Raw genomic sequence first — 72,089 nt, 5'->3', positions numbered from 1 at the left:
AACGGGAATAGGATTCCGATTCCACCCAACCAAACAATCAGAATTAGAACTAGAATTTGAATGAACCATTCTGAACCCCTATTTCCGCAAACCAAACAGACCCGAAGTTTTTTGGTTCCCCAGTAGGGAGAATATGGGAACATTAGAAGTTTGTCTTAAAACTCATTTGAATATAGTTGAATGGAAAGTTGTTGTGGTAGAGGCACCAGCAGCGGCCAAGAATGCTTTAGCTAAGGTGACAGAAAGCAGAGTATTGACTGTTTCAATCTCAGAGAAATTAACAGTTAATCAAGCCATCAGGTTGATGATTGCAAGGACAGACAAGAAAATCAATATTGTTCATGCTTATTGCGAAGCCAATTCTCCTCTGCGGCCTCTGGGGACTGGGGTGGCTCTACTCCTGCCAAGTGAATTAATGAGTTTGATTTGTTCCTGCAAAATATAATTTACGTACGCGTGTTTATCCAAATTCGAGATTCTCTTTTCTTTGGGATAGGAAAAGGGAAGGCAGCTTCGAGTAGACCCACACTCACTTAATGACTGAATATGATCAAAATCCCATATATAGTAGTATTTCGATTTCAGACCAAACTAAAATTCGTCTTTACCTCTTCGTCTAAATTATTGGATGGAATCGAGGGGTTGATTGAACGACAAGTCATTTGAAATACCTGTCTCTACCAGAAAGGCAACACATATATAGTATATAACAAGAAGCTAGCTTTGACAGGTGTCAGACAATAAGGTTGAAATGATACTAGAACTAGACACTAGCCATCTATAAATAGAGGCTCCAGCAGGCAACCTGAGACACAATATAAACACTGAAACTGAATTAGGTTGGGCCGACCTTGGTGATCGATCATCAGAATGGCGAGGAGAGCCGATCTTGCTAAAATAGGTAGAGAAGCATTTGACATGCTGGACTATGTGCTTGAGAAGAAGAAAACGAGTGCTCCTGCTGGCGCTGCTGATCATGGCGTTGCTGCTACTGCTATTTCTGTACCACAGAAATCTCGAAAAGAGGTCATGGTCATGGACTCCAGGCGTTTGGCCATGGAGTATGGTGGAGTGCTGTTCATTGATTACCGCCCCGGAAAAGGATATCGCAAAGCTTACTGATCCAACTCTCTGCTTGTGCTTGCTACCCATCAAACTCTGTAATACGAATATATGTTACTGCTTAGTATGTAGTCCCTTATGTGAAGCTAAATGCTACCAGCTATATTACTAATGCCAATACACAGTATAAACTACTTAGATAGCTACCTCTAGCTTTGTGTAATTCTGCAAAAGAGAAAAAAGAAAGTTTGCTTTGTGTAAAACTCTCTCTCTCTCTCTCTCTCTCTAAGAAATTGTATAAATCTTTTTTGCCGTTTGGATCAATTAGGTTGGTCAACTGAACAGGCTGATCAACTATTCATTGCATGGTATAGGCACCACTTGTTGCTCAGTCCACATAAGTTCATTATATTTATAGTTTTTTTTTTTTTTTGTGAGAGTTGTCAAAATTAATTATTTTTTTTTGATTGGCAAAAAAATCAGAATTTCCTAATTGACATAAGAAATAAGCCTGGAAATCTTTACGGTAAAAAACAAGAATTTCAGAGAGAGAATTCTGTATTTATCAGTGTGCTGTCTCCTGTGGGACTTGGGGGCAACAGCTGAATTTGCTGAACTGAGAAGTTTATTATTTTCTCTTTTATTGAATAAGATTTTAATTTTTAAGGGGGTCGCACACTCATGTCTGAAGCTGAAGTTGGATATTGAATATTTTATATATTATTTAACTATTTTATTTATTAAAAGATAAAACAATAAATCATTCAGTTCAGAAACTTCAGCTATTATGAAAATACAAAAGACAAAGCAATAAAGACCCTTAACCACTAATTGATTTTTTTATTTTTATTTCTTTCCTTGTGAAATAAATGTCTTGAGTCTCTTGACTTGAAATTCTAGTCTAAATACAAAATAGGATGTTATACTGTTTTTTTTTTTTTTTTTGGAGTTTCTACTGCCATTCCCTTTTCGCTTGATTCGTTTCTATTCAATTTTTAAATATTTACCAACTACAATAGCATATTTTCCAGCAAAAACACGGAAAAATTAATTATATTTGTTAGGTTAATTGGATGTTATATGTTTGAAAGAAAAATGAAAGAAAAACCAAATCAGCTACCATGAATCCAAGACATTAAAAATTTTGCTGAAAACTTGGGCTCCATGTTGTTATCCAGTGGTTGGCCCTGAAAACTTGGAGTTTACCTCACTTTGGTCTTTGAAGCCTCAGGTGGTCCTACCTAACTTGGGCTTGACAACTATTATACATTTAGCACCTTAAAAGTAACAGAAGGTGTGTATAAGCCCATTTATCTCCAAACGTCAGGTCAAAGACTCAAAGTTGAGGGGAGGTTTAAGATCTTTTCAAAAAACCCAAACAACTTGAGATGATAGGAAACACCCCCTCTTGAACTCGTTTTGTAGTTAGTTACTTAACAAATACACTTGGTAGCCTCCTAATTAAAAAGAGTACAAAAACTTAAACTTCCCCTCTAGCTACTTAATTTGTGATAGGACTTATCACAAAGTAGCTACTTTGTGATACTTTCACCTCCCCTCTAGCTACTTTGTGATAGGACTTAAACCTCCCCGGCCTTTACCAATATATTTGACATTTTTATTAAAAGGACATTTTTAAACTTTCATTATTCTATAAATTTTCAAATAAAATAAAATTGTTGCCGCCTAGGGTGGGCCAAGCACAATAAGGTAAATTGTTTCCGAGCCGAGGGCTGACTAAGGAGTCCGAGGTCTGATTTGGCCGAGGGTCAGTAGGCCACTCCTACGAGGAGTGAGAGAGAATGTCAAAGGCTAGTGTGTCCGGAAGCGCATCGTTAAACACTTCGGAACACCAATTTAAATATTTATAATTTTATTCCGATTCTCAAACAACTACTAATACAGTAAAGTGATGAGAACAGGTTGTATTCACAGGGAAGCAAGGGAAAAATAATTACATATTTACATCTGGACAAGAGAATACAATCGAGGATTGCATAAAATAAGAAAATAGAATCTATTATTGCTGAAATTAAATGTTTTGAATTTAAACAAGACAATAAATAAAAATCAAAATTTAATAAAGTATGGGAATCAACAAAGGAAATAAAAGAAATAAATATAAAAATGATCCATAATCCGAATCCAGTGGCGGTAGCTACAAATCGGCCAGACAGCTTGCAGAAATCCCTCCTAACAAGAACTGGGCGTTCGTCCTTTCTATAACCCTCGAACCCCTCGAGAAACCTTAGCCTTGAACCGAACGAATACAGATATGCAAAACAAAGAAACGAACAAGAATTAAATCTAAAAGATTGTAGAAATAAAAATAACAGAAAAAAAAGAATGGTTGATCAGATCCAATGGCGGTAGTTGCAAATTGGTTGAACAGCTTGCAGGAACCCCTCCTGACAAGATCTAGGTGTCCTCCCCTTCTACAACCCTTGAACTCCTCAAGAAACCTTAGCCTTGTTAACTGGGTGAATTGACCAACCCCCTCTACAGGGCCCCTGGAACCCTTTTTATAGAGAATGGTGGACACAACTGGAAATAGGGAGAAAGATGGGGGGGGTGGTAACTGGGATTTAGCAAAGTTAGGGATGCCCTAGGGTTTCTAATGGATGGATAAGATGGTTTTGGGGTGATCCTATGGCTGAAAATGGAAGGAGAGGGCACCCAATATTATATATGGCTGAGATTTGGGCGCCCAGAAATGGAGGGTGTAGATTAGAACATCTAGGGTTGAAGGGTTAAGATTAAGAGAATAGGTAGTGCCCTAGATTGAATGGTTGGGATATAAGATGGAGGGAGTGGCTGAGATTTGGAGGTGAGGGGCTGAATGTTGAGGATTAGCAGAATAGGTGGCACCCTAGGGTTTAAAAGCTTTAAAGGAGAGTCCTAAAATGAGTGGTTGAGATTAAAAGAGGTGGAGGGTGGAGATTAAACACCTAGGGGTGGATAGGGTTTGCTAAGAGTGAAAAGATTTGGTTAAAAAGGCTCCATAGGGTTTGCTAAGGAGAGGGGAGCATGGTAATATAGTAGGATGGGCGCCAACTGGGTTTAGCAGATAGGAGGCACCCTCCTGTTCTCAGTTCTTTACAAAAACACCCCCTCTCTCAGCTGGTCTTCACACCAGCTTCCCAAAAACTGCACTTCAGCCTAGAAAACTTATGACTTTTCTACATAATTTGCATAGAGACCCTCAGAGGTCACATAACTTATTTTAACTGGGAAAATGGTACACTTGGACTATTATAAGGCCGAAAATACCCCTGAATTGATGCCCTTAAGGCATCAAAGTGTAGGATTATCACATCCCCCAATTTAAACATAGCTAGTCCCTTAGCAATGCAGCCTTAAAATTACGTTGAGTATATAGATCTTTCCCATTACAAGGTCATCCCTAACAGAATTAATCAAGCATTCTAATTCCAGCATTCTCAAACTCTATATAGATCGGTATTGGGCTTTAGGGGTAAAACTGTCTTATTTTGAATATTACCGAAGCATGGCTTAAAAATCTTATTTACCCTTCCATTTGCAAACTATCTTGATAAGATGAGATTGATTTTAAAATCAAACAGGTATTCTTCTTATTATTTCTGACAGCGGATTTCTACCCCTGAACTTATTTTTATTATTACCTTTCACCGATTTACGTGAATCTCGACACTTGACTTAGGTGAAGAGACTCAGTTACTAAGTGTTAGGTAAGTATCTTTGGCATTCCCTTTTCCGTTTGACATGAATCTCGACACTTGACTTAGGTGAAGAGGACCAGTTACTAAGTCCAGGGTGTCCATTGACCTTTTATTCTCTCTCTCTCTCTCTCTCTCTCTCTCTCTCTTTTTGGCAATACTGTTCAGGGTAGTTCACTATCTCTTAACAATTTGAAGAATTTTGTCTAATTTCTCAATCTTTCTCTTCCTATCTTGGCAGGGGCAAACTTGGGAGTATTTTCTAATTTCTAAACGGTTTCGACAATATTCAAACAAGACCAATTTTTGACTCCTATCACTTGCTACCAATTTCTATAGAATTCAATATTCTTTTATCAGTTTCCTTAAACCTTTTCTGTTTGGGAATCTCTTTTAATGGAAAATTTTAAAAATTTCAGTGAAATTTTAATTCTCGATCTTTAAAGGCTTAGCTTCACAATTTTTTTTCAATTTTTCTCTCTTTCATCACCCCAACTTAATTGCCATTGTCCCTAGTGGCATGACTAGAATGATGCAAAGAAGATTTGGGCAAAAGGGAACAATGAGTAGGGTTTTCCTGAGGGGTTCAAGGTATGACAGCTGGTCTTTAATCAAGAAAATAAAATAAAATAACTCTAATCCTAAAATTAACTAAAAAAATTATGTTGGGTTTCCTCCCAACCAGTGCTAAGTTTAATGTCTTCAGCTAGATGCAACTAGATCACCCAGACTAAAGGTCTCAACTCCTCTACTCTCAGATACTCCTTCTATGTATGGTTTAAGCCTTTGGCCATTAACCTTGAATATGGTTCCATTCTTGGGATCAACTATTCTAACCGCACCATGCTCGAATACTTTATCAACAACAAATGGCCCATCCCATCTGAATTTTAATTTCCCCGAAAACAACCGCAACCTAGAATTAAAGAGCCAAACTTTTTGATCAGGTTCAAATGTTTTTTGAGAGATGTTTTTATCATGAAATGCTTTTATTTTTGCTTTATAAGTGCAAGAGTTTTCATAGGCTTCACTGTGAAGTTCTTCTAGCTCACTTAATTGTAGAGCTTGGTGGGGTTTAGCTTGGGTTAGATCGAAGTTGAACTTTTTGATGGCCCAATAGGCCTGATGCTCTAATTCTACAGAAAGATGACAAGCTTTTCCGAAGACTAGCCTATAAGGAGACATTCCAATGGAAGTTTTATATGTCGTCCGATAAGCCCAAAGTGCATCATCCAATCTGTCGGGCCAATCTTTTCAGTCCGGCCTAATAGATTTTTGCAGAATACTCTTAATTTCCCGATTGAAAACTTCCACTTGTCCATTTGTTTGGGGATGGTAAGGGGTTGCTATCTTATGAGTGATTCCGTATTTGCGGAGCAAAGCACGGAATTGTACATTAGTGAAATGTGACCCCCCGTCACTAATGATTGCTCGCGGGCACCCAAACCTAGAGAAAATGTTCTTTTGAACAAATTTCATTACAACTTTGTGGTCATTGGTCTGGGTTGCTACCGCCTCAATCCATTTTGACACATAATCAACAACCACCAGAATGTATTCGTAACCGGGTGATGGAGGAAATGGTCCCATGAAATCAATACCCCAAACATCGAAGATTTCTACAGTTAGAATGGGATTAAGTGGCACCTTATCCCTACGGCACATATTCCCAACAGCCTGGCATCTTAGGCAATTTTTATTGAAAGAATGGGCATCCTTAAATAAACATGGCCAATAAAATCCACTTTGCAGTACTTTGGACGCCATTTTCTTCCCCGAAAAATGCCTCCCACAAACAAGAGTGTGACAAAAATTATGGATACTTTGGTGTTCAGACTCGGGGATGCATCTTCGGATTACTTGATTTGAATAGAGACAAAATAGCTCAGGGTCTTCACAGAAATAGTATTTGAGCTATGAGAAGAATCTGTCCTTCTCATTCTTGGACCACCCCTGAGGAATTTTACCCACTACTAAATAGTTGACAACATGAGCAAACCACGGAGGTGTGCTATGGGAGACCGCCAAGAGGTGTTCATCCGGAAAAGAGTAGTCATGCGCAGGTTCACTCTTCTCAATTTGAATTCTGAACAGATGATCAACTACTACATTTTCAGAGCCCTTTTTATCCTGAATATCAAGGTCAAATTATTGTAAAAGAATGATCCATCTGATGAGCCTAGGTTTAGCCTCTTTCTTAGACAACAAATGTCTTAAGGTCGAATGATCAAAATACACAACCACTTTGGTGCCCAATAGGTACGTGCATAATTTTTCCAGAGCAAACACTACATCTAACAATTCTTTCTCTGTGATGGTATAATTCAATTGGGCTTCCGAGAGGGTACGACTTGCATAATAGATCACCACAGGATGTTTGTCCACCCTTTGTCCCAAAACAGCTCCAATGGCATGGTTGGAGAAATCACACATTATTTCAAAGGGCAAAAACTAGTCGGGAGGTTGTAGAATTGGGACATCTTTTGCTAGGATGAGTGCCCCTTTCAAGTACTCGAAGGCCTTAAGGCATGAGTCATCAAAGCTGAACGGGACATCTTTTGCTAGGAGGTTGCACAATGGTTTGAAAATTTGGGAGAAGTCCTTAATAAATCATCGGTAGAAGCCGGCATGTCCAAGAAAAGAACAGATTTGATTGATAGAAGTGGGAGGTGGAAGTTTAGAGATTAGGTCAATTTTTGCTTTATCCATCTCGATACCCCGTTTAGAAACTATGTGGCCTAAAACAATGCATTCTTTGACCATAAAATGACTCTTCTCCCAACTGAGGACCAAGTTTGTCTTGATACACCATTAAAGAACTTTTCGTAAGTGTTCGAGACATGATTCGAAGGAATCCCCAAAGACCAAGAAATCATCCATAAATATTTACAGGAAATCACCCACCATTTCTGAAAAAATTGTCGTCATGCACCTTTGAAAGGTTGCTGGTGCATTACATAATCCAAATTGCATTTGTCGGGAGGTGAATGTTTCATAAGGGCAGGTAAAAGTTGTTTTCTCTTGGTCTTTGGGGTAAATAGCCACTTGGTTGTACCCAGAATACCCATCTAAGAAATAGAAATATTTTTGCCCGACGAGTTTTTCTAGAATTTGGTCGATGAAGGGCAAACGGAAGTGATCCTTTTTTGTAACTGCGTTGAGTTTCCTAAAGTCGATGCACACTCGCCATCCCGTGGTAAGTCAGGTAGGGATTACTTCACCTTGATCATTAGTGACCACGGTGAGTCCAGCTTTCTTTGGCACCACTTGCGTAGGACTTATCCAACTGCTAGCCGAGATCGGGTAGATAATACCCACATCTAACCACTTAACTACTTGTTTGACCACCTTTCTCATATTTGGGTTCAACCTTCTTTGCATCTCCCTACTAGGTTTGAAACCTTTCTCTATGTAAATATGGTGCATACAGATGGGCGGACTAATACCCTTCAGATCAGATACTGACCAACCAATAGCACCCCTATACTCCTTTAATACCATAATCAGTTTCTCTTACTGTCTATGGCTATGATCACTGGCAGTGTTTGGTCGGGTCCACAAAACACATACTTAAGGGAGTCCGGTAAGGGGTTTAGTTCCAGTTGCGAGGGAGATTCCAGAGAAGGCATAGGTGGTTCACCCTTTAGTTTTGGTAGAGGTTCAACAGTAGGCCAAGTTTGAAATGGGTGAGGAGACTTCATTAAGGCATTAGCTTCCTCTAGCAGGTCATCTACTGTGACCAGATTGGTTTCTCTGGGGTTTCTTTCTACATTTATCATACAACAATTCTTATTCTTTTCTGGGTAGGCAGAAGGACTTCTAGACTCATACAGGTCTTCACATTTTTCCTCCCTTTGAAAAGCTGAGGTTTCTTCCGCATTTTCTAATTCTGGGGTATTAAAGGTTGTAGGATCTTGGTATTGAGGAAGACCTAAGGATTCAGGGTTTACAACCAATTGACTAGGCACTGAATCATTTTTCCCTTGCAGGTTAGCTTCCCTAAGCTGAATTACTTGGCTCTCTAATTTTAGGATTGATTGTTGTTGAGCTAAGATCAGCTGTTGGAGCTGCAAAAACCTATCACCAAAGGAATCAGTTTGATAAGGCTGAACCGATTGGGTCCTAGAGTAACCATTATACTCATAGTGAGCTTGGGTTGTAGACCATTGAAAGTGCAAATCTAGCAGGGTGGTTTCTTGGGCTTGAGCCCAATAGGCAAAATTGGGTTGATTCTTCCACCCAGGATTATATGGATTAAAGGATGGGTTAACATTGGATTGGAGAAAATTGTTATCCGCATGTACTTGCTCTGGAATTATTGGTTGACATGGGCCCACTACAGGGCATTGATTCACATGATGGGTCGGGCTTGAATAGATGGAACATGTTGAGTAGGATGACAAGGTTGGGAATTGTTGATATTAAAGGATTTGGTTAAGTCTTTGGGCCATCCCATTAATCTTATCCAATTGTTGAGACACATGATTCCAATCTATTTGTGGCTTGTTGGAAGTAGTTTCTCATTCCACACACTCCGGTCGTTGCAATTTTTTTTCTTCTTTCTTCTTTTTTTTTGAAATTTGAAATTTAAATTTTGAATTTTAATTTCAAATTTAGATCTTGAAATTTAAACTCAAATTTGATTTTTTTACTTTTTTTTCAATTCAAAATTTAAATTTTTGAAATTTAAATTCAAATTCAGATTTTGAAATTTAAATTCCTAAAATTTGAATTCAATTTTGAATTTTGAATTTTTTTATTTTTTTAAAGGCAAACAAATCAACCACACGACCTAGGGGCTGACCTTGGGTTTCCTAAACTAGTGGTTCAACCAATGTGAATCCTTTTAGGCTCACTTGGAATTACACTACTTCCTTTGGTTAGCCAGGTAAGAGGTGGGGATGTGGGAGGCTCCCCTTGCTCTCGCAAGGACCTAATTAAGTAACCACAAAATCCGCTTAGGCTTAGTCGTTTAACCTCTTTCCTTAGACACCAACCGCCGGTTATGGAAAACAATTTCAAGCTCTCCTAAAATTCAACACACCTTTGAACCAAATGTGAGGCTTCCCTAAAGGATCTTTCTATCCAAATTTAAAATTAGTGTTAGGGTAAACCGCACGTGAATGGTGGTGATTTTTGGGCTAAGGAATGGTGATGAAATCCCCACCTTATCTTATTTAGGTTGGATGCCCCTAAATGAATTAACGGAAACACAAAAAAACACAACAAAATGCAACAAACTATAATACATGAACAATTATTTCTAAGATGAAATTCAGCAATTAAACATAAAGGAATAAAGAAAACAACTATGAAAAATGAACAATTAAAATAATAAAGAGAACACCTAAAACATTCACAACTAACAATAATAATTTCAGCAAATAAATAAACCTATATGAAGCATGCTCTAGAATATCAAACCCTAAATAATGGAATGAAAACGCACGAAAAATATTAACCAATTTTTTTTTTATTTTTTTAATTCAAAATTTAAATTTTTGGAAATTTAAATTCAAATTCAGATTTTGAAATTTAAATTTGATTTTTTTTAATTTATTTTCTTTAATTTGAAAATTTAAAATTATAATTTCGAAATTCAAAATTCAAATTCAAATTCAGATTGGAATTAAAATTTAAATTTAAATTCAGATTTGAAATTTAAACTCAAATTCGAAAAGTTCAACAATTTCCTAATTGGCAATTAATTATCCAATTAAACAACTAAAAGAAAGGAAATTAAATAATACAACAAATAATAATTGCAAATAGAAAATAAAACAACAACTAATTGTGCTAAACAGAATAAACAACTACCAAATATAAATTCTAACAAACTAATTGCTAATCTAAAAATTAAACCGAAAATAAAATGATCAAAAAGAAAATTATGTAAGAAATATATAAAAGAAAATAAAAAAATACAACTCTAAAAAAAATTAAACCAAAAATAAAATAAACAAAAGAAAAAGAATATGCTGAAATTTTTTTATTTATATTTTTTTTTCGTTTTTTTTTAATAAAAGAAAAACACAAATCTAAAAATTAATACGAAAAGAAAAATATGCTGCAAAAAATAAATAAAATAAAACAAATAAATTTTTTTGTCTTTTTGTGTTTTTTATTAATTTTTTATCTGAAATAAAAGAGAAAAAGTGAATCTAAAAAAATAAACCGAAAATAAAATAAAACAACAGAAAATTATGCTGTAAGATATAAAATAAAATGAAATAAACGATTTTTTTTTGTTTTTTTTAATCTGAAATAAAAGAAAAACACAAACCTAATAAAGCACAAAAATCGAACAAGAAAGTAAAATAAAGAAAAAAGAATAAATCTAGAAACAAAATGGAAGCAAAATCATACTAGAAAAAAATAAATCGGATCTAAAAAAAAATAATTAGAAAAATTCAAAATTCACTATTCTACCAAAAAAAAGGTTTTCAAAAATTAAAAATAATAAAATAAAAATAAAATGGGGCGACTACACTTGAAACGCAATCCAATTTCTCTTATCTTCTCTTCTCTTCTCTCTCGTAGTCCCGTAATGCTCCAGTACCTCACCTTTCACTATTCCATCCTGTAGAATCAAAGAGAAGCAAGAATTAAACTGAGATAACGGATCAAGTAATAAAATGAAAATAAAATAATAATGAAACAGATCCGGGTAAAGCAAATAAAAAAATTTTCCCCGTGCTTCCCCGGCAATGACGCCAAAAACTTGGTGTGTTTGGAAGCGCGTCATTAAACACTTTGGAACACTAGTTTAAACAATTATAATTTTATTCTGGTTTTCAAACAACTACTAATGCAGTAAAGTGATGAGAACAGGTCGTATCCATAGGGAAGCAAGGGAAAAATAACTACATACTTAGATCCGGACAAGAGAATACAGTCGAGAATTGTAGAAAATAAGAAAATAGAATCTATTATTGCTGAAATTAAATGTTTCGAATTTAAACAACACAATAAATAAAAATCTGAATTTAATAGAGTATGGGAATCAACAAAGGAAATAAAAGAAATAAATACAAAAAATGATCCAGAATCCAGATTCGATGGTGGTAAATACAGATCAGCCAGACAGCTTGCAGAAATCCCTCCTGACAAGAACCGGGCATCCATCCTTTCTACAACCCTCGAACCCCTCCAGACACCTTAGCCTTGAACCAAATAAATTCAGATAAACAAACAAAAATTAAATCTAAAAATTGCAGAAATAAAAATAACAGAAAAGAAAATAATGGTTGATCAGATCCAGTGGCGGTAGTTGCAGATTGGTTGAACAGCTTGTAGGAACCCTCCTAACAAGTTCTGAGCATCCTCCCCTTCTACAACCCTTGAACTCCTCAAGAAACCTTAGCCTTGTTAACTGGGTGAATTGACCAACACCCTCTACAGGGCCCCTGGGACCCTTTCTATAGAGAAGGGTGGACACAACTAGAAATAGGGAGAAAGATGGGGTGCGGCAGCTAGGATTTATCAAAGTTAGGGACGCCCTAGGGTTTCTAATGGATGGCTAAGATGGTTTTTGGGTGATCCTATGGCTGAAAATGGATGGAGAAGGCACCCAATATTATGTATGACTGAGATTTGGGCGCCTAGAAATGGAGGGTGTAGATTAGAACATCTAGGGTTGAAGGGTTAAGATTAAAAGAATAGGCGGTGCCCTAGATTGAATGGTTGGGATATAAGATGGAGGGAGTGGCTGAGATTTGGAGGTAAGGGGCTGAATGGTGAGGATTATCAGAATAGGTGGCGCCCTAGGGTTTAAAAGTTATGAAGGAGAGCCCTGGTTGAGATTAAAAGAGGTGGAGGGTGGAGATTAAACACCTAAGGGCGACTAGGGTTTGCTAAGAGTGAAAAGATTTGGTTAAAAAGGCTCCCTAGGGTTTGCGAAGGAGAGGGGAGCATGGTAATACAGTAGGATGAATGGGTTTAGCAAATAGGAGGTGCCCTCCTGTTCTCAGTTCTTTACAAAAACACCCCATCTCTCAGCTGGTCTTCACACTAGCTTCTCAAAAACTGCACTTCAGCCTAGAAAACTTCTGACTTTTCTACATAATTTGCATAGAGACCCTCAGATGTCACATAATTGATTTTAACTGGGAAAATGATACACTTTGACTATTCTAAGGCCAAAAATACCCCTGAATTGATGCCCTTAAGGCATCAAAATGCAGGGTTATCATAGGCCCCAAGTGAATACTTGAGGCGGTGCTCCAACGGTCAAGTTAGTACGAGTGTGGTGCAAGGTGGACAAGGCCTGAGGTTAGGATACTCAGATGAGGCCATGAAGTAAAGAAGCTCTTCGTAATCTTGAGCCTAGATGTTTATTTTGAGAGGGTCACCCCCTATTTATACTTAAGGCCACCTAGAGGTAGGTGGGCGCAGATGGTCAGGATGCAGTCCAGCCTTGAAGAGCGCGACCATCTGATGCTATAGCGTGCGGTCGCGCCATTGGCCCCACATTGTGCATCGGCCCTTACTCTACACGGGCCCTCATTGGGTCCGCCCTAAGTGCTGGCATCTACCACATGCACGCGTGCTATTCGTCCAGTCCATGGGTGCCTACATCATTTGCCCCCCACTCTCAAGGTTGTGGTGGAGGTCTTAGTTAAGGACCTCTACTTTAGCCAAAGAAAGTGCGTCGTCTTCGCTGGGGGCGCTTTGATGGGCCTTCTTTATTGAGGGCCTCAGCCTCAGCCTCAGTAGGGTGCTGCGGAGGTTCTACCATTTGGAGGCCTCGGCCTCAACGTCCACAAGTTCAAGTTCGTGCTGGATATGGGTGCGAGGCGCACATGCCCCTTGTCCTATGCCTTACTGGTGTCGAGGTAAGTCTTCGTGAGGCATCAGCCTCGATTGGGGCCGCCAAGGATAACACTTGGTGACAAACGGCCGTGACTTAACCATGTGCAAAATGGGTCTTGCTACTGATAAGTTGTGACTCATGTGGGGGACTAATTTCATCGGCTAGTACAAACCATGCATGTCATGGGCTCCCGTGTTGACGGGTCAAAGTCGTGCTAGAAACGGGTTCCAGGTCGGGATCGTGCACAAGACAAGTTGTTGCATCACGTCTATAGGCAAGATGAACATCTGGTTGGCCGGATCACACTGATTTTGGTTTGGGTTTGCTGGGCAGACCAACTAATTCGGCGGGCCGACCAATCAGCTTGCTACGCGTCGTTTCATCTTCTCGAGGTGAGCAACGCATGTCGGCCGTTGGATTGGGCTGCAAGGGCGGTCACTTCGCGTCCATTGGGTTGGAGGTGATCTGAGTTGTCCGTTTTCCTTTAAATAGGGGACTTAGTCGCGTTCACTTTCACCATTTGCTTCCAATTGTTGTTGCTTCAAGAGACCTTGGCCTTCATTCCTACTTCCTTAGAGCTCTCTTATGCTTCGTCTCCTTAGGTAAAGAACCTTTCTGCAGTTATGTCTTACTTAGACTCTGACCCAAAGTGCTATAAACTCCCAGATCCCTTGGGAGCAAGCTCCTTTCGAAGCCCGTCAACTGCTAGCAGCAGTGAAGACTGCTCAAGTGAGCCCGAGGTCCCAACTCCGAGGCCAGAGGTCGAGGTGCTGAGGAAGAGGACTGCCTCTGTAGGCGCTGAATGCAGCCAAAGGAGCGATGACTCTCCTAATGAGAGTGTCGGATCTATGAGGCCTAGGGAGGCCGAAGGGTCCCTAGGAACACCTGATGTGGTCAAGGGCAAGGAAGTTTCCGATCCTAGTCCGAGGCTAGTGGCTAGTACGCGACATGTGGGGTGTCAATAGGATGCCTTCTGCGCTCGAAGCATGATAGCACGCATACGTGTGTGCCAGATGAATAGCATACATGCGTGTAGCATACGACAGCACTCAGGGCAGACCCAATGAGGGTGCGTGCAGAGCAGGGGCTGGCACACAATGCGGTACTAACCTATCTCCAAGCGGCCTCAAGTATAAATAGGGGTGATTCTTACCTGGCCGAATTTCATATCTGCAAAAAGAAAGACAAAAATTAAATTTGATAAAAATAAAATAAAAACTAGAAATTAAAGAACGAAAAATAAAAACACACGTAAAAAGTAAATCTAAAACTATGGAAAACTGGTTGGGATCCAGATCCAAAGGTGGCAGTAGTGGCTAGGCGAATTGCAAACAAGAACCCCTCCTCTTTCCTGAGCATTCTCTTCTTCCTCTACCCTTGAACTTTTCAAGAATTGCCTTTCGTCTTACCTGGGGGCAGAATCCAACCCCTTCTCAGGACCCCTTGGGTCCTTTTTATAGAGAATGAAGGATAGGTTTGGGATTAGAGAGGAAGAGAGGGGTGGCAGCTGGGTTTTGTTAGAGAGAAAGAGAGGTTGCTAAGGCTTGGATGGTTGACATTAGATGTTAGGAAGAAGTGGAAGGTGAAGATTTAGCAGTTAGGGGCGGCTGGGGTTTGTTAGAGGTGAAAAGAATGAGTGGGGAGGCGCCCTAGGGTTTGCTAAGGAGAGGGGAGTATGCTAATATAGTAGGAGGGGCGCCTTTCTAGGTTTAGAAGATAGGAGGCACCCTCCTGTGCTCAATTTTTCACAAAAACACCCCCTTCTCTTAGCTGGAATTCTCACCAGCTTCCCAAAATCTGCAAAAAACTCTGTAAATTTCCTAGTTTTTGCCCAGAATTTGCACAAGGACCCTTAAAGGTCACAACATTGAATTTAACCGGAAAAACGGTACAAATTAGTCAATCTAAAGTCTAAAATACCCCTAGAATGATGCCCTTAAGTTATCAAAATACAAAGTTATCACACACCACAACTTAACCATTGCTAGTCCCTTATCAATGCAGCCTTAAAATTACACTGAGTAAAGAGATCATTCCCATTACAAGATCACCCTAACAAAATTTGCCAAGTATCCTAGTTCTAGAATTATTAAGCTTTGTATAGATCAGTAATGGGTTTAAGGGGTAAAACCGTCCTGCATTGAACATTATAGAAACTTGGCTTAAAAATCTTATATACCCTTCCATTTGCAGACTGTCTTGATACTAAGATTGATTTTTAAAATTAGGCGGGTATTCTTCTTATCATTTTGAATAGTGGATTTATACCCCTGAACTTGATATGCACACACATTGTTATTGCTACCTTCCACCGTTTGACACGAATCTCGACACTCGACTTAGGTGAAGAGACCCAGTTACTAAATGTTAGGTAAGTGTCTTTGGCATTCCCTTTCTCATTTGATGCAAATCTCGACACTTAACTTAGGTGAAGAGACCCGGTTACTAAGTCTAGGGTGTCCATTGACCTTTTATTCTCTCTCTCTCTCTCTCTCTCTCTCTCTCTCGTGTGTGTAAAATTCAGCATTGTTCGGGGTAGTCCACTATCTCTATTAATTTGAAGAATTTTTCGTCTTATTTCTCAATATTTCTCTTCTTATCTTTATAGGGGAAAACTTTGGAGTATTTCCAATTTCTAAATGGTTTCGACAACATTCAAACAAGACCAATTTAACTCCTGTCAATTGCTACCAATCTCTACCAAATTCAATATTCTTTTATCAGTTTCCTCAACTTTTTCTGTTCGGGAATCTCTTTTAATGGAAAAAAATAATAATTTTCAGTGAAATTTTAATTCTACATATTTAAAGGCTTAGATTCTCAATTTTTTTTAATTTTTCAAAATTTTCTCTCTTTCCTCACCCCCAACTTAAGTGTCATTGTCCCTAATAGCATGACTAGAATGTTGCAAAGGGAATTTGGCCAAAGGGAACAATCAAGAGGGTTTTCCCAAGGGGTTCAAGGTCTGTCAACTGGTCTTGAATCAAGAAAAGAAACAAAAACTGTAATCCTAAAAGCAAAAGCAACTAAAAACTACGTTGGGTTGCCTCCCAACCAGCGCTAAGTTTAACGTCTTCAGCCAGACGCATTCACTCACTTCTCACATCTACACTTCCAGACTCGCTTTCTTCTTTACACAAACAGGGCTCAGATAGGGCATCTACAAGGTCGTCCACTACATCTACCTTGAACTCATCTTCTCCTAGGTTTGAATACTTAGTGGCACTAAATACATTTAATTGGATTTTCTACTCCCCAAATGAAATGTCCATTTCTCCCAATTTACTGTTGATGTTTGCATTGGTAGTTGCTAGAAACAAACGTCCTAAGATTATCGGGTTATGGATAGGTCCTTGCTCTCACAAGGACCTAATTAAGTAACCACGAAACCCGCTTAAGCTTAGCCAGTTAACCTCTTTCCTTAGACACCAACCGCCGGTTATGGAGAGTAATCACAAGCTTCCCTAAAATTCAGCACACTTTTGAACAAAATGTGTAGGGCCCCCTAAAGGATATTGCTATCCAAATTTTAAATTAAGGTTTAAGGTGAACCGCACGTGAAAGGGTGGTGGTTTTTGGTCCAAGGAATGGTGATGAAATCCCCACCTTAACTTATTTAAATTGGATTGCTCTTAAATGGATTAATGGAAAAACATAATAAACAAAATAAATGCAACTAATTACAATGCATGAACAATTATCTCTAATATGCAATTCAGCAATTTAACATAAAATAATAAAACTATCTAATTCAGTAAATGGAGCAATTAAAAATGAAAAATCCTAACACATTAACAACTAACAAGATAATTTCAGCAATTAAATAATGCTATACGATGCATGCTCTAGAACATATCAAACCCTAAATGTTGGAATGCAAATGCAAAAAATTTAAAAATATTAACTTTTATTAATTTTTAAATTCTAAATTTGAAATTTAAAATCAAATTCAAATTCAAATTCAAATTCAGATTCAAATTCAAATTCAAATTTGGAAATTTAAACTCAAATTCGAAATAAACAGTTAACTAACTAGATCTAAAGACGAAACCAAAGAAAAAAATAATCCTAAAAAAATATAACCGAATCTATTAAGAAATAAAATAAAAATAAATAACCAAAGATTCGAAAACACTAATCTACCAAGATAAATTTGGAAATAAACAGAAAAAGCAGAAAAAAATTGGGATGACCACACCTGAATCGCAATCCCAATTTCTCTTCTCTTCTCTTTTCTTCAGCAGTCCGGCAATGCTCCGGTACCACACCCTTTGCTATTATGTCCTACAAAATCAAAGAGAAACAAGAATTAAAATGAGATTACAGATCAAGTAATCAGACAAAAATAAAAAAAATAATAATGAAACAGATCCGAACAAAACAAATAAATTTTTTTTCTCCGTTGCTTCCCCAACAATGGCGCCAAAAACTTGGTATGTCCGAAAGCATGTCATTAACCACTTCGGAACACTAGTTTCAATTTATAAATTTTTCGATTATCAAAATAACTTCAAAACACAGTTAGTGGTGAAAAAGGGGTTGTATCCACAGGGAAGCGAAGGAAAAATTGTTATGTACTTCAATCCGGACAAAATAACAAGATTTGAGACTACAGAAACACAAAATTTAATTAAATGAACTGGAATCCATTAAAATAAATAACAGAAATAAAAAACTAAATAAAAAATCTGCAACTCGGTCAGAGGTAGCAATCTCCGAATCTATCCTTTGACCCTCGAACTCCTCGAGTTGGGCCTTCCATCTTACCTACATGAATTTCAAATTTGTAGAAGGGAAGACAAAAATTAAATTTGATAAAAATAAAATAACAATTGAAAATTAAAGAACGGAAAATAAAAACACGCATAAAAAGTAAATCTAAAACTATGGAAAACTGGTTGGGATCCGGATCCAGAGGTGGCAGTAGTGGCTAGGCGAACTGCAAGCAGGAACCCTCCTCTTGCCTAGGCGTTCTCTTCTTCCTCTACCCTTGAACTTCTCAAGAACAGCTTCCCGTCTTACCTGGGACCAGAATCCAACCCCTTCTCAGGACCCCTTGGGTCCTTTTTACAGAGAAGGAAGGATAGGTTTGGGATTAGAGAAAAAGAGAGAGGTAGTAGCTGGATTTTTGTAGAAATATGGGCACCCTAGGGTTGAGAATGGAGGTTTAGAATTGTTCTAAGATGATCCTAAGGCTGAGAAGAGAAGGAGAGGGCGCCCAATACTATATAGGGATGAGATTTGGGCGCCTAGAGATGGAGAAATGTGGTTGGTTGGTGTGATGTAGCTCCCTAAGGTGATTAGTTGAGGTTTAAGGAGTGAGGTGTAAGGCTAGGATGTTGTCTGGGGAGAGATCTAAGGGTATAAGAGGTTGTTAAGGCTTGGATGGTTGAGATTAGATGTTAGGGAGAAGTGGAAGGTGAAGATTTAGTAGTTAAGGACGGCTAGGGTTTGTTAGAGGTGAAAAGAATGAGTGGGGAGGCGCCCTAAGGTTTGCTAAGGAGAGAGGAGTATGCTAATACAGTAGGAGGGGCGCTTTTCTGGGTTTAGCATATAGGAGGCTCCCTCCTGTGCTCAGTTTTTCACAGAAACACCCCTCTCTCAGTTGGAATTCTCACCAGCTTCCCAAGATCTACAAAAAACTCAATAAATTTCCCAGTTTTTACCTAGAATTTGCACAGGGACCCTCAGAGGTCACAACATTGAATTTAACTGGAAAAATGGTACATATTAGTTAGTTTAAGGTCTAAAATACCCCTAAAATGATGCCTTGGAGGCATCAAAATACAGAGTTATCAGTGACCCTCTCATGGTAAACATCTAGATTTAGGATTACGAAGAGCTTCTTTACTTCCTTTGTGGCCTCGTCTGAATATCTTAACATCAGGCCTCATCCACCTTGCACCACCCCCATACTAACTTGACCATTGGAGCCCCTGCCTCGAGTACTCGCCCGGGGCCTCTGACATTCTCTCTCACTCCTCGCAGGACTGACAAACTAGCCCTCGGCCAAATCAGACCTCAGACTCCTCAATCAACCCTCAGCTGAAAAGCGAATTTACATTATTTCGCTCGGTCCACCCTAGGCAGCAACAAAAACCATTGAAACTAAACCCACCAAAGACACGGGAGCTTCATTTATCTATGTTCATTTTGGTTGCATGGGAGATAGGCAAGGCATTGCTAAGCTTAATACCCACGGCTTTGCTTGCTGCAACATCAAAGACTGCAAAAACAACTCAAAAGATTGGCTTTGCATCAAAATCAGTTTTGCTTGTCTCTAGGTTACTGTGCTTCTAAACCCAAGCATAGTCATCTTATATTAATATAATGTATATCCGGCTGCTTGGTCTTTCTTTTACTCTTTCACTGTCTCACTAATACTGCATTGCATTAAATTCAAATACAGTTAGGGGTGTCAATGGACCGGTTTTGGATTGGACCCAGTTCAAACCAAAATTAATTTGGATGGATTGGATGGACCAACAAGACATATTGAATTGGACAAGTCCAGACTGAATGGTCCAAAGTATTTATTGGATTGGTTGAACCTGGTTCATCCATAATGAACTTATATTGGATTGGGTTGGATTTAGCCAATATCTGATTCATTGATAGAAGATAAGAATATAAGTGTCAATGGACCAGGTTTGAATTAGAATTAATCTAAATTAAAACAAATTTGAACAGATTGGACAATCTAGACATAGAATTGGACCAATACAAAATGGTCCAAAATATTCATCGGATAGGATTGGACCTTGTCCATTTGTAATGGACTCACATTGGACTGGATCAGATTGGACCAAATCTAGTTCATTTGATACCCCCTAAATATAGCAAGTCTCATATACTTCCATTTCGAAAAGCTCAAAAGACCTTATAGTCCATTTGGTTGCCAAGAAAGGACGAGATGAGAAAGGATGGGATGAAAAGGGATGAGATGGGAAGAGAATAAATTTTTTTCTCAGTTTTACATCCTGTGTTTGTTTCTCAAGAAAGAATATTCTCAGGATTCATTTTCTTGTATTTGCTTCTTGAGAAAATTTATCAATTGTGCAATGTGATATTATCACTTGTTTGACATTGTTCACACCAATAAAAGCAATAATATGATATGTTCACTGACATGTACGTGTGTTTTTGCCATGTGGCACACAAATAAAATAGTTCGTATTCCATCCATTGCCACGTGACAACCAAATTTGGCAAAACGACTGTTCGTATTCCCATTTGTCTCTTACTGCACCCCTAGACTAGCAACCATCTCTTACCAGCTGCATCTCCCTTTTTGTAATATATAATTTTCGATGATAAATGGTTATGGGTCACCATATTTTCAAATGTTGTGTTGTTCAGGTTTTGTTCATCTTCATATCAAATTCACAATCAAGGTCTTTTGAATTGAATAAGTTAAGATATAAATATTATAGGAAAATTTGTTTGAACACTTTTTTTAACTTTATCAGAAATGATACATGAAAACTTGAGGCTAGGTTTAGTTCTTGGAAGGCAGTTGCATGGACACAGATATAGGGAGTCGGCATGTTCTGGGAGTCTAACTCATTGAAATAAAAGTTTGAAAAAGCATAAATTTAGAGACATAATTAAAATTAGCATTTTCCCCTAAAATTTTCCATATTTTGTGAAATTTTACCCACAAAAGTTCTACCATATACCTCACATATTCTTTCTTCTCTTATCCTTCTTATTTCTCTTCTCTGCTTTTATCTCTTTAGCTTTTAATGGATTTCAAGAAATTTTGTAAAATGATGATAGATGCCCTTTCTTGATAGAGGAATTTATTAAAAAGAACAGTAGAAAGAGGGCACATTGTAAACCATTGCCTACATACAAGAGAATCAAGTAACAGGCTCTAGGCCTTTACACAACTACACCAAAGATACAACCACCCCTAACCAAGGATTATAAGTAATATTGTCCAAGTCATTACATTAGTGGAGAAAGGAAAGGCCATCAAAATCCTTCAATGTGGATGCACACAAGAAAAAGATTGTTCTTTCAACCATGCCAATCATCTTTTGAGTCTCTTGTGACTTCCCCATTAAAGACCTTGTAATTTCTCTCCTTCAAAATGTGCCAACAAACTGCAAAAGGTACAAGATTTCAAAGGGTTCTCCCTTTCTTGCTAATGCCTCTGGGTGGGAAAGAGTTGATTCAACTGTGAAAGTTACTAGGAATTACCTTAAAACAACTTGATGAATTGGTACCGAATTAAGGATGAAAATTTGCAACCAAGTTTTTCCTCATGGGGTAATTTCGAACTTTCTGTTGGACCTACAATCAATGCTTTTAGTGGCATTCAAACCATGAGCCTTGAGTTGTACCTCAGTACAAGAAAGAGAGCAATCTTAACACTATTATCTCATATAGAGCCTGGTAATTTTTCTCATATTCATTGGTTTCTCATCAGAAAAAAATGGTCGAATAGAACAGGGTATTTTACACAATAATACTAACTTGCAATAAATCTCAAAAACAATTCAAATAAACCGACCTAACGATCAAATGGATGACCTATGAATGGAAACAAAACCACACAAAAATCTAACATTTTAAGGTAGATCTATAGATCAAAACAGACATTCAAATGTTTTCTATAGAAAAAGGATGAGATCTCTTACCTTGGCATGGTTTGGCAAGAATATTTCAACTCTACATGTAAAAAAAATTGCAAAATAACATTAGATTCACAAGATACAAGTGAGATCTGTAAAAAAAAAAAAAGTCAAGTTAAACCACCGGAAAGTTTGGGTTATGGCTGACGAACAGCCATTTCTTCCCTCCAACACGAGGAGAACGACGACCCCTAAAGTGGTATGAAAATAGTTGTCGGTCGTCAGTGGTCATGGTTATGGTCATACCTTAGCCGGAGATCAACGGAAATGATGTCAGCGACTCGACCATTGTGGATGTAGGTAGGTGGTGATGGGTGACTACGTAGGGCTGAGAGGAAGAACCCGACAAAATTTTCTCACACTTTTCTTTACTCACCGGGGTCGCACCATTTCAGCATGACCCCACTTCATTCTCTTTGGAAACCCGCATCCCATGGTTTTCCTTCCCATCTACTCGAACAAACACTAAAAAAAAGAAAGGAATCTAATGAAAATATTCACATTTTCCCATTTCCATCGCAAAAACCAAATGCACCATTAGGGAACCTTCATCTGGTTTTATTACTTATCGGACGAGCACACAGAAAGTTTGATATGATTTATTTTTAGAATAATAAAGGACTTTGTTTTCTTATTTTAAACTAATGTTGCTCAATCTGAGGTGGTGCACGAACCAAAGTTGCAGTCAGATAGTCCTTGCCAACAGGGCAGAGCCGAGGTGATAGGACAGAGCCGCGCTTCAAGACTTGTGATCAAGAAAGGATGTCAGAGACTCGAGGAGTTATCCCAGGGTAGATACTCCGATGCTCAAATTAGTAGAAGGTGGGGGATGATTGGGCCAAGCAATAAGGGTGTTGGTCCGAGTAGAGTAACAGTATGGGTGCTAGCAGTTGGAATCCTTTACCTTGAGCGGGAGATACCTTTTTATAGCCAGAGGTCCGTGTCCTTGTCGGATTGGGCTTCTGGGGTTACCGGGATGAGGTTAACTGCCGAGGTCTTTGGGATAAAGTCTAACTTCCCAGCGGAGTTGTCCTCATACCTTCTCTTATCCTTGGTCGTGCTTATCCACGTGACGTGTGGCTGGCATGGCTAATAGGATAAGGTGGGGGGCTACGGAAATAGCATAACGCGGTCACGGCTACGGAGTCGGTGTATGTTGTGGAGCTGGCTGGGTCGTGCTGACGTGGCCGAGGTGACCGGGTGATGACTAGGCAGCCACATGTCGTCCAATGCTAGCTCAACCATGACTCGAATACCACTCCCCCAATTCTAAACTCGAGGAATGAAGTGCTCGGCTGAAGTGTAGCACGGCAAGGTGCTTTCTTTCTTGGCTAAGGAACTCCAAGTTGAAGTCCTAGTTGAACGTTTGGTCGGTTTCGTATTCCTCAACACTCAACAGAGCTTGTAATCCATGCAATGCGGGTTGTGGCTGAGGTTCGATTATCGGCTATGGAACTTCGAGAAATCTAATTTCGGAATCCGAACACCACTCCCCCAATTTCGGAGTTGAGGAGAGGAGTGCTCGGCCGAGGCATTAGGCGGTCGTTTACCCCGATCAAGCGTCGAGGAGCTAAGTTGGTCGGTGTGAAGTTTCGGATTTCTCTAATGCTCAGCTATGCTGCGTCGTAGAAGGGCTCTTCGTTCTTCGGCTTAGGAACTTACACTTGAAATTTTGGAATCTGAACACTACTCACCCAGTTCCGAAGTCGAAGGGTGGAGTGCGCGGTTGGGATGCAGCGCGAGCTCCTTTGGTTGGGGACCGAGGTGTGTCGGGTCTATCGTTGGGTGTTTTGAGGAGACTTAAGGGCTTGGTTGGACCAGTGGTCTTGGGCAGACCATGGAGGTCCATAGGTTTGGTTGGACTAGTGCTTCAGGGTGGACCGGCATAGTTAATGCTTTTACCATTGCTTGTCAAGAGCACCGCTTCGGTTCCTAAGGTCTCACACGTGTAGTGATAATTGCATCGGTTGGTCTTCCCGAGCTTCATTAGAGCGGTGCTTGATCTCCACTGTTGATCTGGCTTCGATTTGCGCCTCTGGAGGTTATAAGAAGGGGAGGAAGGGCATTTCTCCTTCACCATTTGTGAGAGAAATTGCTTAGGGAGCTCGACAAGGTGTTGTTGGCGTTGCTTGGCTTTTGCTCTAATTCCGCGACTTCAAGTTCAACAAGATGTCTTCCTCGTCTTCCCGAGCATGTCGTCCACGTTTTAGCTGAGCCGATCCCTAAAGACCTCATTCACCAGTCGCTGATAGGTAGCATCGGTGTTCTTGAGGCCGAAAGGCATCACCTTGTAGCAATATTTTCCACGGTCGGTGATGAAGGTCATTTTCTCCTAGTCGTCTGGGTGCATCCGGATCTGATTGTACCTTGAGAAAGAATCCATGAAGCTCAGGAGTTCGTGTCCTACCGTTGCATCGACAAGTTGGTCAATCCTCGACAGGGGAAAGCTGTCCTTAGGGCAGGCTTTGTTTAGGCTGGTCAAGTCAATGCATATTCTCCACTTCCCATTGGCCTTCTTCACCATTACCACATTGGTCAGTCAGTCAAGGTATTTTGCTTCCCGACTGAAGCCGGCATCGAGCAGTTTCTAGACCTCATCGGTGATCACCTACCACCATTCTGTAGCAAAACTTCTCTTCTTTTGCCTGATTGGTCAGTAGCGCAGATCAACGTTCAAATGGTGGGTGGTGACCTTGGGGTCGATCCCCAGCATATCCGCTTTCGACCAGGCAAATACATCGGCATGATCTTTCAGTAGTTGTATCAGCTCTTCCCGAAGGTGGTCGTCCAGGAGAGAGCCGACCTAGACTGTCTTCTTGGGGTCTTCTTCATTGAGCGGCACCTGGATGAGGTCTTCAACAGGTTGGCCGCACTATGTCTTCACCTCGTTTCACAGGTCATAGGCTTCAGCCATCAGTGTCTCCGCGGTTGGGCATGGTTCTCGGCAGGAGAGAAAGTAGCATTGTCATGTAGTTCTCTGGTCTCCATGTGCTACCCCTATACTGCATTCGGTTGGGAACTTCATAGCGAGGTGGAATGTGGAAACCGTGGTCTATAGAGAATTGAGTGTCGGCCTACCAAGGATGGCACAGTATGATGAGGGGTAGCGGACCACGATGAAATCCACCATGGTTGTTGCAGTAATGTCACCATCTCCAATCAGAAGGGGGAGGGTTATCCTCCCAGTTGGCAAGAGGAACTCCCCAGAGAAGCCCATCAGGGGAATGTTGACGGGGGTGAGGTGGTCTTTGTCAATGCCAAGTTTCTCAAAGGCTTCTTCAAAGAGGACGCCAGCGAAACTTCCCGTGTCAACTAAGATGCGCCGTGCCTCGAAATTGACAACCTCAGTTGTGATCACCAGAGCATCGTCATGAGGGGTCTAGACTCCTCGGAGGTCATCGTCAGTGAAGGTGATTGGTTGATCACGCCTCGTCTTGTATCCCCAGTTGCCAATCTCGCATAGCCGCACATACTTCTTGCATCCCGAGCTACTCTCCCATCCCACGGAAATCCCCCCAGATATTAGATGGGTCACACCAACAAGAGGAGCTCGGGGTGGTGGCCAAGCATTTTCTGCACGTGGTTCTTCCTGTGCTGGCTTTTCATTTTTGTAGATGAATCCGTCGAGGCACTTGCGCCTGATCAAGTCCTCGATGTAGTTGCAGAGGTTGAAGCAGTTATCCGTGTCGTGGCCATGGTCCCTGTGAAACTCGCAAACTTGTCGTGGTTTCTCTTGTTGCCCTGTGTCTTCATCTTTTCAGGCCACCGGACATAGCTGGGGTTGCAAATTTGCATCAGAACTTCAGACGATGGTGTGTTCAATGGCGTAAAGTTCCAATAGGTCGACGAGGGTGTCTATGGTCTGCGGTCGGGCAGGTGGTCCTACCTCTTGTGGTCCCAATCCGACCTCTCTGACTTCCGCTCCTCTATGTCCCTCCTCTTCTTATCGGCCCTATCTTCTTCATCCCGTAGTTGCACCCGGGCTTCTTCTGCATTGATGTACTTCTGGCATGGCTCATCAGCGCGACTAGCATCTGTGGGGGGTTCTTGGAGATGGAGAAGTTGAAAGGTGAGGGGCAAAGCCCGTGCTAAATGGAGGTGATGGCCACAGACTGGTTTAGGTTTCTGACCTATAGTCCTTCTTTGTTGAATCTCACCAGGTAGTCTCTAAGAGATTCTGTCGCACTTGCATGAGGCTGGCTGAAGTTTTCTAGTGCTTCTGCCTCACTGTGTATTATGCCCGGAACAGGGTCTCCAGCTGCTCCCATGATGCTATGGAGAGCGGGGGTAATGAATACCAGGTTAGGGCTGGGCCCTTGAGGGTGGCCACGAGAGCTTTGCACATCAGGCCCTTGGAAGATCCGTGCAACATCAACTGATCTTTCAAGGCCTCGATATGGTCGACAGGATCGGTATTCCTGTCATCTTTGTTGAATTGAGGTGCCCACCATCCTGCGGGAGGAACCTCGTCCATGATCTCTTGGACGAAGGGGGGCTCTCTAACGAGTTGTGTAGTTGGCTACACAGGCTGATCTACAGGCCGTGTCATTCTTCTCTAAAACTGGCTGCGATCCAACTCCTCCAAATGTTGCTAGAGTTCTCGGATCTCGTCGTCCCTATTGTCTGGGGCCGCGATATGCGTGGCCCTCTCCTTCTTGGACCGTGCAGGGTGATCTTTTACCGAGTTGGACTCGGCAACGGAAACCACGCGGGGTGGCGTCCGCTTGCCAAGCCTTTCTTTGGCGGGGATCCATGTAGTCTGATGCGTCCTACTACAGTTATTTGGTTCGCGGGAGTGGGAAGAGGAGATGGACTTTCTTGTTGTATCTTGTTTTTCTTGATGAGATCGCGCTCCCTTCTTGTTCGACAAGTGCGTTTTGGGGTCCTCGGGGAGAGGATCATCCTTTGTATGCGTCAGGTTCTGAGGGGGACGACCTGGTTGGGCGGTGCCACGGAACCCAGCGTCTGCATCATCTCAAAGATCTTGTCGACCTTTTCTTGCATTGCTTGGAATTGCATCGGGTCGACCGCGGCTGGAGGCTGTTGAGTTTCTTGGTGCAAAGGACTGCGGTGGCGAGATTCCCAAGATGGGATCGGCTAGTTGATCGCTTAGAGTGATTTCTAGGCATCTTGATCGTCTTCTTGATTGTGCGGTGAGAGAGGGATTTTAGGGAAGGCTTTTTATGTGAATCCTACAAACGACACCAATCTGATGGTGCACGATCCGAGATTGTAGTCAGATAGTCTTGCCAACAGGGCAAAGTCGAGGTGGTAGTACGGAGCTGCACTTCAAGACCTGTGATCAAGAAAGGATGTTAGAGGCCCGAGGAGTTATCCCCGGGTAGATACTCCAACGCTCAAGTCAGTAGAAAGTGGTGGATGGCCAGACCGAGCAATAAGGGTGTTGGTCCGAGCAGAGTAACAGTAAGGGTGCTAGTAGTTGGAATCCTTTACCTTGAGCGGGAGGTACTTTTTTAGAGCCAGAGGTCCATGTCCTGATCGGATTGGGCTTCCAGGGTTACTGGGATGAGATTAACCACCAAGGTCTTTGGGATAAAGTCCTACTCCCCAGTAGAGTTGTCCTCATACCTTCTCCTATCCTTGGTTGTGCTTATCCGTATGACGTGTGGGTGGCGTGGCTAATAGGATAAGGTGGGGGGCTACGGAAATAGCATAGTGCGGTCACGGCTGCAGAATCGATGTATGCCACGAATCTGGCTGGGTCGTGCTGATGTGGCTGAGGTGACCGAGCGATGACTGGACGGCCACATGTCGTCTAAAGCCAACTCAACCATGACCCGAACATGAACAAACCATTAAAAAAATTCCCAAGGTGAAATAGTGGGTTTGGGTAAGGGGTAAAGTTAGATTTAAAAAAAAAAAAAATACCTCTACATGATATTACATGCAAACGGATTTTACTGAATTGCTAACAGTGGGAAAGTCTTTGTCCGATTACATCACCCCATAAGGGAGGTCTTAGTCCATTTTGAAAATAGAAGGGAGGTTTCAATATTTATCTAAAATAGAAGGGAGGTTTCAATTTTTATCTAAAACATGAAGGGAGGTTTAAGTCTTTTACTAAAAAAACTTTTTATTCAAACTTGAAGGAAGTAAGGAACTGCCTGAGACAGTTTGAACCACGTGATAAATCACGAAAACCAGGAACGAGACAAAACAGATTTTTGGTTCGATCTCTGTCCAAATTTAAAAAGGAAAAAAAAAAGATTTAAGATGGAATTCAAATTCAGTATGGTATCTAACTGTCCAAATTCGAATTCAAATGCAGTCCCATTAAAATGATTTAAGTTGGATCTGTTTATAATTAAATGAAATATGGGATCGATCCCTATTCAATCCTATATAATTCGATTTATATATATATATATATATATGTTCATGTTTACTTAAAGATTATTATATCTATTAGTAAATTGGTCTGTGTTATGACAAACCCAGTATTTGAAAGGATAGATAAATAGAAAACAGAGAAACTCACTCAAGAGAAAACAGATATTTAACGTGGTTCGTCCTTGTACTTAAGGCTGTATTTGGTTGCAGTGCAATTTTATTTGCACTAGTACTTACAAAGGTATAGGAGTGTAAATAACTTAAAATTTGAAGCAAAAAATACATGGTTTTTAAAATCGGACCGGACTAAACTGGAAAAACCAGGAATTGGTCAGACCGGTTCTTTTTTTCCCCAAAATCGTTAATTTTGGTTTGCAAACTGCTGAATTGGCCGGTTAATCGTTCAAACCGTTTGAATGGTTTTGACAATTTTTCAAAATTTTAATTTCTTTTTTTTATCAGAACGGGCCGACCGTTCAGATCATTCGACCCAGTAACTGGACCCCTGACCAATTCAATCGCCGGGTCAGATTTAAAAACAGAGCAAAAATATGTCAAAATTTACATTCAAATCATTTGCACTGCCATAGTTTTACATCAATGCAAATTTATTTTCATTGCAATCAAACACAAACTAGGTTTATGGGAGGATCGAGGAACAGAACCAATGGAGTAGTAGTACAAAGATTGTTTAGCTCCTTCACACCTAATATACCCCTTCTGTCTTAAAAAAAAAAAAAAAAAAAAAAAATCGATTAACTCGAAAGAAATTGTGAAGAAAAAGTCGAAAACCACATCAAATCTATTTAAGTATGGATGACAAGGAATTTTGAAGCACAAGAATAAAAATAAGACAAAGAATTTTAGAGTAACAAATGGCACAGATGGCGTAGCCACGTACTTACCCACATCGTATTAATCAAGCAACTGATAGAATTCTACAGATGGACGTGTAGACAAGCCCAATCTTACTGGTATATATATTGGCTGAATGGTCATCTTTCACAACTCACATGGGGGCCAAGTGGAAGCATCACTGAATAAAATCAAAAGTCGTTTACCAAAAGAAAACAGAATAAAAATTAAAGCTCTCGCTTCTTTATTTGAAGTTGCAGAGAAGCGGCATATTCTGATGTTACATGGGAAAAGAATAAAAGGATGTGAAATTATGAACCCAGCAGAATTACTTGAGGCCTACTCCACCGTGGCAATTTTAATTCAGTGAAGTGTTTTTTTAACAGTTCTTTGGGTATTTTATTGTGGATCGTCATGGGGAATTAGTGGAGTGCTCCAATACGAGGGAAAAACTAGCACAAGATCATTTAATAAGAATTAGTTAGTAATTCGTTGTATTTTTTTTTAATTTATTAACATTTCTACTAGTTAGAAATGGATAAATGAAATCAGAAAATTAAAATCTGTAATTAAAAAAATGATTTCTCTTAGTTAATTCTATACTCATCAAATGTTAACTTAGTTGGGAAAATTATGTAAAATGGTATGACAATATGACATGGTGAAATTAATACGAGTAATCAACCATACTAAACATTAATTATCAGTTGCTAATTATTAATAAGAGGCCATGAGACAAGTATATATACATAAACAAGTTCTGAATTTCTGCTTTGCCCAACTTCTCTGCAGAAAACTAGTTCTATTAGAACCTACAGAACTCATCATCCACTTTTTCTGCAATTACTTTCTAATTAAGTAGGGCAAACTAGTAAAGGTGAGGAGGCATCTAATCCAAAAGGCCGAAAGTGAGTAGGGACTAGGTCTCTTCAACTTCTTCAAGTAGCTAATCCAAAAAACAGTTGAGGACTGAAACTCAGTTAATTTTGAGTGGAGTCACAAGAGTTAGAACTTGCATTGGAACTAAATTATTGATGGTCCAGGAATTTCGGGTTGAAGTCGAAGTCATTGAGTGTCGAGTCAATAGATTCCTGCCCCACTAATTAAACATTACCAGTAAGCTTCATTGAAAAGGTTAAAGCAAGACAACAAATTAAAAGGCGAATGGGTATTACATACTTTATTTGTAAAGGGAACGAAAGCTTTGAAGCCAAAGAGAAGTTGGAATAAGTCTAGCTCCAACGGCCTATATATAGAGAATGAGGCCATAGAGGTTGGTTGCACTTGCACCTTGCTTGAAATTAAGAGAAATACATAGATTGAAGAGTTAATGGCACCCGGCCGAGCTGATCTTGTGACAATAGGGAGAGAAGCACTTGAGCTGATCGACCAATATCAACTGGCGAAGAGAATGCCTCATGCTCAACCGGGTGGTGCTGTTGCTACAGCTGGTGCCGGGGTTGGTGTTGCTCCTGCTCTTACAGTGCTGCCAAGGAAAGAGGTGATAATGGATTGCAGGCAGTTAGCAATGGAGTATGGAGGTCTGCTGATTATAGACTACCGTCGGACGACTAAAGGGCCGCGCAAGGCTTCTGCTGATACCTGGAGGTCTGCTGATTATAGATTACCGTCGTCCGAGAAATGGCCCTCTCACCTCTTCTGATCATCTCTACTCCTACCAAAACCCATCCCACTTTGCTCATCTTTTATCAATTATCATCCAATCCATTCATCAAAAAACCATAAAAGAAAAAAAACATGCCACTTACTGTTTCTACTTTCTACTGCTCTATGCATGGGAGAAAGAGTACTGCATGTAAAATATAATGTTAGAAAACTAGGTTACGAGTCTTCTTCCTTTTTTTTTTCTTCTGGGGTAAAGGCTATGTTCCAAGTTAAAAGAAATAAAGTTAAGTGTATTTAAAAATAAAATAAAATAAAAAATTAAATGTATGTAAATGATCATCTTCATCTCTCTCTCTCTCTGACTATTCTATCTCTCTTTCTTTCTTTCTGATGTTTCACACACACAGGAGCACTGGAGCACCGCATCATTGTGAGAACTCTGGGTATGGAGTAGAGAGGTAGAGCCTAGTTAGGATTTAGGAAGGCTCATCAATCATCAGAACTCAGAAGGGACGCAGCGAATATACAAATTAAAGGCCCTAAACTTTACCACCGATGCTACATGGAAGGAGCCGTGGGTTTGCTAGTTTTTCTTTTTTTTTTTTTTCTAAATATATAGATCCGCAAAAGTTCATCTGCATATGATGAAACCGCCTCTGTCACGTGCTTAATATGAGCTCTTGAAAAAATTTGTTGCCGGAAAGATATGATATAAAAATTTTGAATGGCATGTTGTATATAAAAAGCACGGTCTATCTTACTGTATAAAGAATCAACTAGTGATCTGATGGATGAACAGTTTGAAGCTTTTATGTTTGACCTAACTATCAGTTGTAGACCATCTGCATATATGTTTGGGTGTATGTTTTATCTCCATGTCAGGGTGTTTAGTGAGAAGTCTGAAGGAGCCAGGACCCTTTCATATGGCTATAATTTGGGCTTTGTCTCTTTATTAATAAATAGAAAAAGTCCAGCCCAAGTTTGGCCTTTATAATATAAAGTCCGAAATTCAGTTTGGACATAGAGGCTTAGTTTGGACCCGGTGTAAAATTAATATAAAAAGTACATTGATGATATTTTGTACTAAACCGTATAATAGGTGATCATTACATTTTGAAAATCGTGATAAAAAAGTATAAAGTTTTATATCGATAAAATTGATATAGTATTTACATCAATTATCGATGTAAAACTTTATGCTTGATGAGGTTTTACATCGATTCACGATGTAAAACTCTACTCCATTCAAACGCACATAAAACTGAATCGAAGTGGAGTTTTACGTCGATCATAGTTACACACTTCTTCCAAATGCCTACAAAACCGAACCAATGTAAATTATACATCGGTTCTTGATTTACATCGCTTTCAAATGCAGCCAAAAAGTCTTATTTGCGGTGTACTTTAATAAATTAATTCCTATTTTCTGACTTGTAAATTGGTATTTAGTGATGATTTAACAAATTAATATATATTATATATTTTATTTATTTTATGTAATATTTATCAGACCATGCTTATTTGAGAAAGCCTGAGCCTGTACGCCTAAACTTTTGTCAATAAATAACAATCCAAGCTAGGCCAGCCCATGGGCTACAAGGCCCATAAACAGGTCTACTACATTAGGATTGTAAATGGATCAGAGTCGGATCAGATCCATCTACATAGACATCCAATCTAGTTATAAACCTTTGGATCCAAATATCCAATCGAAAATTCGATATATTGGACCTGGATTGGATTCAGATTTATTCTACATTTGACTAGTTGTGTTTTGATGTAGCGCGATCCGGTCACTCCTAGCTGGCACTCATGTGGCTCCTGGAAAATACCTGAGGTGGAGAAGAAGAAGAATCCCCGAGGGACTTACCCGGCGGGAACACTCTGATGCTTAAGTTAGTACTCTGTAGGAAAAGCAAGGAGAAGACGAAGGCTAAGAGTGCATAAAGAGCGAGTGTAGAAGATGATCTTGATCATACCTATCCTCCTTGTAACAGAAATCCGTTACATCCGGTCCACTGGCCTCTAACAGGGTAGGTATAACCGCCACTGTCAGCCTGCCGCAGTCGTTACTAGCAGAGCTGAGGTGGCACGCGCGAGGCCGTCGTTGCAGGGTACGTGCCTGTCAGGTGTAAAGCACCTTCTGAATATGGCAGGCACGACACTGTCTGACGAGGGATATGGCTGTTGCCTCCAGATTTGTCGAGTACGGTGATCGGGCAGGAGGTCTTCCTACGATATTCCGAACTACCCTTCCATGAGATACCCTGTGTCGGGCTATCTCGTAAGTGGCGAGCTGCCTGGGGCAAGCTAAGCAGAGCTGTCTGGCCTGAGGTGCCTTCACCTCGGGGTGTCTATAGGCGGATCGGTGTGTTCCTGTCTGGAAGTGGCCCGAGATCCACTAGGAGGAGCTCGGGTATCAGGAAGGGTCAGAGGGCCCCGAGCTCGGAGGTAGCTTGGGGTGCCTTAGCCCCCGGGGTGGTGGTGCAAGTCAAGCGGGTCCCGACGAGTAGTCTATTCCGCCGAGTTGCCAAGCTGAACTCGGTGGGACATTCACTCCGAGTTGCGATTGTGCCTGCTGTGCTGTCGCACTGAGTCACCGTTTGAGCAAGGTCACGCACATGTGTACCCGTGCTACGAGGTCGGGCCAAATCACCCTCCATCAATTGTCCCCCACTCCCTGTGTTGGCGGTGTTGACCCAATGCGGGGAGTTCATGTCGCGCCGGGTGGATTTGGCTTCGGCACTTATGCCGCTTCGTCACGCGTTTCGTCCAACTGGACTGGTCTAGTTCCCAGCTCGGTTAAAAGGAACCTGGGTCGCATTCACCTTACGCGTAGACGTCACGCGGTTTGGACTTCGCGGATGCGAAAAAACGCGCTAAACAGATTTTGCCTCGAGGAACCCGTAGCCGATTTTTCTGAGAGCCGTTGGATCGTCTTGATCGCGACCGTTGATGCTCGGGCACAACAGCTATAAATAGTGGGGGACCCTTGGCCATTTCTTCGCCACAAAGTCTCCAGTGTCAAAGTTGAGCTCACGTCTGAGGTTTCTGGCTCAGGTCTTCTAGCTCGGTTCGTTCCTCTAGTCAGTTTGCGTTTCATGTGGTGAGTCCCCGAGCTCCTCTTTCTTTTCCGAGCATTCTTTCCCACTTGTCTCATAATGTCATCTAGCATAGATGTAGATAGTCTCATCGACGAGCCCGAGGTGGGTACCTCGGCTCAGGGTGGCTCCTCTGCCGCCCCCTCTGCCGCCCAGCCGTCCGATGTGCGTGTGGCTTTGGGTCGCCTAGCATCCACCTCCCACCGAGGTCGGGTGCCAGATCAGTTCGGCCCATCCGTCATGACCCCAAAGAGGCTCCAGGACAACATACAGAGGTTTAACCTCCCTGGGCAATATTCATACAGCCTTCCTACCGGCAACTTCCCATGGGAGCATGGTCCTGACGAGATCGTGGTCTTCAGGAAGCAATTGATAGCTGGACTCTGACTTCCTCTCCACCCTCTGATTGTTGAGGTGCTAGTGCACTTTAACATCACTTTGGACCAACTTCACACAAACTGTTAGTAGGGGTAGCCTTGTGTACACAGAGGTGAGTGACATAGTAGGGTACATGCCCGACCTGTTTGCACCCGGGTCAAGCTGGCGCCGATTGTCACTTACGGGTTTAACTTGTTGCATGCCAGGGTGGGCTATCCGTCATAGGGTTCCCGGCCGAAATGCCTGTGCCTTAGGCATTGCAAGCACTTAGCCTATGCCGATGAGGCAACTAGGTCTTATATGCTATCGAGGTCTTTTCATTAGCTCGGCGTTTTAGCCCTTAGGCAGGAGGAGTGGCTCGTGGCCTACTCTCGGAGTCTGCCCATGCCATAGAGGCAACTGGGTTCTGTTGTGCCAAGGTCATGTTAGCTCGGTATTCTGGCCCTTAAGCTTTGGGAGTGGCTCGTGGCCTACTCAGTTCTTATAGATAGTATTGTCTTAAGTTGACAATATTCCATGCCCGAGGTACTTGTTTCCCTTCGAGGGTCTCGAGCTCGTACGTTCCTTCCCCGAGTACTCATTTCACTCGGTAAGGACCTTCCCAGTTAGACCCAAGCTTGCCAGCGCCGGGCTCAGGTACCATAACCTTACGAAGAACCAGGTCGCCAACGCAGAGGTTCCGCTTCTTGACCCTGGCGTTATAGTACCGAGCTACTCTCTACTGGTAGGTTGCGGTCCTGATGTACGCGAGGTCCCTCACTTCGTCAAGCAGATCGAGGTTGGTACGAAGCTCATCTTCATTCGTTTGGTCACTATATGCTTCTAGTCGTAGCGTAGGGACTTCGATCTCTACGAGGATGACTACTTCGGTGCCGTAAGTGAGTTGAAGGGTGTTTCTCCTATGGCGGTCTTCTCCGTGGTCTGGTAGGCCCATAGAATGCTGGGTAGCTCATCTGCCCACAACCCTTTAGCTCGGTCCAGCCGTGCCTTCAGTCCGCGGAGGATGGCTCTGTTCGTGACTTCTGCCTGATCGTTTGTTTGAGAGTGTGCGACTGAAGTAAAATTATGTCGGATTCCCATGTCTTGGCACCAGTCTTGGAATTTGATGTCCTCGAACTGCTTGCCATTGTCAGAAATCAATACCCGAGGTAACCCGAAGCGGCACATGATGTTCTTCCAAAAGATGTTTTGGACGTTCCGGGCTGTGATCGTTACAAGGGGTTCAGCTTCTACCCACTTGGTGAAGTAGTCCACTGCTACTACTAAGAACTTCCTCCCACCCGTTGCTGGCTGGAATGGCCCGAGTAGATCGATGCCCCATTGTGCAAAGGGCCATGGGCTGGTGAGATACTTGAGGTCGACAGCGGGTTGGTGGTGAATATTGGCATGTCTCTGGCATTTGCCACATTTCCTAACGAGCTCGATGGCGTCTACTTTCATTGTTAGCCAATAATACCCCTATCGAAATGCCTTCTGGGCGAGGGCCCTGCCCCCCAAGTGTCTTCCGCACAATCCCTCATGAGTGTCGCGGAGTATGAGCTCAACTTCGGTAGGTCACAAGCAACGCAGGTAGGGAAGCGTGTAAGATCTCCGGTATAGCCGTTCGTCTATAATGACGTATTTGGCTGCCTGGCGCTGCACCCTTCTAGCTGCATTGCGATCTACAGGGAGGGTCTCATGTAGCAAGAAGCTCGCGAGCGGGTCAATCCAGCTCGACTCTGCTTGAACGACGGGAGCGACCTCCCCTGCACCCTCGAGAATGCTAGGCTGAGGCAAATCCTCTATGTACACGATTCTCATGGTGATGTCGCTGGTGCTGGCTAATCTGGACAGGGCATCGGCCTCAGTGTTCTCCGACCTTGGGATTTGCCTAATAAAGTGTGACTGGAAGTTGAGCAGGGCTTCTCTAACTTTGGCTAAGTAGGCGATCAGGGTTGACTCGCGAGCTTCGTACTCGCCGATGACTTGGTTGATCACGAGCAGGGAGTCGCTACAGATAACGATGTGCTTTGCTTTTATTTCTCTAGCTAGAGCTAGTCCAGCTATCAACGCCTTGTACTCCGTTTCAATGTTAGATGTCGCGAACTCGAAGCGTAGCGCGTACTCCAGTTTCGTGCCACTTGGGTCGTGCAGACTATTCCAGCTCTGCTGCCCTGTTGGTTCGAGGAGCCATCTACGTGAAGGATCCAGGGCTCCTTATCTCAGCTCGCGCTTGGCTGGACAAGGAGAGATGCCACACTGGTTGCTACCTCACGGGGCTCAGACTCGACCAGCCTGGGAGCTTCGGGCTCACCCGAATTGGGAGCCTCGTGCTCAACCGGCATGGGGACTTCGGAGCTGAATGTGTACTCGGTGATGAAATCTGCTAAGGCTTGGGCCTTAATGGCAGTTCACAGCTTGTATTGGAGGTCATACTCATTAAGCTCAATGGCCGACCAGAGACCTCAGGCTTAAGTAAGACTTGCCTCAAAGGCTTGTCGGTGAGAACGATAACAGTGTGAGCCTTAAAGTACGGGCAGAGCTTCCAAGCTACAATTACCAGTGCGTATGCTAGCTTTTCTATCTCTGGGTATCTCGTCTCTACTCCCTGCAATACTTTACTAACATAATAGATGGGTCACTGAACCCGATCTACTTCTTTGATTAGTACCAAACTGACTACTTCGTCACTTGCCGAGAGGTACAGTTCTAAAATATCGCCCTCCTCGGGTCGGGATAAGATCAGCACACTAGCGAGGTATTTCTTGAGCTCGTCAAACGCGAGCTGACAGTCTTGGGTCCATTCGAACCCTTTGCTCTTGATTGCCTTAAAGAATGGCAGACAGCGGTCCGCCGATTCGGACATGAAGCAGCTCAGGGTGGCAATGCGACCATTCAACCTCTGAACCTCCTTCAACTTCCTGGGTGGTCTCATATCTAAGATGGCCTTAATTTTGTCCGGGTTAGCCTCAATGCCGTGCTGGTTAATGATGTATCCTAGGAACTTGCCCGAGGTCACACCGAATACACACTTGTTTGGATTCAGTCTCATATTAAACTTATGCAAAATTTCAAAAACAGAATGCAAGTCTTGTATTAATTCATGTGAAAATTGAGTTTTGACGACCATGTCGTCTACATAGCATTCTACTTTTCTGCCAATTAGTGGTGCAAACAACTTATTTACAAGTCTTTGAAAGGTTGCCCTTGCGTTTTTCAACCCGAAGGGCATAACCTTATAACAGTATAGACCGAACTCTGTGATGAAGGCAGTCTTTTCTTCGTCCGCTGGGTCCATCTTGATTTGGTTATAGCCCGAATAGGCGTCCAAGAAACTTAGCAACTCATGCCCTAAGGTCGCGTCCACCAAGCGGTCAATTCTGGGGAGCGGGAAGCAGTCTTTTGGGCAAGCCCGGTTTAGTTCGGTGTAATCGACGCACATGCGCCACTTGCCGTTGGCCTTCTTTACCAGGACGGGGTTGGCTACCCAGCTAGGGAAGTGGACTTCTCTTATGAAGTCAGCTGCGAGGAGTTTCTCGACCTCCTCATCGACCGCTTTCCACCACTTCGGAGCTAGGTTGTGTTTCTTCTGTCTAATGGGCCTAACTACAGGATCAGTATTCGGCTTGTGAGTTATAAGGTTGGGGTCTATACTGGGCATCTCTGCCGCGGACCATGCAAAAATATCTAAGTTTTGAAGTAAGAAATTTACCAGTTCGGATCGTAGAGGTTCCTGGATGGAAGCACCGATTTGAAGTGTCCGAGCTAGATCTGCTGCTGAGGTCGGGACTACGACTGTTTCTTCCGTGGGTGCGACTCGCTCTTCGCCTTGTTCTGTAGGCTGCTCCAATTCGAGGTCGCCGGCCACCTTGGTCTTTCCCTTCAGGGCGGCAACATAGCACTTGCGGGACTCGAGCTAGTCGCCCTGCGCTGCCCCCACAACGAAGTCTGTAGGGAACTTCATGGCCAAAAGATAGGTGGAGACCACCGCCCGTAGGACATGGGTGATCGGCCGACCTATTATGGCATTGTATGGGGAAGGGGTCGCGACCACCAGAAAGTTGTGGTTGAGTCTGACTACGCGGGGCCATGTGTCGACTTCCATAGGTACTGTTATTTTCCCAAGGGGTCAGACTTCTTCTCCGCTGAAGCCCACAAAAGGAGTATCCGCGGGCTTCAAGTCACTTTTCCGCAACTGAAGCTGGTCGAACGCGGCTTTGAAGAGGATATCTGTCGAACTGCCCGAGTCAACAAGTACGCGCCTGACCTCGAAGTCGTTGATCCTCAGCTTTATCACAAGTGTGTCATCGTGGGGGTAATGGACCCCTTGCGCATCATCTTCTGTGAAGAAAATTGGCTCTTCTGTCCTCGGCCGCTTTGGAGGATTCTACTCTTCCTGGGAGGCTTCACAAACTGACGTCCGAGCTGCTCTGAAGTACAAACCACGACGATTGAACCTCCCACTATTATGTGGACGGTGCCCCGAACCGGCCTCTCTTCCGGAGGCTGCCTCTGTGACTGTTCAGCTGGCCTGCTGCTAGACTCGAGAGCATCCTTACCGTGCTCCCCTTTCCGACCTATTTTACTATTATTATTATTATGTACAAAATTTCTTAAATATCCGCGATGGATGAGCTTCTCAATCTCGTCGCGGAGGTTTTTATAATTTTCGGTACTATAACCGTGATCTCTGTGAAAACTGCAATACAGATTCTTATTTCTTTCATTGGGATTCCCCCTTAAGCAAGGTGGCCACCTCACATATGGGGCATCCTTAATCACCATCAGGATTTCGGCCCGCTTCGCGTTCAGTGGGGTGTAGTCAGTTCAGTCTGCTACTGGAGCTCGGAACAACTAACCCGGCTTTGCTCCCTGAGCTGCATCTTTTTTCTTTCGGTTGTCCCCTTGGCTGGGAGGCTCTCCTTCCCTTTTCCTCTTCTTGGGTGCACCCTCGCCCTTTTGGTTGATCTCTTCCTCCTTAGCTATAAACCTGTCCGCGAGCTTAAGAAATTTAGTTATGGTTGCCGGTTGGTTGACGACCATGTGCCATTTGAACTCTTTATGCATCACGCCTTTCTTGGCTGTTGCGAGGCACACGGCGGGGTCCAGGCGCGGTATCTGCATGCATGCATCGTTGAACCGCTTGATATAACTTCGGATGGACTCTCCCTCTCTCTGCACTATGCTGAGGAGACTTTCTTCAGTTCACAGACACCGCTTGCTGGTGACAAAGTGGGACGTGAAGGCTTGCGCGAACTGCGCCCAACTTCTTATCGATCCAGGTGCCAGATTCCGGTACCGTGTACGGGCTGTTCCTCTAAAAGTGGTGGAAAAGGCCACGCACATGCACGACTCGCTGGTTCTTGCCAGGTGCATCTGTGATTGGAAGGCATCTACGTGATCATTTGGGTCGAATGACCCGTCGTACTTGTCAAGAAGGGGGAGCTTGAAGTCTTTAGGCATTGGGGCTGCCAGTAGTTCGAGAGATAGGGGGATTGAACTGAAAGGATGGGAGCCTTGACTTCGCCCGAGCTTACTTCTTCTTTGCCTCCGAGCTCGGACAGGTCGTGGGTGGCAGACCGGCGAGCTTGGCGGCAGCGTCTCTACTTCTTGGCGGGCTCGGCATTTGTATTGCTCACCTCTGTGCTGTCCGGGATGGTGTGTGCAGGAAGTAGCTCAGGCCGCTAGTGATGACTGCGAACAGAAGGATCCTACTTAGAGCCTACGACCAGAATCTCGAACCGGTTCTCTAAGAGCGGAGTATCGGGCTTGGAGGGCTGAGGCGACGTAGACTTGGCGAGCTGAGGTCCTTCCGACCTGACTGCCCATGGCGAGGCCGGAGTGGCCAGTCTTTCTTGTCTGCCGCTAGAGGAGGCCTAGCTCCTTGGAGGGTTCTGGGGGGCCTCTCCTTGGCGAGAAAGGTGCTCCTCCTGACGGCGAGACCTAGCTCGCTGCCTCGCTGTGAGGCTGGGTGCCGAGGAGGGAGCTGCAATTGCTGAAGATGAGGTTGAGGTAGCTAGGGAAATTGCTGCTGGTACTGGTATTGGGAGACATGGTGTAGCATGTGTTGCTGATAGAGCTGAAATTGTTGGAACTGCTAAATTTGAGCCTACTTGGCCCGCATGCACTACATCAAGTCTTCCAGTTGGTTCAGGCTAGCCGCCGGGGGCACAACCGAGGGTTCAGTGAAGGTTGCTCCAACTGTAGTAGGGAGCGGAGCGACAACAGGTGCCCCTGTAATAGGCACGTTCAAACTAGGGATCTCATCCGCTGAGAGGGGGACAGTGAACTGTCCGATGCAGACGGTAGGAAACTGGGATTGTTCCTTGGAGTTATCCATCTCCGTGCTTCGTCCGATGTTGCTCGAGGAAGCCATGAGTGTTGAGTTTTCGAAGAGTAAAGAGATGTGAAAGTTTAGAGAAAGGCTTTTCGAAGCGCTTCCCACAGACGGCGCCAAATGATGTAGCGCGATCCAGTCACTCCTAGCTAGCACTCACGTGGCTCCTGGAAGATACCTGAGGTGGAGAAGAAGAAGAATCCCTGGGGGGTTTACCCGGTGGGAACACTCCGATGCTTAAGTTAGTACTCTGTAGGAAAAGCAAGGAGAAGACGAAGGCTAAGAGTGCAGAAAGCGCGAGTGTAGAAGATGATCCTGATCATACCTGTCCTCCTTGATATTAAACTCCTTGTAGCAGAAATCCATTACATCCGGCCCACTGACCTCTGATAGGGTAGGTATAACCGCCACTGTCAGCTTGCCACAGCCGTTACTGGTAGGGCTGAGGTGGTATGTGCGGGGCCGTCGTTGCAGAGTACGTGCCTGTCAAGTGTAAAGCACCTTCTGAAGATGGCAAGCACAACGCTGTCTGACGAGGGATATGACTGTTGCGTCCAGATTTGCCGGGTATAGTGGTCAGGCAGGAGGTCTTCCTGCGATATTCCGAACTACCCTTCTACGAGATACCCTGTGTCGGGCTATCTCGTAAGCAGCGAGCTGCTTGGCGCAAGCTAAGCCGAGCTGTCTGGCCCGAGGTGCCTTCACCTCAAGGTGTCTATAGGCGGATCGGTGTGCTCCTATCTAGAAGTGGCCTGAGATCCACTGGGAGGAGCTCGAGTATCAGGAAGGGTCAGGGGGCCCCGAGCTCGGAGGTAGCTCGGAGTGCCTTAGCCCCCGGGGTGGTGGTGCAATCAGGCGGGTCCTGGCGAGTAGTCTATTCCGCCGAGTTGCCGAGCTGAACTCGGTGGGACCTTCACTCCAAGTTGCGACTGCGCCTGCTGTGCTGTCGCGTTGAGTCACCGTTTGAGCAAGGTCATGCACACGTGTACTCATGCTACGAGGTCGGGCCAAATCACCCTCCATCATGTTTAAAATAACAAAAAAGCTTTAAAGGCCTTAAGAAATTAATTATTGTTAACTTATACATGTGTCAAAAAGTGTATATAAATATAAAATGTTAAATTTATTGGTTATAAACTCTATATAATTATAATTGTACATAATATCTATATATGTGGATATAATTATACTACATATATATGAAACAATATTTTTTATAAGATTTGAATCTTAATTGGATCGAATGGGGTTAATTAAATCCGCATCTAATTGGTCACAAGCAATTTCTAGCATCTAAATCTAGGATAATTGGATTCAAAGTACATTAACCCTACCTACCTAACATGCATGTGGTCAGAATTCGCTATTCAAAATTTTAACTAATCTGGGTCTGGAGAAGGTATTTTTCTTTCTTGCTGATGTGTGGTGATTTCAAAAGCAATTAACCAATGAAAATAAAAACACATTCATGTTATAAAACAATCTTAACATGCATGCATCCCGGTTGCCTTTAGGTTCGCCCAACACTTTTGATCATTATTGATTCGTTTGACGCTTTAAAACAAGCTGCCAAACTGATGGGACCATTACAATTTACAAGATTAAATAAAATCCTAAACTTGATTAACTTCATTCCCTTATCAAAATATCTAATACGGCCAGTCAGTCAACAAGGAAACATAATATCTAATCGATCAGACAGTTCCCTACCCTTGAACACTAATGCTTTAAAATTAAAAATCAATGAGATGGATCGATTATCCCAAGTATCTTGAACTAGAAGACTATTCAATAGAACAATGGAACTGATGACACATATTATTCATTACACCATCCTAATCCTAATTATGAGCAAGTAGAACCTTTGGAGATTTATGTCCATCGGCCTAATAATGCTGACATATACGGGTCCCACAGAATGAATAATTTATGAAATAATGGCTACGCTTTTATTTGCAGGAGAGACATATTCTCATCATGTTAAAGAAGAAAAAGTTAAAAGCATGTAAATTTTATTCCATTCTTACTTTATTTGCATATGAAGCCGGCCAAATGTATAGGAAAGATGGAATAATGGTTTGGAAAAAACTTTGGTTGTTTGAAGGAAACAGCCAAGCTGTTTGGGAGTTTCTTCTGAGCGTGGGTGAAAGAATATTTGCAGCCTATATTCTTCTAATCTAAAAGATAAACAAGAGATTGAGTGGGGTAATGTGTCATGTAGAGGAAATTTCAAAACAGCCAATGTTTTCAACGCAAATTTTATAACTTGTTAAGGTTAGATATGTGATCTAATTCAAAGTTATATTTTACCTGGCTGGTAGAAATATCAGAATTTGCAATTATATTATATTTTCTTCATTTTATATTAAAACAACTATTAATTAAAGATGGTTTCTCTTTTCATCATCTAAGCATTATTCGGACCACGTGGGATTATCTTCATGAATCTTGTTTCACTATTTTCATCTATTTAATGTTATATTTATTGTCAAATTATAGATGTTTAAATCATTTCTTATTACTTTATCCCAAGTCCCTTTGGGTCTATCCCTATCTCTTATAGCCTCTTGGACTCGTGTAATAGATCACTTTTTTTGCAGATTAGATTAGATTTGAAGTAGGATATATCCAAATCGGATGCAATAATATAAATCTTATATCCCACCGATTCCATCAGATCTTACAAAGGTCAATTCGAATTCATTAAAGATGTTGGATATTTGAAATTGATCTGGTCCGAGTAATTTCTGTAAAATTTAACACTAGTTAGGAAATCTTATATCCAATTAATTTCTGGTAGTTACTTATTCAATGATTTAAAAACCAGAATGGATTGGACGGTTGGATGGGTTGAATCGAGATAACTATTTAATCAAAAATCAAAAATATTAAGGACAGTTCAATTGTTTGGGTGTTTTTTCTCTAATTTTTGTATGTTCACCAGCTAGGGGTGTTCATATGGTCCAGACCGTCAACAGAACCAAACCAAACTGAAATTGAAGGCTTGATTTGGTATGAATATAAAAGAAAACTTTTTAATTGGGTTAAATCCCATAGAATGGCTTAAACTGTATTAGAAATTGCACCAAACCATTTTGCCGGCCTCTTTGTCTCTAATGACTGGTGGTCAGAAGAAAAATTATTTAAAAGAAAGTTGTGAAGAAAAATTGATCGACCGGCATACAACTGATGTATACATAATTTATCCCACGACATTCTCTCCATAAGAGAACACAAGTATATGCATTTTGTGCATTTGGATTTTGGATGGTGATCATCAACTTGGTATACCATATTTGTCCAAAAGTGAAGAAGGTTTCAAGTAGTCACCCAATTAACGACCGAATCTCATTCCCCCATCTTCCATCCGCCTTTAAATAAATAATTAGATTAGACTAATCCTGAATTCTCAGATTGAACGTTGATTGACTGACCAACCAAGGAAATGGGATCTGCAGACTTTATAACCACATCCCATCGTATATTAAGAACATTTCCCATAAATAATAATACAATAACAATTATTGGTGGGGCTCTCTGCTGTGTACAACTCCAACCACGAGCAGATGTCATGGACTACAGTCTACAGTCTGCAGTCTATCTTGAGTCCTGAAGACTAGCAGAAAGAAAAACAAAAAGTCACTAAAATTCTCCACTTTTCTCCAAGCCTGTTCATACCTCAAAGGTCCAATTTAATCGGGGGAGCTAGCTAGCAGGGAAGAGATACATATATATTACATACGAATCGTATTCCATAATTCCATTCTATCCAACATTCTTTGTCTTTTACGCAAAGTCGGTTCAGACGTTCAGCTCAGTTGGGTTGAAGCGTTGAGCTCTTTGTTCTTGTGTGCTGTGCTTTTATCAGTCCATTGTCCATATATAGTGACAGAGGCTGGCCATACCTTGCAATAATGTTTTGGTTCCTTTTTGGCTTTTCCACCAAGGTTGGTCCCATGTCCCAACCAGTTGATTATGATACCCTTATTCAAATCAAAGGCACCCTGCTTTCTTTTCTCCACCATATATGCCCACAGAGCTATCGTGAAGATCTTCTCTCAAAAATTTAATCCATCCGAACTTACCTACATACAAGATAAGGAGTAGGAATGACAATGGTGTAGGGCAGGGTCAGTTTTTTCATACCCGGGGACGGAGTTCTCCATATTTGATATAGAGAAAATCTATGATACTGAAAAGACATAACACTGAAAGAGCTTTGACCAATTAAAGCATTCGCACCTCTTTTATGATACTGGTTGATTAGTTATAATTTTTTTTTTAGTATCATGCTTTTTTAGAATCGTAGTCAAATTCATATATAATATGTATTATAAGTGTCATATTTATTTTGAGCTGATTTATAACAGGAACTCCCTTAAAACCCACCCTGAACTCGAAAACAATAATGATCCAAAAAAAACACAACCCAACTGGGGTGGGGCGGGTCAGATTAATTACCATCTCCAATGGGGGAACAAGAATAGTTCCACGGGACAGGCAGGTTAGGGAATTGGGGATTTACCATCCCTAAGGCTGTGTTTGGAAAAGATGCAAATAAGTGTGAATGCAAATATGTAGAGTGTAAGACGGCTCATATAAATTATAAAATTGGGTTAGTTTTACATTGACAAATTTACCTTCTTGCCAAATAAACTTTTAAAATTTTGTTATCAAAAACCCGCTTGAATGCAAATTTACTTCTTTTTATTCATGTACTTTTACATTTTATTATCAATGTAAATATGCATTGATCTGTCATTTGTCAATACACAAATGTAATATTACTAAATACAGGTAAAAATGAACCAGAATGCAAATTTACCCTGAACCAGAATTTACACTCCATTTACATCGTTATAGAAACTAGTTAGGTAGCAGAGTTATTTGGAAAGATGCCAACCTGGGCTTAATCAGTTAATCGGGTTAAAATGGCAAGCACATGATATTGATGGATCTAGGGTTGGTTACTCGGGTTCTTCAGCTAGCCTCTCCTTAGCAGATCCCGCCCCCAAACAATACCCAACCTAATTAGAGATATATTCTATAACAGCGACGGCTATTGATTGTCTTTGGAGACAGATCGAATATGCAGGGGAAAAATAAAAGAAAAGTCGAGGATTAATGGCGAGTGCGGTCATCAAGTATGAAAGAATCTCATGAGACAAGACTCGTCAAAGATATCGAGGAATATCTGTAGTCGATATCCATAAACCGAACCGAACCGACCACAAAAAGCAATCCAACCAGATTGGCATATCCGTTTGGATGGTTGCTCGAGTGGGAAGTGGGAACTCGTAGGATGAGTGCTATATAAACCATCTAGCCCCTCCTCGATCTTTGTTGTGGTGCAGTGAAACAAAGAAACAACAAATAATCTGATAACTGAGAGTTTTGTGGGTGGCCGGAAGGCGTAGGTGAAGCTACTAGCTAGTTTACTACAACACTACGAAATGGCACCGTCGACCGACATCGTCGTTAAAGCAGGGATTGAAAGCTTTGGCATGCTAGAGGATTGCACCGGCCGGATGAGGCCTCCTTATCAAGCTCATCATCCTCGTCTTCACCGACTTCATCAGCATCCTTCATTGATGACGACACAAATTCAGATTGCCCCCAAGAAGGAAGCTACTGATTCTTACCAGGCTGTGCAGGCTTGTGGTAGATATTTGGCTACTTCTGATTACTGTACCAAGATACCGCTTTGTAAGAATTACTAGGCTCTCTTCTTACTCCTCCATCCTTCCTCTCTGTGAAAACTTAGGCTTTATATATCGTACTGAGTTGTACCTTTTTGAGTCTCAAAGTTGAATCATCTTCTGATGTAAGAATCTCTTTGGATGACTCAACGCCTCTGTAATATGAAAGTTTGAGCTACCAGCCATGTTTTTGTTACAGTTTCTTACTTAGTTTGATCTGAAACGATCAAGGATAAAGGCATGCAAAGCGAGAAGGAATGGTCGACCGACCAGGCGACCACCTATATTATTTTATCAAAAAATATATAATTTTTATACTAAATCCTGAACCCTAAAATTAAGCACTTGATTGGATGCATTCCTCCAAACAGGTGTAGCCGTGTAGGAGCCAAAGTTATTATTCTTTCAGTTGGGTCATTTGGCAATTGGCATCCCTCCCTTTTAGTTCGTCAGTCTTCAAACTTTAGAACGTGTCTTTGTATTGTTCCAAACTTTAAAATGGTCAGAAAAATATCATAAAACATAAATTTATTATTTTGAAATTATTTAATATGCACCTAATGTCACGTGATGGGATTGATTAATGATCAAGTAATGGTAGGAATCTTAGACACGATTTGAAAGTTGAGTGTACCAGAGAGGCACATTTTGAAAGTCACATTTTGAAGTTAGGGGATTTACTTGACACAACCATCAAATTTTAAGGTACTATTAAGGATTTTTTATATCTTTTTTGGAAGTGCTACACGATGGGGTAGCCCATCCCCTAACCCAGGTGTAGGCGGGATTCGATCCCAAGTCTCTGCTACGACGAGTAGGAGACCTTATCAATCAGCTTGTTGGTAGAGGTGTAAATTGGGTCATGTCACTTGCAGTTCGGCACAAACTTGGATTGTCCCTGCACGATGGTCCACGGGCCGTGTCAGGCTCGGCACGATCATGTGGGCCGTGTTGGGCCTGGGGTTTTAGGTCCATGGGCCAGCCCGACCTGACCCAAGACTCATCCCACAAGCCAGTCCGGCCCGCAGCACGGCACGAGCCCACACGGGCCTAGGCCGTGGGCCGTACCGGGCCGACCCCCAAATTTTTCACTGGGGAGGGCAGCACAGCCCATAACGGCCCACGGGTCGTGTCGTGCCCAACACAACCCACTTTACACTTCTACTTGTTGGCACCTTAAATCATGCAAATACTCTAAGAGCACAACATCTAGCTAGTTGCATATTAGGAACATCTCCTTATAAATTTAATATACATGTATAAGAGACATGTGCAGTTAGATCATGTGTTCTGCTCTGGATCTCTTACCCACTAGAACTTTACCCATGTCTACCCACAAAATACTACCTCTGTGCATTGGGAACATCTCCCTATGCATAATAACATGTAAGAGGATAAGATGTTCTCTATGTGTGACTGCGATACTATATGGGTAGATGTGGATAGAGTTATCATGGGTAGGAAATCCGGACTCACTCTTAAGACTGATTGTACAATTTTATTTTTTTATTTTTTTTTATTTTTTTACTTTCAGTAGATTTGGGCTCACGGAATGACAGCCTCTCCACTAACCCCACTGCCTGGGTCCACGTTAGAATCCTGCCATTACGGTCTGGGCCAAAACCACATCACAGATACCAAAAATAAAAAGCTCTCCAAATGCATAATATATATTACATTTTTTTTCTCCCCTCTGGGCTCTGGTATATGTATTTACATCTCCATCCCAGGAGGCTTCAAACGCTTGGACATTGTAAGGTGCCAATTGGCTGATTGGTAAGTATCAGAGACTTGGGATCTGATACTTACCAATTGGCTGATTGGTAAGTTCAAACGATTGGTAAGTCAGGCAGGCTGGGCTGGGTTCAGGCTCAATCCTAACAATTGGGCTTAAAGCCCAAACCCAAGGTCAAGCTTGAACTACCCAGCACAAGTTAAGCCCGTATTAAAATTTGACTCACTCAGGTTAGATTTGGATTAACAAACTAATTGGTTCGGCCTTGAATTGGGATAAGTTTCGACTGGGTTTGGGCTACTAAGGACTTACCCAACCCGAAAAAGTAAAAAGTCCTATGTTTTAAGCTCAGCTCCAACTTGATGACGAGAAACGAGAAATCCAAATCCAAGCCGTATGAAATTATGGGCTGTATTAATCCAGGCTCAGGTTGGGACCGTGCAAGTTGCACCCCTGAATATTGGTTTGGGGATGACCAGATGAGCTCTCCCCTGTTGTATAGCCCAATGGAGCATTAAAAAAAAAAAAAAACTTACTTGAAAATCAAGATTAAAAAACAAAAATTTACTTGAAAATTAAGGGTATAACATTTTTACCCTTTTGATCAAGGGAATCAACTGGACAAATTAAATGGGTCTATAAATAACTTTTATATGAAAATTCTTGGCAGATTTCATTTTCTCCCATAAAATACTTCACCAAAATTACATTTTCTCAATTATTATGTCCTTTTTCATATCGCTGATACAATTGTAACATAATTTGATGTTTCCCTTTTAAGGAGATTATCTATACTTCAAAGTAAAAAAGGAGTTAGCCAAAATTAAAAAAAAAAATCTTTTTATAATTTAATATTTTCCCTTAGTAAAAACGTTTTTAAGTGAAACACAATGTTTTAAAAACTGACCTAGAACTGAAACTACTTTGGCCACTGGTTTCCGAGTCAACAATTCAACCATCCAATCCAAAGATAACAGTCTGTGATACTTTAAAATTAAAAACTAAAAAATTGGCCCAAAAATCATTTTTCAGGTTACATGAACCAACAGTTTGATTACTGATCGGTGTAATCAAGTACAATTTTAGATTGTGTTTTAAAAAAGTAGGCTGAGTTCAAGAAGAGTACAAATAAAATGTATGTAGTGCAAAAACATGTATTTTATATTAAGGGGGCGTTCTTTTTTGGATTTGGAGAGGGAGGAAAATTGGTCAATGGGATTTTGGTTCTCATTGGCCAAGAATCCCATGTTATTTTTTTAGCTTTATGTGGGGATCAAGGAAAGTTTATTTTTCTATGTATCACATACCCAGGAAAGTGATACCCATCTCCTAAGTGGGTAAATAATTTTCCCACCTAGGGGAAAAATTGCCAACACTTGAATGGGACAAAAATGTCTCTTTTAATAATAGATTTCTATGGATAAAATAATCATTGCTTTATTTACCTAGGAAATAAAAGAACATGGGTAAATGCACTTACCTGAGTAAGTGTTTCTCAGGAAAAACTTACACAGGTAATTACATTTACCCGAGTAAATAACTTAACAAAAAACGAACCTAATTTCTAAACATTGTTTTGTACTATACATGTAGATATTTGCATTTATACTCTTTCCAAACTAAGCCTAAAAAGCATGGTTCTAAAGTAGGTTTTACCGCACATGAAAGCCCAAAGGTAAGTCTTTAATTGGACCCATTAACACCTATACTTGTATAAAATAGTGGGGCTATACATTAATAAGAGAATAAGAGATTGAGATTAGGTATTGTAACTTAAACACAATATGACTGCATTTGGGAGTAGGGGTGGCAACAAGCCGAGTTTTTCATGAGCTTCTCGAGCTCGGCTCGGCTCGGTTTCAGCCAAGCTCGAGCCTACTAGAGCTTGGCTTGTGAGACTCGCGAGCCGGCTCGAATATATATATAGATATATATATATATATATATATATATATATAATAAAATTATAGAAAATAATACATATATAATAAAAATATTATAATTATTAATTATTATAATTCTTAATTTTTTAAATATAAAATAAAAAAATTATATATAATTTTTATTTTTATAAAATATAAAACGAGCCGAGCTCGAGCTCAAGGTTCTGGCTCGAACCGAGCTCAAGCTTGAGCTCGAAACTTGTAGAATAGTCTCAAGCCGAGCTTGAACCTGGTACTATTGGGGTTGGCTCAGCTCGAATCCACCCCTATTTGGGAGTGTTTTTCCTTTTTATGTGGGATTTTAATCAAGCACTTCTTGAATAAGCACTCCCAAACGCAACCTAGGAAACTTTCTAAAGATGTCCTGAAACAAACACTCTCTCTCTTCTTGGGCTGATCTTGAGGCTTGGTTACATATCCGAGCATGAAGTGAAGTCTATGATTGGCTGGATTTGGGTGTCTGAATGGTGCGGCAAATGGAGCCTCACAAAATTCAATGTGAAAGCCCGAATCTCTCGATCCAGCAGGACAGCCTACCTTGTCGTCCTCCCATGTCCTAATTAAGAAAGAAATTAGCATTCAGATAAAAACAAATGTAGGTGCAGAGAAGGAGGATTGAGAACTGAGAAGAACACTGAAAAGGGTGGGATTGTGTAAGTTGGATCATCAAATTCAGGGTTCCATACATAGCGGGAGATTTAAAATTTATTACACAGAGATTAAAAAAGAAATCACGGACGCGATCAGAACCTTTGTCCCTTCAAGGTTCAAATGGCGATGATTGGCGGGTATGAGAGTTGAGAATCCGTTTTCTTGGTGCAAAACCGGTAGTGAATTCGGTGGTTACAAGGTAGTGGGGGTGATGGGAAGGGAGAGATTTTAGGGAAGATTGAGCCTGGGAAGAACAAATCCCCACTAAATTTAGGGGAAGCTGGGCAACCATGGCTACATTTAGGAGGGACGAGCATAGTCTATAGATAGTTTTTAACTTTTAACAATAGCGGGAGACGGTTACTGAAAACAAGGTATAAATAATTGAAACATGGCAAGAGCATTCCGCCCACCAGTGCCCATCAGGAGCGTGGGTACTGTAGGTTTAAAACAAGAGGAAGAGAAGGAAGAGAATAAGATAGAGAGGGTTTAGTTATTAAGTTGGTTAATTTTCCGCTGATCATCAATTAATGGAGATAGGAAGAATAACCCTGAAGCTGAAGGTTGCTATTGTCTTGTTTTGTTTAGTTTCAGTCTCATGCGTGAGCAATGGTGCAGTTGCAGTTGAGGGACCTATTACTACTTCAGTTTTTAACGTCGTACATTTTGGCGCTCATCCCAACGGGAAAAAGGAGAGTACCCAGGTAATAATAATCAAAGATTTTGGTTTTGGCAATGGCGATGAATGATGTTTATTCATGGATGTTGTTTATTCATGGTTATTGGGTGCAGGCATTCATGAAGGCATGGATTGCTGCTTGCCATTGGGGGGGAAAGGCAAGGCTGGTCATCCCAACAGGGACATTCTTAGTTGGGCAGGTGTTCTTTACAGGACCATGCAACAGCCCAATTCCCATAATTGTTCAAGTGAAGGGAACTGTTAAAGCAGTATCAGATGTCAGTGAATACCCATCTGCTGAATGGATCTCTTTTGAATCATTGAACGGGTTGATTCTTACCGGAGGAGGAACCTTTGATGGTCAAGGTGCTGCAGTCTGGCAATACAACGACTGTGAGAAGAACCCCGACTGCCAGATTCTTCCCATGGTAAGGATTAAGGATTCAGGAAAAGAATTTAAATGAAAAGGAAAAGAAACAATTAATCGTGTTGATGAATATCGTTGCAGTCTATAAAATTCAGCTCCGTGAAGAATGCAAACGTTCGTCGGATCAACTCCGTCAATAGCAAATCGTTCCATATAGCAATTAACCATTGCGAAAACTTCAGAGCACACGATCTCCATATCACAGCCCCTGAAGATAGCCCCAACACGGATGGTATTCACATCAGCAGCTCCATTGACGTCAGGATATCTAAGTCTTACATTGCAACCGGGGATGACTGCATCTCTATCGGCCAAGGCTCAACCAATATCTCCATCGCCCGTATCACCTGTGGCCCAGGTCACGGCATTAGGTAATTAATCAGTTTTGATTGATCCTTGGCTATTAATTACAAGCCAACACCCACATAACATAACATCCCAATTCTCACATTTCGTATCTCTGATTTGATTTACACCACAACATACAGTGTGGGTAGCCTTGGCAAGTATCCAGACGAGAAGGATGTAAAAGGAATCACAGTCAAGAACTGCACGCTCACAAACACCGACAATGGTGTTAGGATTAAAACCTGGCCTGGATCCCCGCCCAGCCAGGCTTCAAAGCTTCGATTTGAGGACATTATCATGAACAATGTTCGTAACCCCATCATCATAGATCAACTCTACTGCCCGGTATCTTCCTGCAAAATAAATGAGGTAACGAAAATGGCTGATAATTGCATTTGTTTTTTATTTACTATATATACTCATCACTCAGAAGTCGGAACCACTGATTGATTCTGTTTTATTTTCCGGCCGGCAGCCATCTCGTGTAAAGATCAGCGATGTTCATTTCAAGAATATCAGAGGCACCTCGGCATCAAAGGTTGCAGTCAATATCGCGTGCAGCGAACAGTTGCCCTGTGAGGACGTTCAACTGTTCGACATAGATTTGAAATACAACAGCACCAAACCCGATGATTTGGCTCCCTTGGCCTTGTGTTCTAATGCTCAACCAGACTTCGGGGGAACCCAGATGCCAGCTCCTTGCAGATAAATTGACCTCTCTATCTGATCAATTGTATTAATTAACTAATTAATTAAATCCTCTCTTCCCTTGGTTTACCCTCTGTACCCAGCTAATACTGAAGCTCCACACCATGACAAGCGTCATACTCTACTGTTGCATATGTATTTGTACCGCAAACTTGTATTGTATGGGTGGAGACGCTTGCCTTATATAATGTATTATGTATGGCACTGGTGGGAAAATCAAACCAATTTCGGTTTTCAAAAACTTTCAGAATTTCTTCATCAACTCTAAGGGCCCGTTTGGTTCACAGGAATGTATAGGGTCTGGAATCGGAACTAGAATGGGTCCAACTATTTGGTTGGGTGGAATTGGAATACTATTCCTATTACTGCTGGAATGGTATTCCCCCATTTGAGGGAAATGCCATTCTTTCCCCTTCTCTTGGGAATGAAATCCCATTTTGACTTATTCCAATTTAGATTCTAATTCCTCTCTTAACCAAACAAACTATGAGAATAAACCATATTCTGATTCAGATTTCAAGGGATTTTGATTCTGAATCCAACTGCAAACCAAACGGACCCTAACTAATTAGCGAGGTGATTAAATCAAAAGTAACTTTTGGGCTGAAGATTCACTCAAAGTAAACATCAAAACATATCAACCTAATTAACTTAGAAATAAATATTAATCAATATTAAAGGGAAGATACAACCATATAAGAGGTCAGACTCAGACACAATTTCTGCGTATTTAGATCAATGCGAACGAAAAAAAAAATATCTATATACAAGAACAGAATAACCAACCAAAGCCCTAACTGGGTAATTGGTCTCTCCAACCTTTTTTGTTTTGTTTACAGATAGAATTGGAATCAAAATTGTAATTGAAATCCTTCAGAATCAGAATAGGAATGTTGTGTGTATTCCCCCATCTTTTTGTTTCAGGTTGAAATGGGAATCAAAACTGACTAGAATGGATTTTTATTCTCAGGGGAGGGGGAGGGAATGGCTATTCCATTAAATGGAAGAACAACATTCCACCCTGAATGAAAATCAGATTCTGATTCTATCCATCCAAATGGTTGAAAATTAAAATGAATCATTTCGAGTATAAGTGTTATGGATCAGGTTTGGGTTGAAACCAATCTAAATCAAAATGAATTTAATCAGATTAGACGGTTTAGACATTGAATCAGACCGATCAAAATGGTCCAAAATATTCATTGAATTGAATTGGACTTGGTCCATTTATAATGAACTGACATTGGACTGGATCTGATTGGACCAAACCCATCTAATTGACACCCGGCCCCCCTAATTTCGAGTGTAGCCCATTAAGATAATGCTATTGGTGTGGTGTGTGGTAGATGATGTTCATCAATATGTATGCCTTAGAAAACCACATAGCTATGTTGGATTATTCACAATGCCTCATCAGAAGTTGCAGTTATAGCTGGGTTTGCATTTTACGCCCAATCTGTTGAGTTGGTACTTGGTAGGAACTAAATGGGCAAGGGTCTCATAGGCCCATCTTGCCGTAAGACCATTTTAAACTCATTAACCAGCCAATGTGCGACGCTGGTGGAAAAACTTGAGAAAACTCGCTTCATCCGTTTGAAGAAGGGGGATGGGCTTCTTCTTCACCAAGGCATTCACCGGGCATCCTTGATGACGAACCTCCGAAGAGGGATGAGCTTCTTCTTCTTCATCGTCATCTAGCTGCAGTTTCTCTCTGTGCGTTGAAGTAAACTGCAGCTACTGGGAGCCCCAGGCCGTTCTCTTCCGAGAACTTCCTTGAGTTGAAGTAGTCTCTTGAAGCCGGAGGCTTCACTGTTTGCCTCCCTGTTTGCTTGAACAGAATGAAGACAATCCTGTGGATCTCGATAACTGGCTTCGGGGTCCCATACCCCACGATTTCTCTGAAAGTAGGATCCGATAACTGGCTTCGGGGTCTCAAACCTGTGCCAGGAATGTCCGTAACAATACTGAAAGTTGAGTTACGGTTGGCGTTAGTGGGTGGCAGAGCAAGGAGGCGTAGGAACTCTAGAGGTGGGCGTTATTCCGAGCAAGGAGGCGTAGGAACTCCTTTGACGTCGGAGATCGACTTGAAAGTTGTTGCAGAAAAACATCAAGAAAACAGATTCAAAATGGCACTCCAGCGAAAATAAAACAGAGATAAAGAGAAAACAAGCACAGAGAATACATAGATTTATGTGGTTCGGCTTATAGCCTGTGTCCACGAGGGAATGAGGAACAGAAATCCACTATATAATAGGTAATGGAGAAGAAATACAGAGTTGTGCTTTTATAGAAAAACCCTTAGCCCAAAATACACCCAATGTCTTACTCCTCTCTCACAAGACTCAGACTTCTGTATATAAGAGAGAAAACCCCCGAAATACATGACTCTTCATATTCGGTTCGGAACTATAAGATGAATATGGGTCAGATCCATACCGCCACGGGGACATGGCCCAAGCCCTACGCATCCACCACAAACCACTATGAAATTTTGTCTTTGTGTTTTTCTCAAATTAATTTGGAGCAGATTCATGAAATGGGTCGCCACAAAAAATTCAAGGCACAAACATAACAAAAGTAGGATCTGATGAGGATCTATTTCCGAGAACTTTGCGGTGAGCATAGGTTGATCCCTGGGGATGAAATCCAGTGCAGCCACTCTGTTTCTTCTTCTCTTTCTCTTCCATGGCGGTAGGTTGGGTTTCTGCTTTCTAACTGCAATTTAGGCGACAGGTGGAGTGGCAATGGGTATCTACGTTTTGTTTGATCTCTCCGGATTGAACCTCCGAGCAAAACTAGCTCTAAAATTGAACCTTCGAGAACTCTACGGATTGATGTTCAAAAGAAGTCTCCGAAACCAACAAGTAATCCGTTGATTCCAGTTTCGTAGGAGGTAGGTCCTTTGAGACTAGCAGGGTGGACTCTGTTTTGTGTTGGTTAATTTTTCTACTCTTTTTCCCGTATAAAACTAAACAATGGAAAGTTAAACTTTTACACTTTTCCATTCCATCTCATTCAAATCTTCTCACAAACCAAACGGAGCCTAATGTTCCTTTTGTCCATACCTCCTCAATTATTTTTTTCACACCCCTCGTGAGAAAGTCCACATTTCTTCGAATTTAAAGGGTTTCTTGTACTTGTCAATATTGGGATTAAGTACAGGATAATTGGGAGGTGATGAGGTCCCCCAATGCTAGGTTAAGATTTGCAGCCTCTAGGTACAGATCTAACCACTCCGAATTTGTAAAGCTTGTATCAAATAATTTTCTAACTAGACTATTGTCCTTCCTTTTATTCCACCATGTAAACGTTGGACCATAGCTTTTAATATTGATTAAGCAGGTCATTTATCACATTCACATTCTTTGGAGTTCCCAATATTTTAGCTCCCTCACCCCCATTTCTCATCGTGATAGTTTTGATTGGCCCGACCCACAGACTAAATCTTATATATCCAAAGCCTCATATATATAAACTTGGATATAGGAAGCTTAGCCTGTGGGCTGGGTCGGCCAAAATTTGATCTAGGCCAAATCGTCACGACCCATAATCATTCAATGGGTGTTAATTTGCTGTTTGTAAGGGTGTCAATGGACTGGTTTTGGGTTGGACTCCATCTAGTCCAAAATTAATTTGGACAGATTGGACGGATCAACAAGATATATTGGATTGGACCTGGTCTGTTCATATAAATTTATATTGGATTAGGTTGGATCAAACCAATATCTAGTCCATTGATATAACATAAGAATACATGTATTAATTGATCGGGTTTAGGTTGAAACCAATCTAAATCAAAATGAATTTGAACATATTAGATGGTCTAGATATTGAATTGGACCGGTTCAAATTGATCTAAAACATTCATTGGATTAAATTGAACCTGATCCATTTATAATGAATTCACATTGGACTGGATCGGATTGAACAAAATCCAGTCCAATTGACACCCCTATTTTGCTAACCTCCACCGTCAGGATTCCAGATCACCTGCCCACGTTTACCCACAATGAAATGTTCTCTATGTATCGCTGCCATGTGGGTAGACGTGGGCAGAGTTTTGTGTGTGCAGGAGATGCGGACTCCACCGTCAGACGCACACGCGCGTGCGTACACGAAGGAGTCGGGTGTTGAGAAAGAAAAACTGAAAACCCTCGGCCTCAATAGACAGAACAGAAGCTGAAGAAGGGTGACCGCGCAGGTAAACGGGATAGCAGGGAAAGCTAATATGGCGCACTTGACGCGGCGAAGTCTTACATCTCTTCTCTCTCGAACTCTTAAATCCTCATCGTCGTTGTCTTCTGTTCGTTCTCGGTTCCCACTGGCAGTGCTCGACAAGCAGCAACAGTTACTCTCTCCCGAGCCAAGAACAATTTTGACTAGGTCGAAAACATCTGGGTCGGGGTATTCGCCCTTGAACGACCCTTCTCCGAACTGGAGCAACAGACCCCCTAAAGAGACAATCCTCCTCGACGGCTGCGACTATGAGCATTGGCTCATCGTCATGGAATTCCCCAACGACCCTAAACCCTCCGAAGACGAGATGATTGCCACATACGTCAAGACCCTGACCGCAATCGTTGGAAGGTACCTTCTGCGTATTCTTTGATCTCGATTTTATGATTCTTCGATTTTCTTCTCTTGCGATGTTGTTTATCATCTTCTGCTGATTGGGTCATTAGCGAAGAGGAGGCGAAGAAGAAAATCTATTCGGTTTGCACGACTACTTATACGGGCTTCGGTGCTCTGATATCGGAAGAGCTCTCTTACAAAGTTAAAGGTATAATACAACCTAAGGTTTAGGGTTTAAGAGTGGTTTTCATTTCTTAATTTTTAACTTCTTTCTATTCCGTCTACTGTGGCGAATTAGGGCTACCTGGTGTTCTTTGGGTATTGCCGGATTCATACCTTGATGTGCCGAACAAAGATTATGGAGGTTGGTTTTCCGTTTTCACGAAATGTGCTCTTTAGTTGTGAAATGAAATGCCTTCGGAGTTAAACTTATAAATTTGTCCAATTTTCTCATCGTTTTTTTTTCTTGATTGTTCATTAGGGGATTTATTTATCGATGGAAAAGTCATTCATAGACCACAGTTCTGGTTCAACGAGAGACAACAAACCAGAAGCAGACCTCGACCACGATATGATAGACGCCGTGAAACAATGCAGGTTGAAAGAAGAGAACCAATGCAAAGAAACAGCTGGGCACAAGATCGGAGAGAACCTACAAATCAACCAGCACATGATCCATTGCAGAGTGAGTCACTAAATCAATGAGACTTCAGAAGAGCACTGCATGAGGTTTCACTATTGGCTTACCAAAGTGGTGAACTTAGAGAATTGAATTAAGATTCGAAAAATTTGTAACTTTTGATTTATTGACGAGGGTCTCCCTTGCATTACGAACTGTACTTCATGAAGATTGTGGAACATAAATGTAGCATGACATTATTTTTTCTAGGATGGTCAGAATTGTGAATATTCTGTAGATCTTTTCTATGGCATGCTTTTTCTAGTTGTTACATGTCAACAACAAATATGGATCTTTGTGACAATAACTGATACAAACTATATTCCGTTAGGGTTTGTCAATGCCTCTAATTCACTGTGTTTTTTGGAACTTATTTGGTTTTTGTGGTAGTTTCATCTTTATTCTACAGTCCTTTCTCTTTCTGTGTCCCCATTAGTATAAGAACCTATTAAGTTATTAAACCAAACCAAGTTAAGCATATAAACCTCTGCTCCATTTAAATGTTTATAAATTATAACCTGTCTATTCTTATTGGATTTGCCTTTTGTTCACACATCATTTAAGGGTTATCTTTGTTTCCTTTGTTAAAGGATTAGTGACATCATATTGCTTATTTCAGTTTGTTTAATTGTCATGGATGATTGAAGCAACTTATTAAGCTTTCTTTGCACCTCTTGTTATGGATTGGGGGAAAAATCTTATTCTGCCCCATAAGCAAGACTCTTTTCTTTGGTTATGATGGGAATCCAACTATGGGTTTAGGTCCATTAGGGTAGAGGGACTTCAACAGCATGGCCATATCCCTTCTTTTCTATCCTGTTCTCTTTCTGTGTTTTTGTAAGAATTTCTATTAAAGTTTCTTCTAGCAATGTTTCAACATGCAATGCTTGAATCATACTTTTAATCTTGTCTTCCAAGCAAAACCCTTGTTAGGAACCATGTCTTTGCCACTTGGCTATTTTATAGCTTTGGCCTTGTGATAAAGTTGTTGGGTTGGGATGTAAGAGGACAAGGTTGTAGGTTGAATATGTGGATGGAAAAGCCATATTTTTTTCTATTTTTATTAATTTTTTTACATTTTTAACAGTTTCTCAATGAAGAGAAATGTAGTGCCAGGATGCCAGCTGAGCAGATTTAAGCAACCATGGCTGTTGATTGAAGGATATGTCCTTTCTATGATCGGTTATGATTAGGCAATAATTCCTTAGTATGCATGTATTTCTCTCACTCGTACCCCACTTGCTTGAGAAGATGGTGATTTAGAAAGGGTTTCTTCTTCATGATTGAGACCTGAAAAAAGCTTTCCAAAACCAAGTGAAGAAACATGTATCCTTCCTAAAGTTAAGAGAGTGAATCACTGAATCTAGATGCCTATGGCTATGGGCATGGTAGTTGAAATCTTTCCTTCCTTCAGGATGGTAGAGAATGCAAAAGTGTGGCCTTATGATACATAGATATGATATACCAGGTAAAGTATACCAATCCCAGTCAAGTCCATGTATGATTGATGAGTCAGATTCATTGTATCCCGGATCATATACGAATACCTATGGATGAACCTGACTTGGATGCAGATACAAGTCATTTCATGTAAGCTCGTACTTGGATCTAGATTAGCATGGAATCCTTCCATATGTAAACCTTTTTTTCTAACATCATCCCCCTTGGCCTGCAGTTTTTGTTTGGTAGGGACCAATTGTTTCCCTTAAAATTTCTTTTATATCATCTCCTTGCAACCAAAAGCAAGAATTTTTTTCTGGTTTCTTGCCTTTTTTTTTCCATCTCCACTTTATTTCTACTTTCAGTTTCTCTGGCCAAATGTTTAGGTAAAACAGTTTAGGGAATTATGTAAAACAGAAATCAAACCATTATTTACTAGTTTTTCTTTGACATTTGTATGTATAATTTGCATAATCCCTGGAAAAGCAAGGCTGGACATATTAAGTCCTAATCCTCACTTGTGTTACTGAATAAGTCGGAAATAGGTTTGGCCTCGTAGATATCAAACAAGTGAATGAATCCCCCACCCCGTGAAAGTAGGAAGTGTTTAATAAGACCAGCCCTGACTCCATGAATGAATCATGGTGGTATAGGAAGATGTTAACCTGACTCTTAGGTGGTTCTCCACATGTTCAGTTCATTGAACCCCATACTCAACCTCAACCCCATTAGTACACAAAACCACCTCATAGAAGTGAATCTGCCAGACAGAGACGGAGCCAGCTGATTAACCCAACTCCTTGCCATCCTTAGACTATTTTTTTTTTTTGAACTTGCACAACTTATGTATTTTCACTTATTATTCAGATTAATCTACATTTTAACCTCTTAACTAAAAAAACAAAATAAAATCTGTCATATATAAGGCTGATGTTGCAATTCCAACTCATCTAGCAATTTTAATGGGGATAACATTTAACAGGACAGAGGGAATAGATCTTAATAATGATTGTCAATAAATGAAATATGAATGGCAACTAAGAACACAAACACGACAAAGAAAAACAAGTTTATATTCACAGATTAAGAACACAGGTAAAATTTCCATGTCTGCTGCTTAACTTGATCTTGCTTGGTCACACCTGGTGCTCTCGGGTACAGGCATCATAGGTTTTTTGCAGACTACATTGCTTTTAGCAATGGGGTTGTCATTGAAATGAATTTATTTCACTGTCCTGTAACTGTATCTGTTCTGGGAGCTTGGACTCATTTTGCATTTTTTCCATTTTATCAAACGTTGGTCTTGTACCCCACTTGTAGGTTCCTATTGCCACTAAAGATTCTAACACTGTCTTCTTAAGAGCCTATATGTCTCATGCCAACGGATACAAGCTTTCCTTTCTGTGTCTCCACTGCCCCCAGACCTACTGGTTAAATTTCAAAACCCACAGTGACTAACACCACCATCAATCAAGCTGATCCACTAGCAAAGTGAACTTCCTGATAGTAGAAGTGGTCGACCCATCAGTCCATCACTCCGTCACCAGGACAGAAAAGACAACACAAGAAATTGAAGCTTAAATGTGTCCAAGTCAAAAAAACTCACCAAGGATGCAAATGGCCCAGACCCAATCACCGACCCTCATCAGTAGGTGCAAAGAAGCCTGGCAAGTAGTACTCAGTCCAAATCAAATCAAGCAGAACTTAGGGTCCGTTTGGTTTATAGTCGGAATCGAAATTCTCCGGAATCGGAATCGGAATGGTCTATTCCCATAGTCTGTTTGGTTCAGACAAGAATGGGAATGAAAATTAAAATCAGTAAGAATGAGATTTTATTCCTGAAGAAGGTGTAGGGAATGGCCATTTCCCAAATAGGGGAATGTCATTCCAGCAAGAATGGGAATGGGATTCCGATTCTGTCCAACCAAACAATTGGAATCAGAATAGCTCATTCTGATTTTGATTCCAAACCCCTATTCCTGCAAACCAAACGGACCCTTAGAGCTTTTGGGTCTTCAATAACGTCATGAAAGCTAGCTTGCAGCGCAATGAGGCGGCACCAGTCAATCTGATCTACAGATATAATCACATTAAAAATCTCTTGTGAGATGTGAACAAGATTAACCAACCAGAAAATCAGGTCCACAATCAACCAGTATGCAATGAAAATGTTCTAGGGCCATTTATTGTCGTTACCTGATCTACTCAAACGAAGGACTCTAAGTAAAATTAGCATATATAAGCCCTGTTTTTCAGGTTTGTTGTTTTTTCACTGCTTCTAAGCTCCTTGGTTGGTTGCTCAGTTTTGTGTAGCAGTATTGAGGGATTGATTTTTATTGCCTGATCACTGCTTCTAAGCTCCAAGAGTTTTTATTGCCTGATCAGTTTTTTATGACATGGTCATCCATTCCTTATATTGATTTTTGTGAATGCCACTTGAGGTTGATGGATTTTTAAAGGGGAAAATTTCACTTTAGTACCCTGATTTTGGGGGTAGTGTCAAGTTAGTACCTGAATTTTTTAACATGTTATTGCAATACCTAAACTTTCAAAAAGTGTCAAGTTAGTTTCTACCATTAACCAACTGTTAGTTATTTGTTGAAAATGTCAAAACTATTCTTTAAAAGAAGGCACTGTTCATTATCTTTTATCTTGAAACTGAACCGATTATCTTCAAAGAAAAATAGAGAAAAAACATGAAATATGATAGAGAAACAATAACTGAAAGCAAAGAAATAACTAGAAAAGAATGTGTTTCAGATCTAAAGGTAGAAGACAATGACCTCATTTGTCTAGAATCTCAAACACCTCAACCAGTTCAGCTTCAAGGTAGAAGACAATGAACAGTGTCTTCTTTTAAAGGATAGTTTTGACATTTTCAACAAATAACTGACGGTTGATTAACAGTAGAGACTAATTTGACACTTTTTTAAAGTTTAGGTATTGCAATAACACGTTCGAAAATTTGGATACTAACTTGACACTACCCCCAAAGTTCAAGATGGTGAAATGAAATTTTCCCTTTTCAAAATTGCAAACGGGTTTTCATGAAGCATTCCACTGACACCCACAGTAGCGATTAGATGGCCCAATTCTCAAATAATCTGCTTCATCTGATGGGGTCGGGCCATGCTATAGTTTACATGCTAAAACTGTGGATCTCATCATCTATTTAATTGTTGGTTGGAGTTGGACTATGATATGATACCGGAAGAACTTATAATTAATCAACCGGTAATGGTATCATCAATTTTGGTTGGACCTTGGCAAAAGTTGGAAGCTGTGTTGGGAGTTGGGATGTAGACGTTTTCATTCTATTGGCTCAGACCTGTGAAAAGAAAAAAAAGTATCAACCACCAATTTGACCAAGAAGGGAATATTATAGATAAGAAATGATTAAAAAAAAAAGAGCACCTCTGATAGGTAGGAAGAAGAAGGAAGTCTTCAGATTTATCAGGGATTGTCTATGGCAGAGATTGCAGGGTTGGAAGAGTAAGCTTTTGTCTCGTGCGGGTAATGAGATTTTAATTAAATCTGTGGCTCAAGATGTCCCCTCCTATTGCATGAGTACCCTTATGATTCCTATCTCTCTTAGCAAAGAGTTGGAGAGAATGATGAACTCATTTTGGTGGGGTAATTCCAACTCTAATGGCGGGGGCATTAAATGGCTTAGATGGGATAAGCTTTGTGTAAGGAAGGAAGAGGGTGGTATGGGGTTTAGAGATATGCAAGCTTTCAACTTAGCAATGCTTGCGAAGCAAGGTTGGAATATCCTTTCCAACCCAGATGCTCTTGTTTTTTGTATTTTCAAGGGTAAATACTCCCCCAGGGGGGATTTTCTAGCAGCCCAATGAGGGCATAATCCAAGTTATACTTGGAAAAGCATCTAGCATTCTCGCATTGTTTTGGAGAAGGGTTGTAGGTGGAGAATTGGGAATGAGCAGCATATCTGTGTGTGGGATGATCCATGGCTTAAGGAGATGGGCAATTTTAAGGTTGATTCGCCTAGAGTTGAGGGGCTTGAAGATATTGTGGTTTCAGACCTATGGATTCAAGGCCACAAGGAATGGGATGTTGAAATGATTCACGAGCTTTTCGGACCAAGGGATGCTAGTGCAATTTTGAATATTCCCTTGTCTTATGCTAGTCAAGAGGACCGACTAATTTGACATTTCTCACCAAATGGGGTATATTCAGTAAAGTCAGGATATAGGGTTGCAAGGGATCTTAATACCATTATCTCTCATGCTGTTATTTCGGGTGGATGGGATAAGCTGTGGAAGCTTCCTATTCCGCATAAATTGAAGAGCTTTGTTTAGCGGGTTTGTAGGGAGTGTTTTCCTTGTAAAGACCAGCTTGCTAGGCGTGGCATCCAATTAGATACTTCCTGTCATCTCTGTAATACTAACGTTGAAAGTCTGAGCCATGTCTTGTTATCATGTTCGTATGCTCAAGCTTGTTGGTCTAAGGCTGGCATCAGCGTAAATGTGTCGAATCACGCCTCTTTTGCTGATTGTCTTCTTGAGTTTTTAGTAGAAATTGATTATGACAAGTCCGGATGTGCTTGCATGGTTTTGTGGAACATCTGGTCTCAACGTAACTCCAAGTTGTGGAGGAATAATTTTAAGCTGCCTAATCATGCTGTTTTGCAGCTTCTCCATGATTGGAAGCAAGCTCAAATACAAAAGCGGTTGGGCATGGTCATTAATCTTAACCATCAAGGTGACGGTAATTGGCGTGCCCCCCCCCCCTCCTAGTTCCTTCAAATGTAATGTTGATGCTGCCTCTTTCACGAGCAGTAACCTCACTAGGTTTGGGATAGTTATACGTGATGAACTTGGTGCTTTCGTGAAAGGTTACACGTCCACAGTTCTTGGTCTATTCGTTTCAAAAGAAGGGGAAGTAATGGCCCATATAGCAGCAATTAAATGGGTGACCAGCATGGATATCCAGAATGTGGTTTTTGAAACTGATGCCTTGGTAGTATGGAAAGCCCTTCATGCTCCAACTTCGGACTTGTCCGAATTTGGCTCCCTCGTTCATGAGTGTTCCTCGTTGTTACAGCAAGGTGTAAACTTCTCGGTGGCTTGTGTGAAAAGGAAAGCTAACACCGTGGCCCACAGCTTAGCTAGGGCTTCTTGTCGTTTCGTTAATCCTTGTATTTGGCATGAGCCTCCAGCGTTTGTGGAGGACTTGCTTGTTTTTTATATTTCTGGTTTATTATGCATTGTAGTTTATTCTCAAGAAAAAAAGAGCACCTTATTACTCAATTCGACCAAGAGAGCAGAAAATCATTTCTGTTAAGAGACTCACCTGTAGTAAGTGCCAATGATAGCAGCACGACAGTAGTTGATAATATTGGGAATAATCGGGTTCCAAAATGAGGGTTCGTTTGGTTTACTATTGGAATTGGAATGTTTCTCTCACTTATTTGGTTTAGACAGAAATTAGAATGGGAGTTGTAATTAGTTGGAATGGAATTTCATTCCCAGAGGAGGGGGAGGGAATGACCATTTAAGGGGAATGTCATTTCAGCAAGAATGTGAATAGAATTCTGAATCTACCCAACCAAACAGTTGGAATCAGGATGGCCCATTCCGATTCTGATTCTGGTCCCCTATTCCTATGAACTAAACAAGCCCCGAGAAGATAAGGCTAGAACAAGAAAGGGAGGGAAAAGAGGTTAAGGCCCCGTTTGGCTCCCGGGAATAGGGGTCTAAAATCAAAATGGGCTATTTCGGTTCCAACTGTTTGGTTGAGCGAAATTGGAATCCATTCCCATTTCTGCTACAATGGCATTCCCCCATTTGAGGGAATGGCCATTCCACACCCCTCCCTTGGGAATGAAATCTCATTCCTACTGATTTCAAATCCCATTCTCATAGCAAGGTTCAAAGTATCGACACGTATCGGCCCGTATCAATACGTATCATTCCAGGACCCCTTTGATACGCCCCTATAGTGGGTGTATCGGGAGTCTGACCAATTCAAGGGGTGGAGGAGCCCTAAACCGGCCCCCTGAACCGGTTTAAGAAAAAATAAAAAAAAAAGTAAAAAAAATAGTATCGATTCACCCAATATGCCCCTACCAGCATACCAGGCATATTAGTATTTTGAACCTTTGTCTAAACCAAACAGATTATCGTGATAGACCATTTTGATTCTAATTCCAAAGGATTTTGTTATTTCGATTTAGATTCCAATTCTAACTGCGAACCAAATAGGCCCTAAATAGGGTTTCAAGCAATGAATATTGTTCTGAGAAGAAGATGGGAGGAAAGGTATTTTTATAACTGAAATGAAATTTATTTTTGGGAGCTAACTGATGAAAGGCTTAATACTAGGGATGGTAATTTCCCCCGTAAAATCGGTTACCCGCCCCACCCCGAACGGAGCAGGTTTTCCCCGACCCTAAACAAGGACGAGGCAGGGACGGGGAAAATAATTTTTTCCCTGAACCAGGTACGGGGCGAGGACGGGTTTTGTATATAATTCCCCAAACTCACCCCGAACCCGAAGGTAAATTAGTAAAATATCTCTACGTTTAATATTGATATTTAAAATATCTCTAAGTTTTCCCTAAATTTTTAAAATCCTAGGATCCCATAATTTTATTTTTGAATTACCCCTAAAGCATTATAATTCAATTCTAAAATACCCCCAAATTCCTATATCCTATGTATAAATTGTCCATAAAATAGATATTTTTTAAGTAATTGCCTTGGAGCAGGGAAAATTCGGGGATTCCCCGTCCCCGATGGGGAATGGATGCCCCACCTCGCCACCGGGGACGGGGCGGGTATGGGGCAAGGTATCGTGACTTCGGGGCGGGGATGGGGGGATGCCCCGCTCCAAACCTGCCCCATTGTCATTCCTACTTAATACCCATCCCCGTACATGCCACATTCTTTTGTACAAGTGGCAACCTGAAATTATGTGATTAGTACATTTGGACTCAACCCAAATTGCAAAGAAATATGTATACCAATTGCTAGTAAACTAAGGGGTGTTTTAATGTGGTTTCGAAATTGGTGTAAGGATCAATCCACATCATAGTGATATGTATAACTATTCTAAACTATGGACAAAATGTGTGGATTCAAATTGTATACCTAAAGCTACGTTTGGTTGCGATGCAAACACAAATATGTACTCTACATAATTACTTTCTTTTCGGTTCATGAATGCAAATTCGGTTCACATTTTTAAACCATTTTTTGTACTCATCTTGTTTGAAATTGGTGCAAAGTGTGGGCCCCATCATTAAATGCTCTAATTCCTTAAACTTTGGTCAAAAGGCAAAATTATGAAGAGCACAAAATTGTATAAAAAAATAGGTACGTTAATGCTTTCTTCTTAGAGTACAAAATATCAACAAACGCAGCCTAAGGGGGTGTTCTACAAGTATGATGTGGATTGATTCCATAAACCAACCGGACTAGACGATCGAACCAGAAAAACTCGGAACTGGTCACATGACTAGTTCCATTTTACCCCAAAACCGTCTTTTGGCCAAAAACTATTGATTTGGTCAGCAAACCGCTGACCCGAGCAATCAAATCGTTCAACGGTTTTTGGCCATTTATAATTTTTTGTTAGAACGGGTTGTTCATTCAATTCAAATGGTCGGGTCGTTCGACCTGGGAACTAGGCCCCTGAACGGTTCGTTGTCTGGTTCAGTTTTAAAAACCTTATGTTCTAGCGTTGATACATAATCAAATCCCACAACCAGCACTTTAGGGAAAAAGGGGTCAGGGGGAAGTTATTAATGGTGCATAACACCAAATACCAAAAAGATTGATTCTATACATTTCACATACAATTTATGAGATAATTTATACAATCAATTATGAATGAAAATTTCTTATATTTTAACTCCAAAATAAATTAAAAAATAATATAAAATAGTAATGGATAAAATAAAATAACCATAAAAAAGATTGATTTCATACACTTCACATACAACTTATGAGATAATTTATACAATCAATTATGATGAAAATTTCTTATATTTTAAGTCCAAAATAAATTAAAAAATAATATAAAATAGTAATAGATAAAATAAAACAACAGTATGTATTTAATGGATATGTCAAATATTAGAGAACAAAATGTATAGAATATGAATTTATCTAATAATAGAAAATCATTTTATTAACAAAAAAGGTAATAAAAATAATTTAAAAGAAATTACTCTTTTATCTTTAAATATTTTTTTATTAATAAAAAATAATGAAGATGGTTCAATGTTAAAAATTATCATAATACTATCTTTAAACATTAAAATTATTTTACAAATAAAATAATATATAGATAAAATAAAATCAAAATAAAAATAAACTTAAAAACCTTGACAAATCGAATGAATGGCATTTTAGACGATATATTGAAAATAGGGCTGCAAGTCGGGCTGGATTAGGTCGGGTTGAGGCCAACCCTAGCCCAACCCTAAGTTCTAAACCCCCAACCCAACCTTCAATCCGATCTACCCAACCCTAACCCTAACCCTAACTAAATTCCTTACCCAATCCATGCCAACCCAAAGTCACCTTCGGGTTGGACTGGGCTCGGGTTGGGCCCAACCCTACCTTCTTCTCATCCCTAAAAATCTTGTAGAACTTCTTAATCTTAGATCTTAACTCAACTTTCATTACATGTATTAATCCTATGTTTTATTTGTATTTGTTTGTTGATGTTTTTATTAGTTCTTTAAATACAAAATTCAGAAAAAAAAAGTGTTTGAAATGACTATAGTTTATTATGATGACTTATAATAGATCTTTTATGGGTAGCAAGATATGGGTGGCAAACAACAAAGAGGAAATAAAGAATAAAATATTCAGAAAACATAAAATATGTTATCAAGATTTTAGTATTTCCATTAGAATTAAGTGAAGTGATTATATTAAATGAAATAAATGATAATGTGTGGTAGTGGTTATATAACTATTATGCATCTAAAAAAATCAATGTATGATCAATATATATAACATATATTTATATATAATATGTACTATAAATTTGAATTTGGGTTGAATCAAATTACCAAAGGGTCAACTCTAACCTAACCCGAAGTAAATTCGGATTCATAAATCTCAATCATAACCCTAACTCGATCCGGCGGGCTAACCTGGCCGAAGTTGCAGTATTAATTGAAAATGAACGGTCGTTGTTTAGAATATATCGTGGCCGTACCATCCACGTTGGAATGAATATCCGCATGTCTCATGAACGAGAACAAAATAAAAATTAAAAGGTCCCGTCCACAAGGAGTTCGGCTGATGTGTCATGCAATCCAACACAACCTAAATGAAAAATAAACACGTCAGTTTATGATTTGGTATACAGTTGCTGATGTGTCAATTTCTGATTATGAAAAAGCATATCTGAGATTTGGTGTAAATTGTACCAGCAGCTGTCGTACCATACCAAAGTGAGTGGATACGAAGTTTGAATCATTTACAGTTGTAGGTAGATAAAAGCCTTATGATCTGACGTTTCATATAGTTGAGGAATTAAGAAGACGAAGAAGAAGAAGAAGAAGAAGAAGAAAAAGAAGAGAGAAGCCCCGCGTGGTGTTCGGCATCAAACAGGCCCGACCAAGCATTGGCAAGCTTTTCTCTCTTCCCGGATCACTAGCTATCTCGTCCAGCCACATCTCATTTCATTGAGTCCGAGGTAGGGGTTACCCTCTACCGTCTCTCCCATTTGCTTCTTCTCTCTTCCACCATCCTCTGCAACTCTCCACGATAAAACTTCTATGGCGTTTTGATTTTGGATATCTAGCTTTCGTCTCTCCGTCTCAGATCTATCTACCGGACTGGCGGAGCGAACCATGAATTCTAACTTCGGAAGACCCAGTAATCCGCAAGGAGGATCGGTTTCTCTCAACAACTACCAATTCGATTTCGGTCCGAGTTCTGAACCCTCCAGCAATCGCCCTCGATCTCTAAACGATCAGAAGCAACAGTACACATCTTCTTATTCTTTTCCTTCTTCCTCTTCTTCTGCTACGACTACTGCCTGGTCGTCGTCCACGCAGCCCAGACAACCCTCTTCGTGGGCCCCAAACAAACCTTCATGGACTCACCAGCCTTCCTCAACTCTGTCCAACTCAACTACTTCCATGGTGGGAGATATCTTCGGAAAGAGTTGGGCTTCCACCGCCCCTTCTTCAGGTCCTACCTCCTGTTTAGGATTAGGATTACAGGAAAAGAATCCTAATTTGTTCGGAGATCTCGTTGGTTCGGCTTTCGGGCAGGCCAAGAGCAATACTAATGTTTCTTTGAAGAATGCAGCAGCGCCCACAACCGCACAGACGAAGAAATCTTTCTCGATGGGGAGCATGGCCGATTCGCTTCCCAAAGCCAATGCTCCCATGAGGAATACCAATTTGGGATCTGCTGACAATTTCGGTAGTTATTCTACCGCTAGCAATCAGTACAACAAGAATAACATCATCAACGGTATGAATTATAATAACCAGACAGCGATTAGAAGTGGAGATGGAGCCCCTGCAAGCTCCAATAATGACCCATTTGCATCTTTGGTGGATTTTGGGTCTAAGCCGACTGAAAACATCAATTCAACCGCAACCGCAAGCAGCCATACCGATTCTTGTGCCAGCGACTGTTCATTTGGAGATTTCCAACGTGCTTCCAAATCAAACAGCCACTCGTTCCCGCCCACTGCTTTTCCTGCAACCAGTAATAACTCCATGGGGTCAAGCTCTGGTTCTACATCGAATTTTGATAATTATGGCATTCCCAGGCAAGGATTTGCTTCTCAGAAGAAGCAGCCTCCTCAAGCCACCAGCGATGATCCGTTTAATGTCTTATTCCCATCATCTTCAAATTCCACTTCTGCAGCTCCAACAGCACTTGAGGGTGTCGAAAATCAACCATTTTCTGATGTTGATGACTGGGGCTTGGGTTCAGAGTTTGGAGGAGGTGATGCGGGTAGTACAACAGAGCTTGAAGGTCTCCCACCCCCACCTGCTGGAGTTACAGCTTTGGCTGCAAAGCAGAAGGGATTGGATAATTACAAGCAGGGGCAGTTTCCTGATGCCATTAAGTGGCTGTCTTGGGCAGTAGCTCTTCTAGAGAAGACTGGGGACAGTGCTGCCACCATGGAGGTTTTGTCGTGCAGAGCTTCATGCTACAAAGAAGTTGGGGAGTACAAGAAAGCAGTCGTTGATTGCTCAAAGGTATGGACATTGTCTCATTTTCTACATGTAAGAACTCTCTGTTTGGGCTATAATTCTTGGATGGCCAATAATCAAGTTAATTAGATGAAATCAGAAAATCTTGAGGTTCCTTGCTCTCTTACTGATAGGCTTCTTTGAAACTTTTAAACAACTTAATTTCAGCTATCTACTATTTCCATTAGTGAACAAAGTGGTTGTATGGCCGTGACACTGCTTTAAGAAATGATAGCAAAAATGTTTTGCTGAGGTGGGTAAATCATACTAACTACATTTTTGTTTTACAGGTGCTAGAACATGATAGGGAAAATGTTTCTGTTCTAATACAACGTGCACTCCTGTATGAGAGCACTGAAAAATACAAACTCGGGGCAGAAGACTTGAGGACAGTTCTGAAGATCGACCCTGCTAACAGGATTGCAAGAAGTACCATTCACCGTTTAACCAAACTGGCTGACTAGAGAATATCTCTCCCCTTGAACTTTGGATTGGACAATTTTTATTCTGTCTTTTCCCATTTAGGTATAAGATGCATTAGTTTTGTTTTCTTTACCTAGAATCCATCTCGAGCATAGAAACGAAATGAAACAAATACCTTTTTTACTTGGAAGCTTGGGTTATCTGCTGATGATTTTGTCCTCAGAGAGGAATTTATGTGCATCATCTTTGATGTGCTTTATCAAGTTTTCTGTATTGATTATGACTAGAGATAACATTCTTTTGTTTGTCTTTCTTTTTTAATAACTTCATAGTAGTAGAGAGTAGGAAAGGCTGATGCCTGTATCCCCCCTCACTTCTTTAGCGTACTCTTGACATCTTCTTTCTTGCAAATGCATTCAATATGATCCTGTAAACAGATATATGGGCGAAAGAAATGCATATCCTTATAGTTGCTTTATAACATTTTTTTTGAGATCCTTTGCGGCTTTAAAAAAATGTTGACATTATAAATATCTCATGTATTGGGTTTCATAATATTATCTTTTTCTTCAGCTTCACACCTTTTATCTTTTTCAACTTCAACAACTATTGTGAATTACTTTGTAATTTAGATGTATATTAATATCTACTATATTTGCTGGTTGGGGATTTTTGCTCACATTCATTATTCATTTCTTCACTCATCATATTAGATAAGGATATTGAGATGGATCACTGACACATTGA

General features: G+C 41.0%; 3 protein-coding genes across 4 annotated transcripts; all 3 read left to right on the top strand.

Moving 5' to 3' along the window:
• Window positions 1-51,266: 51,266 nt before the first annotated feature.
• Window positions 51,267-53,269, top strand: LOC104606249 (exopolygalacturonase-like). The gene is made up of 5 exons (XM_088903601.1): window positions 51,267-51,570; window positions 51,659-51,973; window positions 52,054-52,343; window positions 52,461-52,689; window positions 52,796-53,269. Exons 1-5 carry the CDS (start codon window positions 51,397-51,399, stop codon window positions 53,027-53,029), a joined length of 1,242 nt encoding a protein of 413 aa, XP_088759727.1. The 5' UTR covers window positions 51,267-51,396; the 3' UTR covers window positions 53,030-53,269.
• Window positions 53,270-57,021: 3,752 nt separating this feature from the next.
• Window positions 57,022-58,516, top strand: LOC104606207 (multiple organellar RNA editing factor 3, mitochondrial-like). Its single transcript, XM_010271298.3, has 4 exons — window positions 57,022-57,615; window positions 57,711-57,808; window positions 57,899-57,964; window positions 58,082-58,516. Exons 1-4 carry the CDS (start codon window positions 57,257-57,259, stop codon window positions 58,303-58,305), a joined length of 747 nt encoding a protein of 248 aa, XP_010269600.1. The 5' UTR covers window positions 57,022-57,256; the 3' UTR covers window positions 58,306-58,516.
• Window positions 58,517-69,147: 10,631 nt separating this feature from the next.
• On the top strand, window positions 69,148-71,818 carry LOC104606208 (uncharacterized). Of its 2 annotated transcripts, XM_010271300.3 has the most exons (3): window positions 69,148-69,397; window positions 69,526-70,925; window positions 71,210-71,818. In XM_010271300.3, the coding sequence occupies exons 2-3, from the start codon at window positions 69,555-69,557 to the stop codon at window positions 71,381-71,383; spliced, it is 1,545 nt and encodes a 514-aa protein (XP_010269602.1). In that variant the 5' UTR covers window positions 69,148-69,397; window positions 69,526-69,554; the 3' UTR covers window positions 71,384-71,818. The 2 variants fall into 2 exon arrangements, with proteins under 2 accessions (XP_010269602.1, XP_010269601.1); XM_010271299.3 differs by having other exon boundaries at window positions 69,149-70,925.
• Window positions 71,819-72,089: the final 271 nt, after the last annotated feature.

Source organism: Nelumbo nucifera, chromosome 4 (assembly GCF_055504915.1).
Source record: "Nelumbo nucifera cultivar China Antique chromosome 4, China Antique-T2T, whole genome shotgun sequence".
NCBI lineage: Eukaryota > Viridiplantae > Streptophyta > Magnoliopsida > Proteales > Nelumbonaceae > Nelumbo > Nelumbo nucifera.
Note: the sequence above shows the minus strand (reverse complement) of the source record. Positions and strands in the feature narration are given on the sequence as shown.

Excerpts from the sequence above, each read along its gene's own strand:
- LOC104606208 (XM_010271300.3), top strand. The coding sequence starts at position 69,555 with ATGAATTCTAACTTCGGAAGACCCAGTAATCCGCAAGGAGGATCGGTT. Across the intron at positions 70,926-71,209 it reads CAGTCGTTGATTGCTCAAAG|GTGCTAGAACATGATAGGGA; the intron begins GTATGGACATTG and ends TTTGTTTTACAG.
- LOC104606207 (XM_010271298.3), top strand. The coding sequence starts at position 57,257 with ATGGCGCACTTGACGCGGCGAAGTCTTACATCTCTTCTCTCTCGAACT. Across the intron at positions 57,809-57,898 it reads GCTCTCTTACAAAGTTAAAG|GGCTACCTGGTGTTCTTTGG; the intron begins GTATAATACAAC and ends GTGGCGAATTAG. Across the intron at positions 57,965-58,081 it reads GCCGAACAAAGATTATGGAG|GGGATTTATTTATCGATGGA; the intron begins GTTGGTTTTCCG and ends ATTGTTCATTAG.
- LOC104606249 (XM_088903601.1), top strand. The coding sequence starts at position 51,397 with ATGGAGATAGGAAGAATAACCCTGAAGCTGAAGGTTGCTATTGTCTTG. Across the intron at positions 51,974-52,053 it reads ACTGCCAGATTCTTCCCATG|TCTATAAAATTCAGCTCCGT; the intron begins GTAAGGATTAAG and ends ATATCGTTGCAG. Across the intron at positions 52,344-52,460 it reads GGCCCAGGTCACGGCATTAG|TGTGGGTAGCCTTGGCAAGT; the intron begins GTAATTAATCAG and ends CACAACATACAG.